Source organism: Salvelinus fontinalis, chromosome 36, assembly GCF_029448725.1.
Source record: "Salvelinus fontinalis isolate EN_2023a chromosome 36, ASM2944872v1, whole genome shotgun sequence".
In the NCBI taxonomy this organism is placed as follows: domain Eukaryota; kingdom Metazoa; phylum Chordata; class Actinopteri; order Salmoniformes; family Salmonidae; genus Salvelinus; species Salvelinus fontinalis.
In genome coordinates, this window is record NC_074700.1 from 22,778,172 (window position 1) to 22,839,119 (window position 60,948).

The following is a 60,948-nucleotide window of genomic DNA, read 5'->3' on the forward strand; positions in this document are numbered from 1 at the left end:
CATTTTGACTTTTAAAAGTCCAATAGAAATCCTATATGAGATAGTGTAGTACATGAGTTCACTTTAAACTCCAAAACAGGCACCTTTCTTAAAAACTTCTTAGGGATAGGGGGCAGTATTCGGAAGTTAGGATGACTGAGGTGCCCAAAGTAAACTGCCTGTTACTCAGGCCCAGAAGCTACGATATGTATATAATTGGTAGTATTGGAAAGACAACACTCTAAAGTTTCTATAACGGTTAAAATAATGTCTGTGAGTATAACAGAACTGATATGGCAGGCAAAAACCTGAGGAGAATCCATCTGAGATATATATTTTTTTGAGCTCACCACTCATTATAATGGCTGTCTATGGGAAAATCAATGGAATGCCTCCCGGATAGCAGTTCCTATGGCTTCCAGTAGATGTCAACAGTCTTTAGAAAGAGTTTCAAGCTTGTTTTTGAAAAATGAGCTAGAATTTGTAGTTTTTCTAGGTGGCTCCCATTTTGGCTGTAGTATTGTGGCGCGCGTCGGTGAGGGCGCGCACTTTGTTATTTATCTCCGGTAATGAACATACTATTCTCCGTCTTAAATTGTATCATTTATTTACATATTAGGGTACCTGAAGATTAATTAGAGATGTTGTTCGACTTGTTTGGACGAAGTTTATTGGTAACTTTTGCGATTAATTTGTATGCATTTTGAACGAGGAAAACCGGTGGATTACTGAATCAAGCATGCCAACTAAACTGACTTTTTTGGGATATAAAGGACTTTATCGAACAAAACGACCATTTGTGATGTAGCAGGGACCCTTTGGATTGCAAACAGAGGAAGAACATCAAAGGTAAGTGATTTATTTTATCGCTATTTCCGACTTTCGTGACGCCTCTGCTTGTTTGGAAAATGTTTGTTATGCTTTTGTATGCGGGGCGCTGTCCTCAGATAATCGCTGTAACGGCTTTCCTCCTCCTCTTCATCAGAAGAGGAGGAGCAGGGATCGAACCAAAATGCAGCTGAGTTTGTAGACATGATTTATTAACGAAAAACACGAACTCGACTAATAAACTAACAAAACAAATAAACGGTGTAGACAGATCTGAACGACGGACTCACATAACACACGAGAACGCACGAACAGGGAAAAAAGCCTACACATAAAAAACACTGAACAAACAAACCGAAACCAGTCCCGTGGCGTAACGACATACACAAACACAAGAGACAATCACCCACAGCGAACACTGTGAAAACACCTACCTAAATATGACTCTTAATTAGAGGAACGCCAAACACCTGCCTCTAATTAAGAGCCATACCAGGCAACCCATAAACCAACATAGAAACAGAAAACATAGAATGCCCACCCAACCTCACGTCCTGACCAACTAACACATATAACAAACTAACAGAAATAGGTCAGGAACGTGACAATCGCATGGTATGCTTTTCGCGTCCCACTGATCCACAATACGTTTTTCTATTTTCTTTCTTTCTAAGTTTCTCTATCTATATCTCTAGCTTGTTAATGAACTTAGTTCTGTGTGTTTTATGAAATACTAGAGAGAAGTTTTCCACACTGTCATGGATTATATTTATGGGTAAACTGCAGGGTAATGTAACATACACTCTTTTGCTTAATCTACTTTCTGTTTCCATGGCAGTGTGTGCGGTTTATTGTTGAGATCCTACAAATGCACTTAAAACAACAGTTGATTTTAAAGAGAAAGAGAGGAAGAGAGAGAGAGAGAGAGAGAGAGAGAGAGAGAGAGAGAGAGAGAGAGAGATTGTGTGGTTCCTTTTTCTTGTCAGAGACTCTGGGAGACCGAGTGAAACATGTAGCCTAGGTAACTCACTGTGGGAGCTGTGGCGGTGGTGTTGACAACAGGTGCCGTTGTTACATTGGATGCCATTGTGGAGTTCGGAGCCATTGTGGTGTTCTGTGCCTCGGCTCCCATCGCCATGTAAGCCATTGCCATGACAACTGCGAACATCAGTCTGCTGATATTGTCCATTCCTGTTAGAGTAACAGAGATCCACGTAGTAAGCAGTGGTGGAAAAAGTACCCAAATGTCATACTTGAGTCAAAGTAAAGATACCTTAACAGAGAATTACTCAAATAAAAGTGAAAGTCACCCAGTAAAATACTACTTGAGTAAAGTCTAAAAGTATTTGGCTTTAAATATAGTTAAGTATACTTAAGTATCAAACGTCAATGTAACTGCTAAAATATACTTAAGTATCAAAAGTAGAAGTACAAATATAAATAATTTCATATTCCTTATATCATGCAATCCAGATGGAACGATGTTATTGTTTTTTAAATTTACAGTTAGCCAGGGACACACTGCAACACAGACATAATTTACAAAGAAAGCATTCCTGTTTAGTGAGTCCGCCAGATCAGAGACAGTAGGGATGACTAGTGATGTTCTCTTGATAAGTGTGTGAATTGGACTATTTTCCTGTCCTGTGGAACATTTAAAAATGTAATAAGGACTTTTTTAGATATCGTAATTAAATTAAATCAAGTGACAAAAGCAATGAAAAACATCTGTATCCAAGGAGTAAAAGTTCATAATGTCTGATCTGATAGTGGAGGCTAACCAGCTGCAAAATACAACAAAAAACAACCCTATCCCAGAGTTGAAAATGCCCTTCACCAGAGAAATGTAAAACAAAAATAAATGAAGAAATAGTTTTTGTTTTACAATATCCACATCATTACATAAAATAGATGGAAATGTTACCTGTACTTTTGTGACTTGAAATATTTCTTGAAGTTTAAAAGCTCTTTGGTTCTCCTTGAACAAGTTGTTCTAGAAGCTAATGTAAGTAACAGGTGCGCTGCGCTGAGAAGTAGATGTTCTCAACAGGTGTCCTTGCGGCGATGTCGCCACCTGAGCTCACTCTCCCGCTATTTAAAACAGCACTCGCAATGGGAGGAGGGACAGAGGAGTGAGAAACCTGCCTCTCTCCTCCATCTTTTTGTGGGGGGTTTCACAATGGCATGCTGGTTGGCGTGACATAGGTTTCCCTGAGGAGGGGTGAACCAGCGACAACACTCAATGGAAACAATTATGCTGTTGAGCCTAACCTTCATCCTCCGACATTAGCTATGTCAAGTCACCCTTTCTTTAAAGACCCATCTTCCTGGACCCAATTTCTTCTATTCACTTCCTTGTCTATAAAATATGCTTGGAAACTATAGACAAGACTATTTGCAAAGAAAGGAAAATAAGAATAATATCATAAAATGAGTTACCAATAGATACAATTTAGGTCTAAATATAATCCACATCCAATGTCCAAATGACATTTAATCATTTTTAAACCTATTCTATGATTCATTCCAGGTGTGTCATTCACACCTGTCTAACTCAAATAACACATTATTCTTGCTTTGTTTTTTGGATTGAGCTGAGTTGAGCCTCACACACTGGATGGAGAGCAGGCAGTCTTTTGAATTCAATCTTGATTGTGTCAAGTTACCCAAAGGGTTAGATACTAGTTTTGGTGAATCAAGACATTACATACATACTTTAGTTTCAAGGGATGAAACTTGAAAACATTACATTTGTCTGGAGGTGACAGACGTTTAAGATATGGATGTCCTATTTTCATTAACAATCCAGATAAATAAAGTGAAATATTTTGAACTTAGTTATGTGTGTATTATGAAATACCGTATATTTTAAAAATGTTCACATACACTGTCATGTGTTTTACTGTCCCACCTAGTGTTGTCAGGCAATCATTAGGAACATGCCTGTCTGATATCACTTTCTGACAACACTATCAGAGACATCTTTCCACACACGCAGTATCATACTCTAACAGGTTCAGCTGGCAAGATTGGATCATGGTGACTTTTAATCTGCTATTGTGATGTGATGTACACACATCCACATACTGAACAGTAGCCTAGTTGTGTACACACACACACACACACACACACACACACACACACACACACACACACACACACACACACACACACACACACACACACACACACACACACACACACACACACACACACACACACAAACAAACACACGCACGCACAACATACACTCCTTGGTTTTGATCCACATGTATGAGAGTGCTGATGGTTGCAGATGCCACACTAGGCCTCTTGAACCGATAAGGAAACATTTAATTTGTGATTTTTTGTTGTGGGCTTGTAAAATGTGTTGCATGACACATGCAGTCTTGCGTTGCCGTGTCAAATCGCATCTTACTGTGGCACTTTGTGTATTTTGAAAGTTCTATTACTTGGAAACTTGATTGCTGACATGCTAATCATTTTGTGGACTAATGAATCAAATACCAAAATATAGTTTTTGAGTGGAATATTCCTTTATGGAGAGGAATTGGGGCTAAGGTCCTGTGATAGACTGGCATCCTGTAAAGGCGGGTGTATTGTACATCAAGCTGCCTCACGCCACAGAAACAGGAGATAGGCTCATGTCCTATGGAACCCAACACTGGCTTACAGTCATCACTAGCAAATACAAACAGATCACTAGACAAAACAAGACAAATAATGACGGAATACTTTATAAATTAACATTTTGGACAAGAAATATTTTCATTTGTTAGCTGGTTATTTAGCAACGTCAAAAATCTCCTGCTTAGCATGTTGGGAGAATGTAGCAATGCTAGTGGAAATTGATTGTATCAGTTAGCGGTGCATTCAAAATAAACCACTATTCAATGACATTAGAAATAGGGAGATACACATACAGGCGAAAAATAAAAAGAAGGTCATTATTTTGAGTTATTACGGCAAAAAGTATCACTGTCACTCAATAGTAGGATATCTCAGTCACTCTTGTTTGAGTGCAGTGTCTTCCTCTCTCCAAGGTCTGCCTGCGTGTGTCTCTTTAGTCTCTTCATCACTATACTTTATGGATGGAAGCTGTTAATCTATCACGTCAAGTTGTTGCCTTATCAACATGTAAATCATAGCTTCTCGACTTGTAGTTTGTTTAGTCATGTCAATATATGATTTTCCATAAAGCCATGGAACACAACAGATGAATTTCAATGTTCAAAGCACCATATTCTAATCTTTAAGTAATTATATTGAATTTTTATTTGGTAAGTCCTGCTACAAATTGTTTATAAACTAACTATCAAGAAATTGTTCAACTGACTATTCACTAACCTTAACCTTAACCCTGGCCCTAACCTTAACATAACCTATCCCTGTCCCCCCAACCATAACTAACATTCACCTTGACCTAAAACCTCCAAACCTGGCCCTAACCCTAACAAGTTGTTGCATATTAACAGCATTGCAGTTGTTAGTTTATTGATATTTAATATTACATCATACCTAGTTTGAGGTGAAATATTTGTATATACTGTAACGACCCTGGGTTCATAAGCGCGGAAATAGACTCTGCCGCACGAGCAGGCTTTTGCGGCATAGTCGATAGCGCGACGGACCTCGGGCTAGAAGGTCGAGGGTTCAAGACCTGCTCCCTGCTGTTTAATTACAATAATAAGGATTATTACATATTTATATAACAAAAAGTTATTAATTCAAATTGAAGTCATTTTCAGTAAATGTGCACATTTTCAGGCAAAATGTGTGTTTGAGTCCTTAAAACACAGTGATGTTTAATGTTTAAGCCTACTCTACACCCTCCAACAGAATCAGTCAATGGGGAGCAGGTAGAAGTTGCACCTAGCCACTGATCTTGGGTCAGTTCTGCGTCTACCCCACTAATGGTTGAGGTTAGGAATGTAAAACCAACCAGACTTGATTCAGAGTCAGACTGGAATTCTTCCTGCGTAATGCATGTCGAATGTAAACAAATAGCTACATAACCGAAGATATGTGGAAATAATGTAGCTTTCAATGCTTCATAGTTCATGACTTATGATCCATATATAATAATTTGCTGTAGACCACCTATATTACCCCCTATATTACCTAAAAGTCTTAAAACAACTAAATTAAAATTATATTAGACAAACAACCGTCTACTGCAACAGTTTCACATTCAAGTTTTTGAAATCAGTCTACTGTAACATTTTAACATGAACATTTATTGTCTTATCACAGCTATGGAACCTTGCCATGGGACACTCAAAAACATGTCAAGCAAGTGTGTGTGTGTTCGTGTTTGTGTGTGTGTGTTTGTGTGTGTGTGTGTGTGTGTGTGTGTGTGTGTGTGTGTGTGTGTGTGTGTGTGTGTGTGTGTGTGTGTGTGTGTGTGTGTGTGTGTGTGTGTGTGTGTGTGTGTGTGTGTGTGTGTGTAGACGATGATGTGGGGACTGCCGAACTTTGATTCAACTCAGTAGAATATCAAGTCCTTGAAACAGTTACATTTTGTACTCGTCGATCTCAAGTGAAATTAGCACAGTAAGCCTTGGTTTGTTTTTTTATAAATTACTTTCACTACTAAATATTTCACATGCCTATGTTTTTAAGACCAACAAATCACTGTCCTCAGTAAGGTCTGAATTAAAATCAAATCAAATTTTATTTGTCACATGCGCCGAATACAACACAGTGAAATGCTTACTTACAAGCTCTTAACCAACAATGCTTTAAGAAGTTAGGGTTTTAATAAAATAAAAAATATTTAAATTAAATTATAATAATTATTACAATTAAATTATAATTCTTAGGGCCTCCCGAGTGGCGGTGGTCTAAGGCTCTGCATCACAGTGCTAGCTGTGCCACTAGAGATTCTGGGTTTGAGTCCAGGCTCTGTCGCAGCCAGCCGCGACCGGGAGACCCATGGGGCAGCGCACAATTGGCCCAGCGTCGTCCGGGTTAGGGGAGGGTTTGGCCCAGCGTCGTCCGGGTTAGGGGAGGGTTTGGCCCAGCGTCGTCCGGGTTAGGGGAGGGTTTGGCCCAGCGTCGTCCGTGTTAGGGGAGGGTTTGGCCCAGCGTCGTCCGGGTTAGGGGAGGGTTTGGCCCAGCGTCGTCCGGGTTAGGGGAGGGTTTGGCCCAGCGTCGTCCGGGTTAGGGGAGGGTTTGGCCCAGCGTCGTCCGTGTTAGGGGAGGGTTTGGCCCAGCGTCGTCCGGGTTAGGGGAGGGTTTGGCCCAGCGTCGTCCGGGTTAGGGGAGGGTTTGGCCCAGCGTCGTCCGGGTTAGGGAAGGGTTTGGCCCAGCGTCGTCCGGGTTAGGGGAGGGTTTGGCCCAGCGTCGTCCGGGTTAGGGGAGGGTTTGGCCCAGCGTCGTCCGGGTTAGGGGAGGGTTTGGCCCAGCGTCGTCCGGGTTAGGGGAGGGTTTGGCCCAGCGTCTTCCGGGTTAGGGGAGGGTTTGGCCCAGCGTCGTCCGTGTTAGGGGAGGGTTTGGCCCAGCGTCGTCCGGGTTAGGGGAGGGTTTGGCCCAGCGTCGTCCGGGTTAGGGGAGGGTTTGGCCCAGCGTCGTCCGGGTTAGGGGAGGGTTTGGCCCAGTGTCGTCTGGGTTAGGGAAGGGTTTGGCCCAGCGTCGTCCGGGTTAGGGGAGGGTTTGGCCCAGCGTCAGCCGGGTTAGGGGAGGGTTTTGCCGGCAGGGATGTCCTTGTCTCATCGCGCACTAGCAACTCCTGTGGCGTGCTGGGCGCAGTGCATGTTGATACGGTCGTTTTTGCCATGTTTTGTTCAGATAATATGATAATCTCTCTGTCTCTCGCTCTCGTTCACTCTCCCTCACATACAGAATGTAGATCTGCTATACAGAGACATGGTGAGGTTTCTCTGCCTTCTCCTCTTTCTGACTGCTTTACAAGTGGAGGGTTTCAGTAGGGGAGGATCTTCCATTGCTTCTCAGTGTGGCTCAATGCTACCTGGTAATAGTTTTCATGGCAGCACAGGGCAGAGCTCTTCCTCACCATACACTGTCACTGTCAACCAGACCACCTACCAGCCAGGAGACACCATCCAAGGTGAGTCACCAAGATGGTGGAAACACACTATTGGGCTTACCCAATCCATGCTGTATTGGCTGAGATGCAAGGATGGACTGGGACCGGGAATTTCTAATACACAACCAATTTCATTCCTTGGGGTCCCCTGCAAATAATGTTCCTTTTGCAAGGAAAATGTACTTAAAATTTAGACAAGGCTAAAGATTTACCAGAATTGCGCTATGGCAGTCCGTCCCAAGTCAGATGTTAAATTTCACACAGCATATTCGAGCACAGCTGACCTGACAATATAAGATTGACTTAGTCCAAGGACATGTCGTTCAGCGTTTCAGCACTACATTTCTCTCTCTTTTTCTCTCTCACTCTATTTTTCGCTCTCTCTCGCTCGCTCTCGCCCACTCTCTCACTCTCTCTCACTCTCTCTCGCTCTTTCTCACTCTCTCTCACTCTCTCTCCCTCTCTCTCACTCTCTCTCACTCTCTCTCACTCTCACTCTCTCTCCCACTCTCTCTCTCTCTCTTTCCGTCTCTCTCTCACTCTCTCTCTCACTCTCTCGCACTCTCTCTCACTCTCTCTCTCTCTCCGTCTCTCTTTCCGTCTCTCTCTCACTCTCTCTCTTTCGCCCACTCACTCTCTCTCTCTTTCTCTCTGTCAGGAACCATCACCAATAAAGGGTTTCTTCTGGAGGCCCATGAGGAAGGATAGAATAAGGCTGTGGGAACGTTCTCTCTCGGCAGTGGGACTGGGATCGTTCTTGTGCCGTGCAATGGGATCACAGTGATTTACGGTTAGGGTTGTAAAATTCCTGAAACTTTCCCAGTTGGAGGATTCCCACACTGCTCATACCCTCCTGAATCATGAGATCCTCCAACTGGGATTTCTGGAAAATCTGGGAATTTTGGGCTAATTACCGTAATTTTCAACCCTAGACAAGGGTTTGTTACCTTTACCTAGTATAGCTAGAACCACCAATAAGAAATGATCAGTGCCTTACCTTACATCATTGTGTACCAAAGAACCAAAGTCATTGTTCTTTATTGATTGACTTTACCTGCTGTTTTACTGTTAAGTCTCTGGGGTGAGTCAGCAACAACCAGCCTAAATCATCAGTAACAGTCACCTGGACAGCACCATCCTCAGCCTCCTTGGGCAACATCAAGTGAGTCTGCTAGAGTTGAAAAATAAGTGTAACTTTCCCAAATTTGGAAGATTCCCGGATTTCCTGCTTATTTCCTCCTGAATTCATAAACCTATAAACCTTACAAACAGGTTTCCTGGAAAATGTGGGAATTTGGGGAAAATTACACAGAACACAAATCTTTTTTACACTATTTTTCTGTTGGAATATTTTACGAAATGTTTCCAAAAGTGTCATGGATATTGAAAAAATTACAGTACTGTATATCCATTTTTAGGATGTTTTTATATACAAGATTTATAACAATTAGGTGCATGATAACTCTGGTTAACAAATTTCCAGGAACTTTCTCAAATTGAGTTTTTCCAGAAATCCCAGTTGGAGAATCTCCAGAATCAGGAGGGAATGAGCACAATCCTACAAACATGGGAATGTTTCAGGAATTTTGCAACCATATGTGTAGGCTACTTGTGCAGTCCAATATTGGTACGATTATCTGTCTTCCTCTTCAAGGACAACACCTCCAGTGTATTTTGGATTGCAGTGCCTAGCATGACAGTAAACCGACTGTCCTCAGTTGTCAACACTACAAGTGCTCCAACCACAGCTCCAACTATGACAACCACAACTACAGATTCTACTCCAACAACCACAACTACAGCTCCTACTATGACAACAACAACCACAGCTCCTACTATGACAACAACAACCACAGCTACTACTCCAACAACCACCGCTTCTAATACAACAACCACAACTACAGCTTCTAATACAACAACCACAGCTTCTAATACAACAACCACAACTACAGCTTCTACTACGACAACCACAGCTTCTAATACGACAACCACAACTACAGCTTCTACTACGACAACCACAGCTTCTAATGCGACAACCACAACTACAGCTTCTAATACAACAACCCCAGCTTCTAATACAACAACCACAACTACAGCTTCTACTACGACAACCACAGCTTCTAATACGACAACCACAACTACAGCTTCTACTACGACAACCACAGCTTCTAATGCGACAACCACAACTACAGCTTCTACTACGACAACCACAGCTTCTAATACGACAACCACAACTACAGCTTCTACTACGACAACCACAGCTTCTAATGCGACAACCACAGCTTCTAATACGACAACCACAACTACAGCTTCTAATACAACAACCCCAGCTTCTAATACAACAACCACAACTACAGCTTCTAATACGACAACCACAGCTTCTACTACGACAACCACAACTACAGCTTCTACTACGACAACCACAGCTTCTAATGCGACAACCACAACTACAGCTTCTAATACAACAACCCCAGCTTCTAATACAACAACCACAACCACAGCTTCTAATGCGACAACCACAACCACAGCTTCTAATGCGACAACCACAACTACAGCTTCTACTACGACAACCACAGCTTCTAATGCGACAACCACAACTACAGCTTCTACTACGACAACCACAGCTTCTAATGCGACAACCACAACTACAGCTTCTACTACGACAACCACAGCTTCTAATACGACAACCACAGCTTCTAATACGACAACCACAGCTTCTAATGCGACAACCACAACTACAGCTTCTACTACGACAACCACAGCTACAGCTTCTACTATGACAACCACAACTACAGCTTCTACTACGACAACCACAGCTACAGCTTCTACTACGACAACCACAGCTACAGCTTCTACTATGACAACCACAACTACAGCTTCTACTACGACAACCACAGCTACAGCTTCTACTACGACAACCACAACTACAGCTTCTACTACGACAACCACAACTACAGCTTCTACTACGACAACCACAGCTTCTACTATGACAACCACAACTACAGCTTCTAATGCGACAACCACAACTACAGCTTCTACTACGACAAGCACAACTACAGCTTCTACTACGACAACCACAACTACAGCTTCTACTACGACAACCACAACTACAGCTTCTACTACGACAACCACAACTACAGCTTCTACTACGACAACCACATCTACAGCTTCTACTACGACAACCACAACTACAGCTTCTACTACGACAACCACAACTACAGCTTCTACTACGACAACCACAACTACAGCTTCTACTACGACAACCACAACTACAGCTTCTACTACGACAACCACAACTACAGCTTCTACTACGACAACCCCAGCTACAGCTTCTACTACGACAACCACAGCTACAGCTTCTACTACGACAACCACAGCTACAGCTTCTACTACGACAACCACAACTACAGCTTCTACTACGACAACCACAGCTACAGCTTCTACTACGACAACCACAACTACAGCTTCTAATACGACAACCACAGCTTCTACTACGACAACCACAACTACAGCTTCTACTACGACAACCACAGCTACAGCTTCTACTACGACAACCACAACTACAGCTTCTACTACGACAACCACAGCTTCTACTACGACAACCACAACTACAGCTTCTACTACGACAACCACAACCACAGCTTCTAATACGACAACCACAACTACAGCTTCTAATACGACAACCACAACCACAGCTTCTAATACGACAACTACAACCACAGCTTCTAATGCGACTACCACAACTACAGCTTCTAATGCGACAACCACAACTACAGCTTCTACTACGACAACCACAGCTACAGCTTCTACTACGACAACCACAGCTACAGCTTCTAATACGACAACCACAACTACAGCTTCTACTACGACAACCACAACTACAGCTTCTAATACGACAACCACAGCTTCTAATACGACAACCACAACTACAGCTTCTAATACGACAACCACAACTACAGCTTCTAATACGACAACCACAACTACAGCTTCTAATACGACAACCACAACTACAGCTTCTAATGCGACAACCACAACTACAGCTTCTACTACGACAACCACAGCTACAGCTTCTACTACGACAACCACAACTACAGCTTCTAATACGACAACCACAACTACAGCTTCTACTACGACAACCACAACTACAGCTTCTAATACGACAACCACAGCTTCTAATACGACAACCACAACTACAGCTTCTAATACGACAACCACAACTACAGCTTCTAATACGACAACCACAGCTTCTAATACGACAACCACAACTTCTAATACGACAACCACAACTACAGCTTCTAATACGACAACCACAACTACAGCTTCTAATACGACAACCACAGCTTCTAATACGACAACCACAACTACAGCTTCTAATACGACAACCACAGCTTCTAATACGACAACCACAGCTTCTACTACGACAACCACAACTACAGCTCCTACTACGACAACCACAACTACAGCTTCTACTACGACAACCACAACTACAGCTTCTAATACGACAACCACAACTACAGCTTCTAATACGACAACCACAACTACAGCTTCTACTACGACAACCACAACTACAGCTTCTAATACGACAACCACAGCTTCTAATACGACAACCACAACTACAGCTTCTACTACGACAACCACAGCTTCTAATGCGACAACCACAACTACAGCTTCTAATACGACAACCACAACTACAGCTTCTAATACGACAACCCAACTACAGCTTCTACTACGACAACCACAGCTACAGCTTCTACTACGACAACCACAACTACAGCTTCTAATACAACAACCACAACCACAGCTTCTACTACGACAACCACAACTACAGCTTCTACTACGACAACCACAACTACAGCTTCTAATACGACAACCACAACTACAGCTTCTAATACGACAACCACAACTACAGCTTCTAATACGACAACCACAGCTTCTACTATGACAACCACAACTACAGCTTCTACTACGACAACCACAACTACAGCTTCTACTACGACAACCACAACTACAGCTTCTACTACAACAACCACAACCACAGCTTCTACTACGACAACCACAACTACAGCTTCTACTACGACAACCACAACTACAGCTTCTACTACGACAACCCAACTACAGCTTCTACTACGACAACCACAACTACAGCTTCTAATGCGACAACCACAACTACAGCTTCTACTACGACAACCCAACTACAGCTTCTACTACGACAACCACAACTACAGCTTCTACTACGACAACCACAACTACAGCTTCTAATACGACAACCACAACTACAGCTTCTAATACGACAACCACAACTACAGCTTCTAATACGACAACCACAGCTTCTACTATGACAACCACAACTACAGCTTCTACTACGACAACCACAACTACAGCTTCTACTACGACAACCAAAACTACAGCTTCTACTACGACAACCACAACTACAGCTTCTACTACGACAACCACAACTACAGCTTCTACTACGACAACCACAACTACAGCTTCTACTACGACAACCCCAGCTTCTAATGCGACAACCACAACTACAGCTTCTACTACGACAACCACAACTACAGCTTCTAATGCGACAACCACAACTACAGCTTCTAATGCGACAACCACAACTACAGCTTCTAATGCGACAACCACAACTACAGCTTCTACTATGACAACCACAGCTTCTAATACAACAACCACAACTACAGCTTCTACTACGACAACCCCAGCTTCTAATACGACAACCACAACTACAGCTTCTACTACGACAACCAAAGCCTCTAATCTGACATCAACTACACAACTAATAACTCAACAGATGAGCACTACACCTCAAACCGCTGTACAGTCAACAACTAATAGTGGACCTGGTAAGTGTGATTTACTGTGCTTAATATCTAAACTGGTAATAGAGGTCAACCCCGTCACGTCCCTTCCTTGTTACATAGAGTACAATATGTGTTTGTCTGTCTGTCTGTCAGTTTCATGCTTGTTCGTATTATTGACTCATTGGGTCTCTACAGGATATACGTTTGTACTCAGGATGAAATTGACCTCGACGACAAAGCTAACCGAATGGGAGATCTTCAAGCAGGTGAGAGTCACTGTCAAACATATAATTTTATAATAAATTATGAATAGTGAATCTCCCAAAATGATTACAGGATGAGTAAAAACCTCAACGGGATTTAAGTGTAAGATTGTTAAACAAATAAGGATATTGAATAAAGATGGAAAGTAAAGGGAATGAGGGGGAAGGAGCGTGAAGAGAATAGGAAAGTAGCAATAATGTCAGGACCCGGTGTGAGAAACAGTCACTATAGTCGGCAGAACCCAGAAGATGAGGCAGACACAGCAGTACTAGAGACGGTGGTTTAATAAAGGAAAAAGATCTTCAGGCAAAAATAAAAATCCACAACATCAAAAGAAAAGCCAAGAGGAAAAAATGAATATCCTCCAAGTAACAAAGAAAATCCACAAAGTGGTAAGAACAGCAGGGAAAAAACAAACCTCAAAAGAATAATCAAAAATTAACAAGAACAAAACCAGAGTACCTCAGGAAAATCCAACTAGAGACACAAATGTTCACAGCATGGCTGGGGCTGGGTGCTAACATACAAACACAGCGCAAAGAACTGAGGAACACTAAGTGTTTAAATACCTACACGGAAATGAGGCACAGGTGAAAACAATAATTAGAACAAGGGAAAAACAAAAGGTTCAAAAAGGCGCAATGGGGGCATCTAGTGACCAAAACCTGAATAGTCCTGGCCAAAACCTGACAAATAACAAATGTACTAAATGATGTAACCCCTGTGTTTATTCCAGCTTCGTGAGGAACTGATCAGACAAGGGCTGCCATGGGGACTTTACAGTGCGTTTGAAAATCTTTCATAGCTAGTTGACAGGGGGAAAAGGAGGAGGACACCTGAGAGAAAATACAGACAGAGCAGGATGCAAACCTGATCACAAAAATTGCTACACACACACATCTTACCCTATGCCCTACTGTAACTATAAGGAATTGAATATCTACTTTTAGTTGTTTGAATTTGCATTAACCATAATAAATGTTCTGTAATACTCTGCCACCTGAGAGGTCATCATCCTGTCAGCCAAGGTAAGTGACATCACATAGGGATGTAGGAGAATTTCTGCTATTCAGTTCATTTCTATCAGCTTTAATCTAAAACATTGGGTTGTCTGTCACTGGACGCTGGTTTCCCATAATTCAGAGTGTGATTCAAGATGATTCTCTGGACCGCTGGGTGATTCATTCATCTGTGATTCATTCACAGGCAGCTGATAAGGCACTAGGGCTGTATTCACAAGGAAGCAAATGGGAAGGGACTAGCGTGAACTTGACCAATAAGAAATGTTAGTTTTCTTGCAAAACGTCTTCCGTGTGCACTAATGAATAGTTTTTTAAGGTCATGGTTTGTCATAAAACTAGCCGCATGCATGTGAGCTATGATTGAGTTTGAGTTAATTATTTTATATACTTTGTTTTATTTAGCATTAGAACACATTTTAGATATTTATCCATAGTGTTTTATATAGGATTAGAAGACATTTTATTTATTTATTCATAGTGTTTTATATAGAATTGGAAAACGTTTCAGATATTTGTCGTGTTCAAATTACGGAGTTTTTGGAAATGCATGTCAGACTCTGCTTTGTTTTAGGCTGTCACTCTGAAACTGTGTTCCATTCTTTACATTTTTCTACCTGAAGACATGACTTCTCCCAGTGGTCTATTATCTGAAGAGCAGTTCCAGTGCTCTCTGTCTGGATGTCTTCACTGAGCCAGTTTCCATCCCATCTGGCCACAGTTTTTGCCTGGCCTGTATTAAGAGACACTAGGGAAAGCAGTGACGCTGTCCCAAATTTAAGAGGGTGTGTAAAGATGCCCTGATATCCTAGAGAACTAATTCGCTAAAGAAATGAAAAGACTGAACATATTTGATCTGGTGTCAAATGTAGAAGTGTTCCCTACGACGTCTGCATGAAGAAGACGCTCAAGGCCCTGAAGTCCTGCCTGGTGTGTCTGACCTCTTCCTGTGAGACTCTCTTGGAGCCACATCAGAGAATGGTGAATCTGTAGAGACACACTTCCTGTCCTCCACAGGATCAATCAGCTTGTAAGAAGCACAAGAGACTCCTGGAGCTGTTCTGTTGGAGCGACCAGACGTGTGTGGGTGCAGTGGATGGACGGACCACAGAACTCATGACATTGAGAGAGAGTAAAGCCATGTCGGTAATGTTCTCAAGATCAAACAGATCGTAAAACTTAGCAGAGTGAGTTCTTATGATAAGCATCTTGCTTCTTGATTATCCACTGTTACCGGTTCAGTTCCATTGGCACAACAGAATGTGACTGTTTTTCTACAGTATTTCCTTGATGGCATCAGACGAGTTACAAGAAAGAGATAAAGGATAGCGTGCAAGTCTTCAATGTGATTTTCTAGGTGGGGTACCACAAGGTGAAATTCTCAAATCAACTTTTGTGATTTATTTTTGCCTAAAAACCACTCTGTCAATCCATATTTTTGGAGCAGAAGAGAAAGGGTAATGCAGGGTTTCCCAAACTCAGTCCTCAGGACCCCAAGGGGTGCACGTTTTGGTTTTTGCACTAGCACTACACAGCTGATTTAACTGATCGACTAGTTTGGGCAAAAACCAAAACATGCACCCCTTGGGGTCCGGAGGACAGCGTTTGGGAAACAGTGGGGTAATGCGACTATACAAACCAATCATATCATTATCTCATGTCCTGTATTCCTCAGTGACGTGTGGTGAGGTCTGAGGCTGGCTAGGGTTAGTACGGGAACAGGTGGGACACTGAGACCAGGCCCAAATGGCACCCTATTCCCTATATACTGTAGGGCCCTGGTCAAAAGGAGTAGGGAAGTAGGGAATAGGGTGCCACTTGGGACAAAAACTGAGATAGGCTGGAGGCTGTACACCAAGGAGGAGAAGGAGAGAGGGAGAAAGATAAAGAGTGAGAGAAAGTGAAAGAGCAAGAGAGAGAGGTGGGATCCAATAGGATTAGTCCTATAGGGCTCTACCACAGTAGCTGAGACAGAGAGACTTATAGTGCCTGGAAGACTGTGACGGGACAAAATATAACCCTCTATCACTTCATTATCATCATTGGTATTGCCATCATAACTTTCAACAGCATCAACTTCATCAAGAACACACTTTCTGTCATTGCAAATGTTTTGTTTCCACTGTGAAGAAACAGGTACACTGCTAGCAACCATACTGACACTGTGAAGAAACAGGTGCACTGCTAGCTACCATGCTGACACTGTGAAGAAACAGGTACACTGCTAGCTACCATACTGACACTGTGAAGAAACAAGTACACTGCTACATACCATGCTGACACTGTGAAGAAACAGGTACACTGCTAGCTACCATATTGACACTGTGCTGTGATTGATGATCTGTGTCAATTGAATTCAATGCAATGTCCAGGCCTGAAATGTCAGTGTAGCATAGGTAATATGCTCTTCTGGCTGTATCAGGTGGAGATTTTAAGACTACATGGCCATTAAGGCCAGATCGTTCTTCAAGATGTTCAAACGTTCATAGATGACCAGCAGGGTCAAATAATGTTGAGTAGAGAAGCAAGTGTCTAACATTCATTCATCCAGCGTTCTTCTCTCCCTCCCACCCCTCCTCTACAACCACAAAATAGACATGTGCTCTTCAGGTCTGTGAGTGTAAAAGCAGACTACTACGTCCCAATATCTACAGCAGCATACCACTTAGAATTCATGCTCAATAAATTGCTTAATTCTAATGCTTATTCATGTTAAATTCAAGGTGGTATTATTACAGCCTGGTCCCAGATCTGTTTGTGGTATACATTGTTTCATTCTAATGCTGATTCATGCTAAATTCTAAGTGATATTGTTATAGCCTGGTCCCAGATCTGTTTGTGGTATACATTGTTTCATTCTAATGCTGATTCATGCTAGATTCTAAGTGATATTGTTATAGCCTGGTCACAGATCTGTTTGTGGTATACATTGTTTCATTCTAATGCTGATTCATGCTAGATTCTAAGTGATATTGTTATAGCCTGGTCCCAGATCTGTTTGTGGTATACATTGTTTCATTCTAATGCTGATTCATGCTCAATTCTAAGTGATATTGTTATAGCCTGGTCCCAGATCTGTTTGTGGTATACATTGTTTCATTCTAATGCTGATTCATGCTAGATTCTAAGTGATATTGTTATAGCCTGGTCACAGATCTGTTTGTGCTTTTTCCTACTCCATTGTCAAGCTAAGCATTTGTAACATGTTTGGTTGGCTTGACAATTCCATAAGGAGTTGGCAAGAGAGCAGAAATAATGGCAACCAGGCTAGTCGTTTTATGAAACCATCTCAATCTCCTAACAGTATGCTAACAAAGCCATAGGTACCTACTTGGCACAGATGTCAATTCAACGTCTATTCCACGTTGGTTCAACGTAATTATGTTGAAATTATGTGGAAACAACGTTGATTCAACTAGTGTGTGCCCAATGGGTAAGGATGTTTTGCTGTGTGGCCTGCATGATCTTACCTTACCAGAATCCTACTGCTTCCTCCATTATTTCTCTCTCTTCTTTCCTCTTGGATCCAACAGGTCCAGTGTGATAGACATCGAGCAGGTGAGAGTGACAGAGTTGGAGCTGCCCAGTCCCTGAGGAGGAAGGAGAAGGGGAAGGAGAGGAGGAGAGGGGAAAGGAGAGAGAGAAGGAGATGGGGAAGGAGAGGGTGAAGGAGAGGAGGAAGGAGAGGAGGAAGAAGAGGAGGAAGAAGAGGAGGAGAGGGGAAAGGAGAGACAGAATGAGAGGGGGAAGAAGAGTGGGAAGGACAGGAGGAGAGGGGAAAGGAGAGACAGAAGGAGAGGGGGAAGAAGAGGGGGAAGGAGAGGAGGAAGAAGAGGGGGAAGGAGAGGAGGAGAGGGGAAAGGAGAGGCAGAAGGAGAGGTTGAAGGAGTGGAAGAAGGAGAGAAGGAAGTTGAGGGGGAAGGAAAGGGTGAAGGATAGGAGGAGGAGAAGAGGAGAAGGGGGAAGGAGAGGAGGAAATCGAGGGGGAAGGTGAGGGTGAGGAGAGGAGTAAGAGAGGAAGAAGGCGAAGAGTGAGGAGAGGGGGAAGGAGAGGGGGGAGGAGAGGAAGAAGGAGAGGGCGATGGAAAGGGGGAAGGAGAAGAGAAGGGAGAGGAGGAGGAGAGGGGGAAGGAAAGGGGAAGAAGATGGGAGAGGAGGAAGGAGAGGGGGAATGAGAGGGGGAACGAGAGGAGGAGGAGAGGAGGAAGGACAGGGGGAGGAGAGGAGGCAGGAGAGGAGGAGAGGGGGAATGAGAGGGGGGGTCGGTTACCGACTTGCCAAAACTATAGTTTGTTAACAGGAAATTTGTGGAGTGGTCCATAGTTAATCATTCCATAGTTAATCATTAAAAAAGTTTCACATACATACAACCCATTGTCTCAAAGCAATGTCTTCCACTAATACTCACCTCTCTGGCAGTGTATCATAACTGACCTTCAGTAAACTTCTCTCTCCTTCCAGATCTGACACTCTCCTGGAACTGAGTAGAGTAGAATCTACTTTGTGCATGACACAAGTCATTTTTCCAACAATTGTTTACAGACAGATTATTGCACTTATAATTCACTGTATCACAATTCCAGTGGGTCAGAAGTTTACACACACTAAGTTGACTGTGCCCTTAAACAGCTTGAAAAATTATTGAAAAGGATGTCATGGCTTTAGAAGCTTCTGATAGGCTAATTGACATAATTTGAGTCAATTGGAGGTGTACCTGTGGATGTTTCAAGGCCTACCTTCAAACTCAGTGCCTCTTTGCTTGACATCATGGGAAAATGAAAAGAAATCAGCCAAGACCTCAGGAAAAATAATTGTAGACCTCCACAAGTCTGGTTCATCCTTTCCAAACACCTGAAGGTACCACGTTCATCTGTACAAACAATAGTATGCAAGTATAAACACCATGGGACCAAGCAGCAGTCATACCGCTCAGGAAGTAGACGCGTCCTGTCTCCTAGAGATTAATGTACTTTGGTGCGAAAAGTGCAAATCAATCCCAGAACAACAACAAAGGACCTTGTGAAGATGCTGGAGGAAACAGGTACAAAAGTATCTATATCCATAGTAAATACAAGTCCTATATCGACATAACCTGAAAGGCCGCTCAGCAAGGAAGAAGCCACTACTCCAAAACCGCCATAAAAAAGCCAGACTACGGTTTGCAACTGCACATGGAGACAAAGATCATACTTTTTGGAGAAATGTCCACTGGTCTGATGAAACAAAAATAGAACTGCTTGGCCATAATGACCATCGTTATGTTTGGAGGAAAAGGGCGGAGGCTTGCAAGCCAAAGTACACCATCCCAAAAGTGACTCACGGGGGTGGCAGCATCATGTTGTGGGGGTGCTTTGCTGCAGGAGGGACTGGTGCACTTCACAAAATAGATGGCATCATGAGGGACGAAAATTACGTGGATATATTGAAGCAACATCTCAAGACATCGGTCAGGAAGTTAAAGCTTGGTCACAAATGGGTCTTCCAAATGGACAATGACCCCAAGCATATTTCCAAAGTTGTGGCAAAATGGCTTAAGGACAACAAAGTCAAGGTTTTGGAGTGGCCATCACAAAGCCCTGACCTCAATCCTATAGAACATTTGTGGGCAGAACTGAAAAAGCGTGTGCGAGCAAGGAGACCTACAAACCTGACTCAGTTACACCAGCTCTGTCAGCTCTGTCAGGAGCAACTTATTGTGGAAAGCTTGTGGAAGGCTACCCGAAACATTTGACCCAAGTTAAACAATTTAAAGGCAATGCTACCAAATACTAATTGAGTGTATGTAAACTTCTGACCCACTGGGAATGTGAAAGAAATAAAAGCTGAAATAAATTATTCTCTCTACTATTATTCTGACATTTCACATTCTTAAAATAAAGTGGTGATCCTAACTGAACTAAGACAGGGATTTTTTACTAGTATGAAATGTCAGGAATTGTGAAAAACTGAGTTGAAATATATTTGGCTAAGGTGTATGTAAACTTCCGACTTCAACTGTATATACTGTACATAAATACATTTATTTTGTAATTCTTTTATTTTTACTTCAGTTTATTTAGTAAAAAAAAAATCTTAAAACTGCATTGTTGGTTAAGGGCTTGTAAGTAAACTTTTCACAACCTGTTTAATTCGGCGCATGTGACAAATAACATTTGATTTGATTTGAGAAGGTGGACTGAGCGAGGGAGCTGGAAAAACAGAGGGAGAGAAAGAGGAGAACTGTAGGATGGATATTCAACAGCTTGAGGAGATGCTGCGAGTGCAGAGTGAGGAGAGAGGGAGGCTGGAGGAGGAGAAAGGGAGGCTGGAGGAGAAGAGAGGGAGGCTGGAGGATGAGAGAGGAAGGCTGGAGGAGGAGAGAGGAAGGCTGGAGGAGAGGGAGGCTGGAGGAGAAGAGAGGGAGGCTGGAGGAGAAGAGAGGGAGGCTGGAGGAGGAGAGAGGAAGGCTGGAGGAGAAGAGAGGGAGGCTGGAGGAGGAGAGAGGGAGTCTGCAGGAGGTGAAAGAAAGGTTATGACAGGACAAATAGCGGATAGAGCAGGGATGGGCAACTGGTGGTTCGCAAGAATGTCATGGCAAAATGTGTAGAATTGCAGGAAATTAACTCTAAAACTCTAAGCAAATGTTTCTCTCTTCTGTCTAAAGAGGGGCCCCAAATGTTTTGCTCGCAAGGTGGGGGGAGGCCCCAAAACAACATTTTGCTTACGACCACCAAAAGGTTAAGGCCGGCTCTCACTGCATTTGTGGGTGTGGATGTGGGTGGGCAGACCACTGCAGCCTCTCATGATGAGTTCAGATATTTTGTGGCTCCCACCCTCATTAAAGTTGCCCATCCCTGGGATTGAAGAACAACAGGAGAGAGAGGGGTAAGAATCTAACCTCTTGAGTATCTAAATATGTCGTATCATATTCATGATCAAATTTCCCCATTACAAATGCAATAAAAACATTTTATTGTCAGTCTGTTGTATTCTATTCACGTTGACAGAATCTGTTGAGTCGATAAGAGATAAGCATGATTGCATGGAGCAGGAAGAGTTACAGTACAGACAGGAAGTGACATCACTGCAAGAGGGACTCAGTCACAAAGGTCAGAGGTCATGACTGTCACAAACATTAATATGAACAATAAATACAAATAATAATACATTATAATAATAATTACATTAATTAGAATCACATTGTTCTCAGTTTCTAATGTCTTTCTGCCCTTCTTTTGCTCATTTTCTCAGGAGTTTGACATGAGTGTTGAGGACCTCTGTGAAGCCATCACACAGACAAAGGTTGGTCCCTTCTCAGATCATTTAAATAACGACATTATAACAACAGAAGAGTTCCTGTTAACATGATTCACTTTCTCTTTTGTTATGCATCTCGTAATCCCTCTCGTAGGCCTTCAGGCTACAGCAGGAGGGCCGTGAGGGCCTGCGCTTCCTCGGGGTTGATAGGAAGCTGGAGAAGTCTTCCAGAGAGCTGAGGGACCTCAAGGCATCCCAGGCAGAGACTGTGTTATTACTACAGAATACTAGAGACATACTGTTACTGCAGCACCGCATAAATAATTACCTGCAGGTAGGCCTAAACACACACACACACACACACACACACACACACACACACACAGAGACACAGGCGTGCACGCACGCATCACAGGAGGTTACGCACGCATCACAGGAGGTTACGCACGCATCACAGGAGGTTGCGGAGGACAGGCTCGTGGTAATGACTGGAGCGGAAAGAGAGGAATGGTATCAAATACATCACACATATGGGTTCCATGTGTTTGATGCCATTCCATTAGCTCCTTTCCAGACATTATTAGGAGCTGTCCTCCCCTCAGCAGTCCCCAAAAGTTTGGACACACCTACTCTTCTTTATTTTTACTATTTTCTAAACTGTAGAATAATAGTGAAGACATCAAAATGATTAAATAACACATATGGAATCATGTAGTAACCAGTGTTAAACAAATAAAAATATATGTTATATTTGAGATTCTTTAAAGCTACTTTGAAGAATCTCAAATATAACATATATTTTTATTTGCCTTGATGACAGCTTTGCACACTCTTGGCATTCTCGCAACCAGCTTCACCTAGAATGCTTTTCCAACTGTCTTGAAGGAGTTCACACATATACTGAGCACTTGTTGGCTGCTTTTCCTTCACTCTGCAGTCCAACTCATCCCAAATAGACCCGCTCTCGGCCAAATTCACAATCACATAGCAAATCCCAATCTCATGCAGTGAATGGTTTGGAAAGGAAATCATCGGACTCAAACATTAGCCACATGCTGGTGCCTTTTCAACCTAAAAATTCTCAGTATTTCATCAAACTTTAGAGAACCCATTTTTCTAATGTTAGACTCTAATGCAAGTTGAAAATACTTCTATGTTGATAGGTTTCTCTCAATGCAGGTGGAATCGAATTCCCTCTCTTGCTCGCTAGCTAGCTAGCTAGCTAGCCTAGCTAAACTAACGTTACCGGCTAGCAATACAGGTGCACATTGATTTTGCAATTAATTAGCTAATTAGCATGCGAATGACTAGTCATATTTTCTATAAAATCAAAGACGAGGATTGTTGTGGCAGAGTAAGATTAATCACATCCAAAATTGCATAGCCATCTATCCAAACCGCTCTGGAAAATCAATTTGTCAGCATTTTAAAACATTTTTGCTACAGAAACTGAAATAATAGGTTTTCTAGCTAGCTAACGATCGCTAGAAGCCAGCTAATAATTGGATAATTTGGACAATAGATTATTCAGACCATGGCCAAGGGGGGAGCGTCCTGGTCAAGACAGGTCTGATTTCACCCACCTGTCTAGCTGCATTTCTTAATATTGACCTGGCTGATAGCTCTGGTCCAGTGCGTTAGTGCACGTTCTTTCACTATTGGAGCTAACTGAGATGTCTATCAAACAGTTATCACAATATTTGGTAGCTAACTACATAGTCTGAAAAAGGTGCAATGAGCTGCAAGATAGCCTTTTGACCTAGTAATGTTGTGTTAACTTAGTGGGGGTTTGCAACAATTGGAGCTGATTGGAGACCATTAGCCTACTTCCAGAAATGAACATGACCCTAATCATTATGATAACTCGATTTAGTCAAACTGTGACTTCAATCAATGTTTACACAGGTGAAATTGGGAAGTTTGGGAAACACTGCTCTAGGTCGACACTCCCAACTATTGGGGGGCTAATCAATAACCAATAATCAATTGGCTGTACTTGTCTGTGATGACCAGTGGGAGACCATGCAGGCTGTGAGCCAGCAGCAGTCAAGTTTGTTGTTGTCCTAGGGTCTCCTGGGTTCTCCAAATCAACACAATGTATGTCAGTGGTTCAATCGTTCATATCTCTAGACCAGGCATGGCCAACTCCAAGAAGCACTACGCCCCATACAGACACCAGAGACTCCACAAGTACCACAGATACTGACTGGATAGCCCTTCTACTGTAGTTCTGGATAGCCCTTCTACTGTAGTTCTGGATGGCCCTTCTACTGTAGTTCTGGATGGCCCTTCTACTGTAGTTCTGGATGGCCCTTCTACTGTAGTTCTGGATGGCCCTTCTACTGTAGTTCTGGATGGCCCTTCTACTGTAGTTCTGGATGGCCCTTCTACTGTAGTTCTGGATGGCCCTTCTACTGTAGTTCTGGATGACCCTTCTACTGTAGTTCTGGATGACCCTTCTACTGTAGTTCTGGATGGCTCTTCTACTGTAGTTCTGGATGGCTCTTCTACTGTAGTTCTGGAAAGCTCTTATACTGTATTTCCGGATGGCCCTTCTACTGTAGTTCTGGATGGCCCTTCTACTGTAGTTCTGGAAAGCTCTTATACTGTATTTCCGGATAGCCCTTCTACTGTAGTTCTGGATGGCTCTTCTACTGTAGTTCTGGATGGCTCTTCTACTGTAGTTCTGGAAAGCTCTTATACTGTATTTCCGGATGGCTCTTCTACTGTAGTTCCGGATAGCCCTCCTACTATAGTTCTGGCCCTTTGTGTTTATGATCAGTGGTGCTATGCAAATAAAATGCTTAACGTTTAAATTCAGTCACAGTACAAATAAAAAGCTTTAACTTCTATATTCATACATGAATAGGCTATATTGTGAATATAATTTAATCTGACAAGATGGATGACTTTGAAAGATCTTTATTGTTCCGTTTTGGACACATTAGTCGTTAGGTACAGTATAGTTGTTTGTATCCATGGACAGATTCCAGTCCACTGTGTGGTCTGAACTACTCCAACATTTGCATTTGGTAAATGTTCTGCAATCTGCACTGAACACCCGGTCTGACAGAAACTTGTAGTTAAAGTATCACGGCTTTAGAGACCGTCTGCATATAACCTTAACCACTAGCCAAAAACCTTAAAATTATATCTTTACTTCCAACCAGATATACTTGCATGCATTCTTCCTCAGTTACCATGAACAGTGACTAATGTGAAAGGTCTTGACAGAGGTACATATGATAGATAGACCTTCAGAGTGTAATGGCTAACTGAAAATGAGAGAGACAACACAGTGAAACAACTCAAATACGGAGTAACAAGTTCACTTACTGCTATCTCTCTTACATCTATAAAGGTCCTAGTAGTGGACTGACACTAAAAATAAAAATAAACATTAAATTAGCTTCCTATCTTAATGAAATGACATGCAAATAGATATCAACTCCAAATGAACATAAGTTTTACAGTGACAAAAGTTAACTGGCTATGGGACTTCATTCCACCCTCTTCCTATTGACTATATAGGGAATAGGGTGTAATTTCAGACACACCCTAGGTTTGAAATAGCCTGGCATGACTGAATAACAATAGTCAATTGAACAAAATCCCCAAACAGGGTAAGCACACATTAAAGTGCTGCTGACTGCTGGTATACGCAGGTAGGCGAATAATAAATCACCACAGTAGAACAAAAGGAGATAAAAAAAAAAATGTAGGACTTGAAGAAGTGCAATAGAAAATAAGTTGTACAGTATTATTAGGTACTCGATGAGAACACGTGTGTGTCTCTTTGGCATAGAAAAAATGATAGAAATAGACATCCTAGAAGGGGCATAAAGCCTCTGATGGCAATTAAAATGCTATTTCTAGGTGGTGTAGTGTGACGAAGCGTATCCTGAGAGATTCTGTGGAACAACAGGAAATGGACTGGAACTTTAAGTGAGAGACTGAAGAAAAAAAAAATATATTGTGTCTGCTGGGCTCCGATTGGTGAAGCCTGTCGTCACTTGTGGACGCAGGCCAATGGGGTGCCGTCTTAGGCTATGAGGAGGCGGTGCACTTGCTGCAGGTGTTGCTGTGATAGGACAAGACGGTGCACCTGCTCCTGGCCCTTGGCACACGGGATGGCCACGCGGCCTACAAACACCGTGCCTCCCTCCTTCGCCTGAGAAGACAGGAGGACGAGAAAAGAGGATGTCAAAGGACAACAAATACAGGTTGATGCATCCAACAGATATCTGTTGCATTGCGATGTATTCCTTGTATTTGTTTGAGTGCCAACTAAGACAGTCTGTGTTGTCCATGTGCGTGTGCGTGTCACCTTGACGAAAGAGGAAATGGGAAAGGTGGCAAAGTCAGAGGAGACCTTTGCCCCAGGCTGCTGAGAAACCACATGCTCCGCCACTTCACCCTGAGAGAGAGAGACTTGATGTTATGTCCATTTCCATGAAAAACAGGTTAGTGGACAAAATCTGAGGTGAAGATAAATACACTGCTCAAAAAAATAAAGGGAACACTTAAACAACACAATGTAACTCATCCAGTGCAGTTCATCCAGGATGGCACATCAATGCGAGCTGTGGCAAAAAGGTTTGCTGTGTCTGTCAGCGTAGTGTAATGCACATTTGTGGCCTGCTGGAGGTCATTTTGCAGGGCTCTGGCAGTGCACCTCCTTGCACTAAGGCGGAGGTACCGGTCCTGCTGCTGGGTTGTTGCTCTCCTACGGCCTCCTCCACGTCTCCTGATGTACTGGCCTGTCTCCTGGTAGCGTCTCCATGCTCTGGACACTACGCTGACAGACACAGCAAACCTTTTTGCCACAGCTCGCATTGATGTGCCATCCTGGATGAACTGCACTACCTGAGCCACTTGTGTGGGTTGTAGACTCCGTCTCATGCTACCACTAGAGTGAGAGCACCGCCAGCATTCAAAAGTGACCAAAACATCAGCCAGGAAGCATAGGAACTGAGAAGTGGTCTGTGGTCACCACCTGCAGAATCACTCCTTTTTTGGGGGTGTCTTACTAATTGCCTATAATTTCCACCTTTTGTCTATTCCATTTGCACAACAGCATGTGAAATTTATTGTCAATCAGTGTTGCTTCCTAAGTGGACAGTTTGATTTCACAGAAGTGTGATTGACTTGGAGTTACATTGTGTTGTTTAAGTGTTCCCTTTATTTTTTTGAGCAGTGTACTATGACTATTACTAGGGGTTGATAATATAAATTCAAGTCACCTTCAGTTTGTCCAGGGCGTCACTCAGGCTCTGCAGCCGAGCCGTCTGGTCCAGGAGCTGAGCACTAGCACTCACTGTAGAAGAGAAAGACTCTTTATCTATGTACCAACTCAAATAGACACATACAGTGCCTTTAAGAAAGTTTTCACACCCATAGACTCCCTTCAACAATTAGTTTTTACAATCTGAATTTAAAATGGATTACATTTGAGTTGTGTCACTGGCCTATGAACAATACCCCATTAATGTCAAAGTGGAATTAATTAATTACACTTTGGATGGTGTATCAAAACACCCAGTCACTACAAAGATACAGGCATCCTTCCTAACTCAGTTGCCAGAGAGGAAGGAAACAGTTAAGGGATTTCACCATGGGGCCAATGGTGACTTTAAAACAGTTACAGAGTTTAATAGCTGTAATAGGAGAAAACTGAGGATGGATCAACAACATTGTAGTTACTCCACAATACTAACCAAATTGGGGTTAAACTTATCTGATTAAGAGAGAGTGTTCAAATTTTCATAAATGTTTTACAAATGTAAGAATTCTTCTTCCAGTTTGACCAAGTATTTTGTGTAGATCGTAGACAAAAAAATGACAATTAAATGCGTTTTAACCCCACTTTGTAACAACCAAATGTGGAAAAAGTTGAGGGATGTGAATACTTTACCTATACTGAAAACACACATAATATAAACTATGCTACACACACACAAAACCTTTCACACACACACACCAGGGCAAGGTTTCCCGATAGCGATGGAATTTAGGCTTACGAGGGTTTTAACGATGCATCTCTCCGACAACGGCCGAAGATGTAACATGTTTCCCAGAACACCACGGCAGAGAGAACGTTCGCTAAGTGCATCATTGAGGCATAGTGTCAATACTGATAGGATCGAAAGAAACGTGGCACTGCTGTCAGATCAGCCATCTCCATTCAAATCTTACCTTAACATTAGAATTATTTCACAATACTGATGACGGATCAGCTCCTAGAAAGAAATGATCAACTACGGCTGCAAATATCGAGGCAGCTGATTCTAATGCTTACCCTATAATAATGACCTATACTGTAGTCATGGAATATATTGAGGCAAAAATTACAGACAACCTACAATTAGCAAAATAGAACTGAATTGAATGGGCGTGAAATAGATTTTAATATATAGGCCTGTGTAGTCTATATTACATTGATATTTTAATGCGTAATTTTGATTTTCATTTGAAGCATCTTTTTATTTCACTTGTTTGTAACAATTGCAAAGACATTGTCAACTTTGTACTTGTAGTCAACTTTGTTCTGAAGTGATCATCGGTCACAGAGAGATGGATAATCCTCATGATTCTGTGTTCAGCGGAGATCTTTTGCCTCAGAAGGACAAAAAAAGCAGCATCTAACGACGTACTGAGCTGTTCTGCGAGTGGTCTGAGGCAGTCGTTCAATAACAAGCCTTTTCAAGTGCAGCTTTAGTAACCATGGTTTTGAGAAACAGCTCTGAGATTTAACGATGCTCCTACGGCGGTTCTAACCATGAACATAGCCTTAAGACGCTTTTGGGAAACTGGGCTCTGGTGTCTTCCTGTCACACAAACACACATCCCTCCCAGTCACCTGGTGTCTTCCTGTCACACAAACACACATCCCTCCCAGTCACCAGGTGTCTTCCTGTCACACAAACACAGATCCCTCCCAGTCACCAGGTGTCTTCCTGTCACACAAACACAGATCCCTCCCAGTCACCTGGTGTCTTCCTGTCACACAAACACACATCCCTCCCAGTCACCTGGTGTCTTCCTGTCACACAAACACACATCCCTCCCAGTCACCAGGTGTCTTCCTGTCCCACATAAACACATCCCTCCCAGTCACCTGGTGTCTTCCTGTCACACACAAACACACATCCCTCCCAGTCACCTGGTGTCTTCCTGTCACACACAAACACACATCCCTCCCAGTCACCTGGAGTCTTCCTGTCACACAAACACACATCCCTCCCAGTCACCAGGTGTCTTCCTGTCCCACATAAACACATCCCTCCCAGTCACCTGGTGTCTTCCTGTCACACACAAACACACATCCCTCCCAGTCACCTGGTGTCTTCCTGTCACACATAAACACACATCCCTCCCAGTCACCACCTGGTGTCTTCCTGTCACAAACACACGTCCCTCCCAGTCACCACATGGTGTCTTCATGTCCCACACAAACACACATCCCTCCCAGTCACCACCTGGTGTCTTCATGTCACACATAAACACACATCCCTCCCAGTCACCTGGTGTCTTCCTGTCACACATAAACACACATCCCTCCCAGTCACCTGGTGTCTTCCTGTCACACATAAACACACATCCCTCCCAGTCACCTGGTATCTTCCTGTCACACAAACCCCTCCCAGTCACCAGGTATCTTCCTGTCACACAAACACACATCCCTCCCAGTCACCTGGTGTCTTCCCGGTGATGTCGACCACTTTAACTGTGGCAGTCATCTTGAGCAGGGTCCCCAGGAGCTGCTCCGTCTTCCTGTAGAGAGCCCCGTGGAGAGGCCCCTCAGCAGGGGGAGAGGAGGAAGAGGTGGCCTCTCTCAGGTGTAACTTGGGGACGTGGAGGGGAGGGAGAGAGGCTAACTGGGCTCTCATCTTCTCTGCCTGGAGGAGAGACAAGATACACAGAGAGTTATCAATAGAGACAGGTACACAGTCGGTTAACTATGAGCCTGAAACATACAAATATCAACAACTACTGACAATGTATCCATGACAACTATACTATTCAATGAACCACATTCAACACAGACGGACAGTGTTCTGGAAACCAGAAAGAAAGCATTGATCCATATTTGGATTAGGACTGAATAGAGAGACAATGAGACTTAAAGTGACACACACACAAAGAGACGAGTCAGTTCCCTGCGGTGTTCTGACCTTGAGTCTGTTGTTCTCGTTCTTCAGGTGTTTGATACCCAGTCTCTGAGCCTCCACCTGCTGGCGGAGGAGAGGGGAGTCCACCACCTGCATGGGCCCAGACAGACCCCCTGCTCCTGGGGCAAGAGCGGCTGGAGAGAGGGGTGGGGAGGAAGAAGGAATTGAGAAATAAAACGAAACCTTGTGAGATAAAGGTAAAAGAACAAGAAAACACTATAAAAATATTATGGAGTATGTATAGTATGAATGACGTGCGAGGTATAAGAGGTGGCGTGTACTAAGGTGTGTGAGGTGAGGGATCAGACGACTCAGGAGCCTCACCTCCGGCGGATCCCGTGACGATGGAGGCGATGCCCGAGGCAGGCGGGGCCCTGAGGCCCTCGATGGTGCTCTTTGATTGGCTGGAGAGACGCTGCTTCAGCTCCGCCTTCTCTGCCTCCAGCTGGTCGATGTCTGCCTGCAGGGCGTCCATGGTCTCCTCAAACTCCCTGAGTGTGTGTGTGTGTGTGTGTGTGTGTGTGTGTGTGGGGGGGCAGGGTTAAAAAAAAAAAAAAAAAACCTTCGTCTCACTGGAGATCTGACAGGTTTAACAATATCGCACCACCTAGCCCTCTGATAGGCTAGAGGAAATCTTACACCTGTCCAGTCCTCTTTACTGCACATTCTATAACAATAACGTCCTACTTCCAAACAGTTCAACAACCCCCCCCCCCCCCCCCCCGTCTTACTTCTCTTTCTTCTTGAGCAGGGCCAGGGTCTCATCCAGTTTGGTCTGGATCTTCTCCACACGTTCGTCTGCGTCTTTAGTCGACGTGTCCAGCTTCTTCTCCAGGAGACTGAGACGGACATGGGCTTCACTCAACTCCTCTCCCTGCGTAGAGAGAGGAGGGAGGGGAGACAGGAGGGAGGTGAGACAGGAGGGAGGTGAGACAGGAGGGAGGGGAGACAGGAGGGAGGGGAGACAGGAGGGAGGGGAGACAGGAGGGAGGTGAGACAGGAGGGAGGGGAGACAGGAGGGAGGGGAGACAGGAGGGAGGGGAGACAGGAGGGAGGTGAGACAGGAGGGAGGTGAGACAGGAGGGAGGTGAGACAGGAGGGAGGTGAGACAGGAGGGAGGTGAGACAGGAGGGAGGTGAGACAGGAGGGAGGTGAGACAGGAGGGAGGTGAGACAGGAGGGAGGTGAGACAGGAGGGAGGGGAGACAGGAGGGAGGGGAGACAGGAGGGAGGTGAGACAGGAGGGAGGTGAGACAGGAGGGAGGTGAGACAGGAGGGAGGTGAGACAGGAGGGAGGGGAGACAGGAGGGAGGGGAGAGATGGGTGCATGTGGAGGGAAATGTGTGAATGTGTGTAAGAACAGAGAAAGATAGACATGTCCCTACCTTGATCTTAAGTGACTTCTTGAGCTCCTTGATGACAGTGTCTCTGTCTTCCAGTTTGACTCCCAGGCCCTCTGCATCAGTGATCTCTGCCCTGAGGGCTGCTGCACGAGCCTCTACTGGGGGAGCCTGGAGGAGCGAGGGAGGGTGGAGAGAGGTAGAGAAGTAGACGGAGAGAGGAGAGAGGTGGAGGGAGTGTGATGGGAGAAACAGGTAAGAAGAGGGGAAAGAGAGAGAATGTCAATGTCATGAAATATACTTGTTTATTTCATGACATGTTCCAGATGTAATATATAGTATTGTTAGTTATGAACGGCTCGTAAAGGAGGAAGTCAGTCTCCAGCCATAGCCCCCCCAGTCTCATACCCCCCAGGGAGAAGGTCCTTTTGTATCATCTAACTCCAAACTGATAAGATGCATCTTCTAATAGAGCTGCTATATGGAGATCTATCTGTACCTTTCCCTGTGGTCTCTCAGCATCATACTCTCCCTCCTGCATGGAGATCTATCTGTACCTTTCCCTGTGGTCTCTCAGCATCATACCCTCCCTCCTGCATGGAGATCTATCTGTACCTTTCCCTGTGGTCTCTCAGCATCATACTCTCCCTCCTGCATGGAGATCTATCTGTACCTTTCCCTGTGGTCTCTCAGCATCATACCCTCCCTCCTGCATGGAGATCTATCTGTACCTTCCCCTGTGGTCTCTCAGCATCATACCCTCCCTCCTGCATGGAGATCTATCTGTACCTTTCCCTGTGGTCTCTCAGCATCATACTCTCCCTCCTGCATGGCAGTAGCCATCTTGTTCATGGTGGAGATGACAGCGCTGCAGGACTGACGCAGACACTCATGGGGGTTTAGACCTTGGGACCCATACACCTGGAGAGGGAGGGGAGAGAGAGTTACCAGAGAGATGGAGTAAAGAGAGAGAGAGATGAAAGAGAGAGAGAGAGAGAGATGAAGGGGAGAGAGAGAGAGATGAAGGGGAGAGAGAGAGAGATGAAGGGGAGAGAGAGAGAGATGAAGGGGAGAGAGAGAGAGATGAAGGGGAGAGAGAGAGAGATGAAGGGGAGAGAGAGAGATGAAGGGGAGAGAGAGAGATGAAGGGGAGAGAGAGAGAGATGAAGGGGAGAGAGAGTATTAACCGAGAGGACCAACTCTTCATCAATATACCTATCATATGTAAGGACATTTGTCATTAATACACTATAGATACAAAAGTATGTGGACACCCATTCAAATTAGTGGATTTTGCTATTTCAGCCACACCCCTTGCTGACAGGTGTATAAAATCGAGCACACAGCCATGCAATCTCCATAGACAAACATTGGCAGTAGAATGGCCTTACTGAAGAGCTCAGTGACTTTCAGCGTGGTACTATCATAGGATGCCACATCTCAAACAAGTCAGTTCATCAAATTTCTTCCCTGCTAGAGCTGACCTTGTCAACTCTAGGTGCTGTTATTGTGAAGTGGGAACATCTAGGAGCAACAACAACTCAGCTGTGAAGTGGTAGGCCACACAAGCTCACAGAACAGGACCACAGAGTGCTTAAGCAATTAGCGCATAAAAATCATCTGTCTTTGGTTGCAACACTCAATACCGAGTTCCAATCTGCCTCTGGAAGCAACTTCAGCACAATAACTATTTGTCGGGAGCTTCATGAAATGGGTTTCCATGGCCGAGCAGCCACACACAAGCCTAAGATCGCTTGGCATTGCACATGGTGTTGGCTGGAGTGGTGTAAAGCTCGCTGCCATTGGACTCTGGAGCAGTGGAAACGCGTTCTCTGGAGTGATGAATCACGCTTCACCATCTGGCAGTCCAACGGACAAATCTAAGTTTGGCGGATGCCAGGAGGACGCTACCTGCCCCAATGCATAGTGCCAATTAGGGTTGAATGTTGGGAACCGGGTTACCGAGATTTACCGCCCAAAACTACTTCCTTTTCCTGGGATAAATAACCGAGAAACCGGTAAATTATTTATATGAACAGCATGGTGTGAAATGGAACTGTTAAACCTCTACAGGTTCGGTGTCCCCCCCCCCATGGGACGATTGAGCTAACGTGCACGAATGTGATTAGCCTGACATTGTAAGGAACAAGAACATTTCCCAGTACATAGAAATGTCTTATATGGGCAGAAAGCTTAAATTCTTGTTAATCTAACTGCACTGTCCAATTTACAGTTTTAATCACAGTGAAAGAATACCATGCTATTGTTTGAGGAGAGTGCACAGTTACAAACTCGAAGATGTATCAATAAACCAATTAGGCACATTTGGGCAGACTTGATACAACATTTTGAACAGTAATGCAATGGTTTATTGGATCAGTCTAAAACTTTGCACACACTGCTGCCATCTAGTGGCCAAAATTGCACCTAAACTGCAATAATATATTCTGGCATTTCTCTTGAATTTCAAAGATGAAAAAAAAATGCATGTTTTCTTCTTTGTATTATCTTTTACCAGATCTAATGTGTTATATTCTCTGACATTACTTTCAAATTTCCACAAACTTCAAAGTGTTTCCTTTTAAATGGTACCGAGAATATGCATATCCTTGCTTCAGGGCCTGAGCTACAGACAGTTAGATTTGGGTATGTCATTTTAGGCGAAAAGAAAGAGCGATCCTTACCAATGACCTCTGCATGATGAATCAACGCTCAGGGTGGGGACAGACCATCTCAGTACGGAGCGCAATACACAATGCATGTAGACCTACAGTATCATCTCATCATGGTAACCTTCTTTCTTGTGACAGGTAGGCCTACATTTGCTGCAGCATAGCCTATACTACAGTAACATAAAGACCGAATGGCGTATATCTCCATCTGGCTTTCGGGGGTCACCTTATTTTTTATTTTAAAGAGTACACTTTTTTTCTTCTTTAAAATCAGCGCAAACGCGAGCGCTCTCTCGCAGTCTCTCTCTAGCGCCATCAACTCCATTTAAATTACATCCAAAATAGAGAATCTTGTTCTAGATGGACATATAGCCCTACATATAGGATATCCTAGTCTAACTCTTTCAGGTAATATATTCAATGCAGTATTAGCCTTATATTTAGCTAATTAATGGTGGGTTATGCATAAGCTTCTAACTTATCGCCTCAGTTTCTTGCGCAATACGCACGCACCTGTGCTCCGCTGGCCCCTCTCCTTAAAAAAAAACAACACTCCTTAGCTCTTGGAGTCCCATGCGGGAAAAGCTAGACTAGAATAGCTTGTTGGATAGAACTTCTTTTGCATTACTTATACCAATAGACTATTTCGCTAGTAGACCTATTGAATATGGTGGAATTACACTGCTTTTATTGATGTAAAACATTTGTTACATTGGAAATGATTTATTTTTTTGTAGCTCTTTTTGCTAAATGTTAATTACAACAACCAATAGAAAAATCACTGTATGTGTTTAGTTTGAAAGAAGAACGAATGCGTGATGGCAGTAGGCTAGAGCAGATATTTACTCAGACCCATAACCATTCAAATCTTCATGAAGAGAAGTGAAAGCCTTCTGCATCTAATTTTAGTCCTATATTATTCAAGGACGTCATTAGAATGATTAAGGACAACAAAACGTATTTCATTTAACTGTTGAAAGCGAGGAAGGAATGAAGCAACAAGAGAGAGAAAGAGGAGGTAGGCTTATAACATTAAGGGGAAATATGATATATACATATACACGTCAGCCTACGAATTATACGAATAGGCCCTATTATATTTCAAAATTAAAATCAAATTCACTAGCCTGTACTTGTAACTTTGTAGGCTGCATGCGTGGGACCAGAATCGCCTGTTCTCTTCTGAAAAATCATAGTTTGAATGAAGTCCATAAATCCAGTCCATATAATACAGTAATACAGTCCACAGTCAAAAAGATCAGCCTACTGGAGCTAGTTTCATTAATTTACCCAAGAGAGCATATAGCTAGCTACAGCTATGGGCTTTTGTTTTTCTGTCCCGTGTAATGTGCAGTGGCCTATACCCCCCCCCCAAACCCTATTTTGACTCTGCTGCTACTCTGTTTATCATACATGAATAGTCACTTTAACTATACATTCATGTACATACTAGGCTATCTGCATTGTGTCCCACCACCCACCAACCCCTCTTTTACGCTACTGCTACTCTCTGTTCATCATATATGCATAGTCACTTTAACCATATCTACATGTACATACTACCTCAATCAGCCCGACTAACCGGTGTCTATATGTAACCTCGCTACTTTTATAGCCTCGCTACTGTATATAGCCTGTCTTTTTACTGTTGTTTTATTTCTTTACTTACCTATTGTTCACCTAACACCTTTTTTGCACTATTGGTTAGAGCCTGTAAGTAAGCATTTCACTGTAAGTGTTGTATTCGGCGCACGTGACAAACTTTGATTTGATTTACAGTATGAAATGGATAACGGCACAAACATTTGGGATTTTTTGGGCTCATTAAATGTCGTTAATGTAGGGATCATAACATTTATTATTATATAAGGGTCATCAGGCCAAGGTAGCGTCAGGTTTGACACTCCCGGTTTAACCGGGAAATACCGGATTACCCGGGAGAAAAGTGATTTATTCTCAGGATGGAACATTAGTAAAATACTGATAAAATATTCAACCCTAGTGCCAACTGTAAAGTTTGGTGGAGGAGGAATAATGGTCTGGGGCTGTATTTTATGGTTTGGGCTAGGCCCCTTTGTTCCAGTGAAGAGAAATCTTAAGGCTACAGCATACAATGACATTCTAGACAATTCTGTGCTTCCAACTTTGTGGCAACAGTTTGAGGATGGCCCTTTCCTGTTTCAGCATGACAATGTCCTCGTGTACAAAGCAAGGTCCATACAGATAGTTTGTCGAGATCCCATCAAACACCTTTGGGATGAATTGGAACGGCGACTGCGAGCCAGGTCTAATCGCCCAACAGTGCCCAACCTCACTAATGCAAGTCCCCACAACAATGTTCAAATTTCAAGTGGAAAGCCTTCCCAGAAGAGTGGAAGCTTTTGTAGCAGCAAAGGGGGCGGCCAACTCCATATTATGATTTGGAATGAGATGTTCGATGAGCAGGTGTCCACATACTTTTGGTCATGTAGTGTACATGTAGCCTATGGTTACCGTATTGTGTGACAGACAGGTCGTCCACATTAATCAAGAAGAATTAGCTCCGGGAGCTGTGTGCCGTATATAGTACCTGTTCAACAGCCTTGAAGGCCACGTCATCCAGTTTTAGAGCGTTGAGCCCCTCCTGCTCCCCGAGAGGGGCGACCATCTGTGCCCCCGCCGCAGCCACCTCCTGTAGCACGGCAACCACCCGCGTCAGCTGACGCCTGCAGTCCGTCAGCGTCTCCGACACCTGTCATTGGTCCACAGAGCTGTCAGTCACACATTCTCAGAGTATTTCCACCTCCACAAAGTTGACAGTTGCATTACTGTAGTTTATGAGATAAGTGTAAACACTAGGTTCTGTGCTCCAAACGCCAGCCAAGAGTCAAGGCCAGCTGGTGTTGTTAGCATAAGGCTAAGTGTGCCAGGTTACTTGGTCACAGCTAACATGTAGCGTTCTATCACATGCAACTACTTCAATGACTTGAAATTGGCTAATGTTCGCATGTATGGAGCCACTGGGTTTGGGTTACGCACAAGACCTACAAAATGTTGTTCATACTGGGGCTCCAAAGATACTGTGAAACACTTAACAAGGCCAAGACTCTCCAACCTAAACGTAAGGCCTAAGCATAGCGCTGGTCACATACCGGAGCTCCAAAAGACAGAGCAGCTGGCACCCCTGGTACATCGGTCCCTGGCATCCTGCGTCTGATCTTCTTACAGAACTGTTTGATGTCACTGCAGAAGGTAAATAACAGAGATAGATAATATACACACACACACACACACAGCACCAGTCAACAGTTTGGACACATCTACTCATTCAAGAATTTCTTTATTTGTACTATTTTCTACATTGTATAATGATAGTGAAGACATCAAAATGATGAAACAACACATATGGAATCATTTAGCAACCAAAAAAAAGTGTTACAAAATGTTTTATTCAAGATTCTTCAAAGTAGTCACCCTTTACCCTGATGACAGCTTTGCACTCTTGCCATTCTCTCAAAAGGCTTCATGAGGTAGTCATCTGGAATGCATTGCAATTAACAGGTGTTAAGAAGGAACTTATTTCCTTAATCTGTTTGAGCCAATCAGTTGTGATAAGGTAGGGATGGTATACAGAAGATAGCCCTATTTGGTAAAAGACTAAGCCAGTCAGTCAATCCGGACAATTTCAAGAACTTTGAACATTTCTTCAAGTGCAGTCACAAAAACCATCAAACACTATGATGAAACTGGCTCTCATGAGGACCGCCACAGGAATGGAAGACCCAGAGTTACCTCTGCTGCAAAGCAAAAGTTCATTAGAGTTAACTGCACCTCAGATTGCAGCCCAAATAAATGATTCAGAGTTCAAGTAACAGACACATCTCAACATCATCTGTTCAGGGGAGACTGTGTAAATCAGGCCTTCATGGTCGATTTTGCTGCAAAGAAACCACTACTGAAGGACACCAATAATAAGAAGAGACTTGCTTGGGCCAAGAAACACGAGCAATGGACATTAGACTGGTGGAAATCTGTCCTTAGTTCGATGAGTCCAAATGTGAGATTTTTGGTTCCAACCGCCGTTTCTTCGTGAGAAGCAGAGTAGGTGAACGGATGATCTCCGCATGTGTGATTCCCACCGTGAAGCATGGAGGAGGAGGTGTGATGGTGCTTTCCTGGTGACACTGTCTGTGATTTATTTAGAATTCAAGGCACACTTAACCAGCATGGCTACCACAGCATTCTGCAGTTACAGTTAAAGTCGGAAGTTTACATACACTTAGGTTGGAGTCATTAAAACTCATTTTTCAACCACTCCAAATTTCTAATTAACAAACTATAGTTTTGGCAAGTCAGTTAGAAACATCTACTTTGTGAATGACAAGTAATTTTTCCAACAATTGTTTACAGACAGATTATTTCACTTACTGTATCACAATACCAGTGGTTCAGAAATGTACATACACTAAGTTGACTGTGCCTTTAAACAGCTTGGAAAATTCCAGAAAACTAAGTCATGGCTTTGGAAGCTTCCGATTGGAGGTGTACCTGTGGATGTATTTCAAGGCATACCTTCAAACTCAGTGCCTCTTTGCTCAACATCATTGGAAAATCAAAAGAAATCAGCCAAGATCTCAAAAAAACAATTGTAGACCTCCACAAGTCTGCTTCATCCTTGGGAGCAATTTCCAAATGCCTGAAGGTACCACGTTCATCTGTACAAACAATAGTACGCAAGTATAAACACCATGGGACCACGCAGCCATCATACCGCTCAGGAAGGAGATGCGTTCTGTCTCCTAAAGATGAATGTACTTTGGTACAAAAAGTGCAGATCAATCCCAGAAAAACAGCAAAGGACCTTGTGAAGATGCTGGAGGAAACATGTACAAAAGTGTCTATATCCACAGTAAAACGAGTCCTATATCAACATAACCTGAAAGGCCGCTCAGCAAGGAAGAAGCCACTGCTCAAAAACCGCCATAAAAAAGCCAGACTACGGTTTGCAACTGCACATGGGGACAAAGAGCGTACTTTTTGGAGAAATGTCCTCTGGTCTGATGAAACAAAAATAGAACTGTTTGGCCATAATGACCATTGTTATGTTTGTAGGAAAAAGGGGGAGGCTTGCAAGCAGAAGAACACCATCCCAACAATGAAGCACGGGGGTGGCAGCATCATGTTGTGGGGATGCTTTGCTGCAGGAGGGACTGGTGCACTTCACAAAATAGATGGCATCATGAGGGAGGAAAATTATGTGGATATATTGAAGCAACATCTCAAGACATCATTTAGGAAGTTAAAGCTTGGTCGCAAATGGGTTTTCCAAATGGACAATGACCCCAAGCATACTTCCAAAGTTGTGGCAAAATGGCTTAAGGACAACAAAGTCAAGGTATTGGGATTGGCCATCACAAAGCCCTGACCTCAATCCGATTGAAAATGTGGGCATAACTGAAAAAGAGTGTGCAAGCAAGGAGGCCTACAGACCTGACTCAGTTACACCAGCTCTGTCAGGAGGAATGGGCCAACATTCACCCAACTTATTGTGGGAAGATGGAGAAGGCTACCCGAAATGTTTGAACCAAGTTAAACCATTTAAAGGCAATGCTACCAAATACTAATTGAGTGTATGTAGACTTCTGACCCACTGGGAATGTGATGAAAGTAATACAAGCTGAAATAAATCATTCTCTCTACTATTATTCTGACATTTCACATTCTTAAAATAAAGTGGTTATCCTAACTGACAGGGATTTTTTACTAAAATTAAATGTCAGGAACTTTGAGAAACTGAGTTTAAATGTATTTGGCTAAGGTGTATGTAAACTTCCGACTTCAACTGTATATGCCACCCCATCTGGTTTGTGCTTAGTGGGGCTATCATTTGTTTTTCAACAGGACAATGACCCAACACACCTCCAGGCTGTCTAAGGGCAATTTGACCAAGAAGGAGAGTGATGAGTGCTGCATCAGATGACCTGGCCTCTACAATCACCCGACCTCAACCCAATTGAGATGGTTTGGGATGAGTTGGACCGCAGAGTGAAGGAAAAGCAGCCAACAAGTGCTCAGCATATGTGGGAAGCTGGTTGAGAGGATGGCAAGTGTGCAAAGCTGTCATCAAGGCTACTTTGAAGAATCTCAAATCAAAATCTATTTTAACATTTTTTTTGGTTACTACATGATTCCATATGTGTTCTTTCTTAGTTTGTCTTCACTATTATTCTACAATGTAGAAAATAGTAAAAAATAAAGAACAACCCTTGAATGAGTAGATGTGTCTAAACTGGTGACTGGTACTGCATATCTTTTTATCATGCAGTTCCTTTGAAAATATTTACATAGCCTTGGTTGTGAAATAAACACAGTGAACATATTTACATAGCCTTGATTGTTAAATAAACACACACTAATTTATTCGACATACAGTAATGATTTTCAAATGTCAAAACAATTAACATTGTATGTTACTTTTTACAAAAACATACGTCGCAAAGGTCTTAAAAGTCTGATTTATAGACCAGAAGAATAGACATATAGCCATGTCACCTGTGGAGCGGTTGCCTCCTAAACATAAGCAGTAACACAAGCATGGTAAACTTCCTAGGTTGGATAGGTTGGAAGAAACCGCCATATCAGGGGTATTCAACCAGGGGTCTGCGAATACATATATATACAGTACCAGTCAAATGTTTAGACACAACTACTCATTCAAGGGTTGTTCTTTATTTTTACTATTTTCTAAACTTTTGACTGGTACCGTACATGGAAATAATATTATTAAATATAGTTATATCAGACCTGCACGTGGTGTCCAGGTCCTTCAGAAGGATGTTCAGAGCCAGCCCCTCCTGTCCCGGCTGAAGGAAAGCCCTGAGACGCACCACCTCAGCACCGATACAGTCCAACGCACTCTGGATGAACTACACACGGACACACACAGAGGGCGAGAGCGACACACACAGAGGGCGAGAGCGACACACACAGAGGGCGAGAGCGACACACACAGAGGGCGAGAGCGACACACACAGAGGGCGAGAGCGACACACACAGAGGATGAGAGCGATACACACAGACATTGACAGAGAGACAGTCAGTAGTGTAGGAAGGCCCTCAGCCCCCATACAATCCAACACACTCTGAATGACCTAGACGTCAGAGATCAAAACGTCAAATTGAGTTTAGTTAGACCATGTTTGTTACTGAACTTAGAAAAGACTAGGGGCCTGTTAGAAATCTTGATTACCTCAAGGAAGGGAGGAAAGGAAAGACCTTAAAAGGGCCTAGATAGGTTTACTTTCTTCAGTACAAGACAGTTTTACCTTGATGTGATCAGCCAGCTGCACGGTGCAGTCTTCAGTCTGCTCAGCTAGGTGGATGCTGTATAGTTGCTGCAACATAAAGCAGATTGGTACGTCAATCAAGGCCTCACATAATCTGGAGTTTGATTTATTCTTAACAAAATTGATGAGGCTTGATAATGTGTTTCATCAGTGTTGAGTTGACAGAGTCGGCACTGTCGAGAGTATAGCGTGTGGTCAAGTGTTTTCGTCTCTCCGTCAGGTGTGCCATCGAGTGCATATGAAGAGTGTGTGTGTGAATCCGTGCGTGGTACTAACCTGGTAGTACTTGATGGCCTTGGTGAGAGGCTCCACGTGTACGGTCTCATCCAGCTGGTCTTTGTGCAGCAGGTCTATGAAGAAGTCTAGGGAACGCTCATGGACACTCATCTCTGAGTAGAGAGTCCCCATCTGCGTATACACCTGCACACTGCAGCAGTTCAGAGCTCTAGGGGGAGAGAATATTTGATGGATGAAGTAAATGACACTACTCTGACAACAGCCACAGACGAGAGAAAGCAGACTGTGGAATGAGCTGGTACTATCTTTTGAAAGTAACATAGGGTATGTCAGATTTACAGTACACTTACGCTTCCTAATTAAGACAGAAAGTGATTCAGAATCTAAAAGATAACTCCTTCATGGTTTTCCTTCCTATCAGGTAGTGGCAGAGAAAGACAGACACACTTGGCCTTACTGTTGGTATTTGTGCAGCGTGGCCTGCAGCAGGGTGAGAGAGTACACCAGTCCAGAGGCGAAGCTGAGCTGTTCTCCAGGTGGTCCTCTCATCTTCACCCCAGTCCTCTCCACGGGGTTACCGTTCAGATCAAACTTCTCCTGGGCCTGCTTACTGATCAACTCAGCCTAGAGGGAGGGGGGAACATACATTTGGCATCTTGAAAAACAAGCAGACACACTCCTCGTCAAATGTTAAACCTGTTACTGTTCCCCTCTCTCCCTGTACCTTGCAGATGAGTCTTGGTATGAGCAGCAGCACCAGGATACAGTCGTGGTCTCCTCCGTGACGCAGGAAGGAGTCGGGCATGAAGGATGTGAGGAGAGACACCTGTCTGTTGGCCTGGCCCACCTCCATCTTCCTCAGCTCCATCTCTATGGCCTGGAGACACACACACACACACACAGGACACACACATTATTTATCTGCAATAACAGTACACACCTGTACATTTAACACTAAAATGCAATGCATGTTTCTCTGGGAACAAAAAGCACATCCGCAGACTGGTATGATGCTCCCAAAGTGTTGAATGGGACAGTTGGACCCCAAGCTGGGTCTTTACCAGAACCTGCTGTTCCGTGTTCCTTACCTTGGCGTAGGCCTTGGTCTCAGCGAACTTGATCTTGAAGTCAAACAGCTCAGCTGGTGGCTGCTGGACCTGCTCTGCGTTGGCATTCTGAGCACTGGTCAGTTCCTTGTTGGCATCCTAGACACACACACACACACACTTTAGATACAAACAACCAAACGAAATCAGTCACCCAACACCTTCCCCATTTTGCTTAAAAGGAATGTGTTCAGGAAGTTCTTAAAACCCCAAAGTGTGACAAACAAGTTCACCTTTTCATTGTTTTAACTACTAAACATGCTTGTTAGTGTTTTCCAGTTTCATTTTTTTGATTGCATGTTCTTTGACACTCCTCTGAAGTTGTCATTTCCAACCATACCTGCAGGCTGGCGGTACATACCTGCAGGCTGGCGGTACATACCTGCAGGCTGGCGGTACATACCTGCAGGCTGGCGGTACATACCTGCAGGCTGGCGGTACATACCTGCAGGCTGGCGGTACATACCTGCAGGCTGGCGGTACATACCTGCAGGCTGGCGGTACATACCTGCAGGCTGGCGGTACATACCTGCAGGCTGGCGGTACATACCTGCAGGCTGGCGGTACATACCTGCAGGCTGGCGGTACATACCTGCAGGCTGGCGGTACATACCTGCAGGCTGGCGGTACATACCTGCAGGCTGGCAGTGAGCTGGCGGTCCTTACCTGCAGGCTGGCAGTGAGCTGGCGGTACATACCTGCAGGCTGGCAGTGAGCTGGCGGTACATACCTGCAGGCTGGCAGTGAGCTGGCGGTACATACCTGCAGGCTGGCAGTGAGCTGGCGGTACATACCTGCAGGCTGGCAGTGAGCTGGCGGTACATACCTGCAGGCTGGCAGTGAGCTGGCGGTACATACCTGCAGGCTGGCAGTGAGCTGGCGGTACATACCTGCAGGCTGGCAGTGAGCTGGCGGTACATACCTGCAGGCTGGCAGTGAGCTGGCGGTACATACCTGCAGGCTGGCAGTGAGCTGGCGGTCCTTACCTGCAGGCTGGCAGTGAGCTGGCGGTACATACCTGCAGGCTGGCAGTGAGCTGGCGGTACATACCTGCAGGCTGGCAGTGAGCTGGCGGTACATACCTGCAGGCTGGCAGTGAGCTGGCGGTACATACCTGCAGGCTGGCAGTGAGCTGGCGGTACATACCTGCAGGCTGGCAGTGAGCTGGCGGTCCTTACCTGCAGGCTGGCAGTGAGCTGGCGGTACATACCTGCAGGCTGGCAGTGAGCTGGCGGTACATACCTGCAGGCTGGCAGTGAGCTGGCGGTACATACCTGCAGGCTGGCAGTGAGCTGGCGGTACATACCTGCAGGCTGGCAGTGAGCTGGCGGTACATACCTGCAGGCTGGCAGTGAGCTGGCGGTACATACCTGCAGGCTGGCAGTGAGCTGGCGGTACATACCTGCAGGCTGGCAGTGAGCTGGCGGTACATACCTGCAGGCTGGCAGTGAGCTGGCGGTACATACCTGCAGGCTGGCAGTGAGCTGGCGGTACATACCTGCAGGCTGGCAGTGAGCTGGCGGTACATACCTGCAGGCTGGCAGTGAGCTGGCGGTACATACCTGCAGGCTGGCAGTGAGCTGGCGGTACATACCTGCAGGCTGGCAGTGAGCTGGCGGTACATACCTGCAGGCTGGCAGTGAGCTGGCGGTACATACCTGCAGGCTGGCAGTGAGCTGGCGGTACATACCTGCAGGCTGGCAGTGAGCTGGCGGTACTTGTTGATGGTCTGCTGGTAGTCTGCTACAGTCTCCTGAGCAGCCTCCACTCTCTTCTGGGCCTCTCTAACCCTGGCCCCGTTCAGGTCCAACTGCTCCCTCAGCTCCATCTCTGTCTCTCGGCTGTTCTCCTGAAGCTCGTCATTCATCTCGTTGATCGCTTCCTGGGGGGGAGAGGTCAGGGTTGACGGGTTAAGGGTCAGAGCAGCTATAGTTGTGTAGTGGTGAGTGGACAGGGGTTTAGATATAAAGTCATGCACAGACAAGGTTCAAACACAAACGGTGTTTCTCCGTCTCTAAAACAGTCTCCTTGCCAATGTCGTGGACCCACATGAAGGGCAAACAGTTGACACAGAGTTGGTTATTCAAAACATACGAACAGAGTTGACTCAACAAATCACTGACTACTCAAAGCATACAAAGTAACGGAATTGACATGGATATCAAAGTTGACATTAAGGTAACAGCGTTGACAGGGGTATTGTTGATTGAACTCACCAGGTCAGTGACTGTCTCTCTCAGCTCTCTGACTTTCTCCTCCAGGTCCAGATTCCTCTCAGTTAGAGTCTCTACCATCTCCTCTGCCCCGAGAGCAGCATCCACCTAGGACACATATAACACAGTTTAACCCTAACACCATCCACCTAGGACACATATAACACAGTTTAACCCTAACACCATCCACCTAGGACACATAACACAGTTTAACCCTAACACCATCCACCTAGGACACATATAACACAGTTTAACCCTAACACCATCCACCTAGGACACATAACACAGTTTAACCCTAACCATCCACCTAGGACACATATAACACCATCCACCTAGGACACATATAACACAGTTTAACCCTAACACCATCCACCTAGGACACATATAACACAGTTTAACCCTAAAACCATGCACCTAGGACACACAGTACCAGTCAAAATGTTGAACACACCTACTCATTCAAGGGTTTTTCTTTATTTTCCACTTTATTTTCCACAATAGTGACGACATCAAAAACTAGGAAATAACACATATGGAATAATGTAAAAAACAAAAAAAAGTGTTAAATCAAAACAGATTTTAGATTCTTCAAAGTAGCCACACTTTGCCTTGATGACAGCTTTGAACACTCTTGGCATTTGCTCAACCAGCTTCATGAGGAATGCTTTTGCAACAGTCTTGAAGGAGTTCCCACATATGCTAAGCACTTGTTGGCTGCCTTTCCTGGCCTCTGCGGTCCAACTCATCCCAAACCATCTCAATTGGGTTGAGGTCAGGTGATTGTGGAGGCCAGGTCATCTGATGCAGCACTCCATCACTCTCCTTCTTGGTCAGTGAAACAGTTGCTCTTAGCAAAAATGTGTTTGGAGCTACCTTTCTAGCTAATAGGCTATGTTAAGAGTTTACACTTCCTTGTCCAATTAGATCCCGTGTGGCTCAGTTGGTAGTGCATGGCGCTTGCAACGCCAGGCACGTGGGTACGATTCCCACGGGGAAATAATATAAAAATGTATGCACTCCCTACTGTAAGTCCCTCTGGATATTAGCGTCCGCTAAATGACTAAAATGTAAATAATAACGTGGGCAGGTGAAAATAATGAAAAACAATCTACCAAAACTATTAATTTAAAAATGTTGATTACTTCTCCTTGCCATTATCATTCACCTGATGAGACATGAAATGTAATTTTTTTGCTAAAGTATGATGGTCTCTGGGTCACTAGTTTGCCAGGGGGGGGGGCGTTCCTGGGTCGCCGGTATGCCAGGGAGGGGGTTCCTGTTCAAAAAGTTTAAGACCCCTGCTTTATATGAGCAACTGGCTAACCTGTTCACTGAGCTCATCCATGGCGGGCCGACTGGCTAACCTGTTCACTGAGCTCATCCATGGTGGGCTGGCTGACTGGCTGAACGATCAACTGGCTAACCTGTTCACTGAGCTCATCCATGGTGGGCTGACTGGCTAACCTGATCACTGAGCTCATCCATGGTGGGCTGACTGGCTAACCTGTTCACTGAGCTCATTCATGGTGGGCTGACTGGCTAACCTGATCACTGAGCTCATCCATGGTGGGCTGACTGGCTAACCTGTTCACTGAGCTCATCCATGGTGGGCTGACTGGCTAACCTGATCACTGAGCTCATCCATGGTGGGCTGACTGGCTAACCTGTTCACTGAGCTCATCCATGGTGGGATGACTGACTGACTAACCTGTTCACTGAGCTCATCCATGGTGGGCTGACTGACTGGCTAACCTGTTCACTGAGCTCATCCATGGTGGGCTGACTGACTGGCTGAACGACCAACTGACATGTTCTTTGAGGTCCCTGACTGACTGACTAACCGACTGTCTGGTTGGCTGACCTGTTCTTTGAGCTCATTGATGGTGGCCTAGCTGACTGGTTGACTGACTGACAGACGGAATGGCTGACTGACACTATGGTTGACTGACCTGTTCACTGACTGGCTGAATGACTGACTGGCTGACTGACTTGTTCTTTGAGCTCAATGATGGTGGCCTGTCGGAGAGGCTGGCTGGCATGTTCTTTGAGCTTGTTGATGGTAACCTAGTTGACTGGCTGACTCACTGACCCGACCGACCTGTTCTTTTAGCTTGTTGATAATGTCCTGGCTGGCTGGCTGGTTAACTGACTGGCTGACGGACAGACTGACCTGTTATTTGAGCTCATTGATGGTGGCCTGACTGGCTGACTAACCAACTTGTTGACTTACCTATTCTTTGAGCTTGTTGATGGTAATCTAAACCCCCCCAAGCTGACTGACTAACTGACTGGCTGACAGACTGGTTGACTGACCTCCTTCAGCTCATCGATGGTGGCCTGGCTGACTGACCTGCTCCTTCAGCTCATCGATGGTGGCCTGGCTGACTGACCTGATCCTTCAGCTCATCGATGGTGGCCTGGCTGACTGACCTGCTCCTTCAGCTCATCGATGGTGGCCTGGCTGACTGACCTGCTCCTTCAGCTCATCGATGATGGCCTGGCTGACTGACCTGCTCCTTCAGCTCATCGATGGTGGCCTCAGCCTGCTTCATCTCCTCCTGTAGTTTCTCCTTCTGGGTCCTCAGAGTCTCCAGCTCTCCATTCTTCTTCTCCATCTGTTTCTGCAGCTTCACATGCTCCTGCTTCTCAGACGACGACAGGTCACGCATCCTGAGGGAGGGGAACAAATAGTTCTGTTAGAGATCAAACTAAAGGGAAACGTTTAAGGATGGTTTCCCAGACCCAGATTAAGTGCAGTCCTGCACTAGAAACCACTTCTAATGGAGATTCTCCACTGAGCAGGCTTTTTAGTCCAGGACTAGGCTTAATTTGTGTCCAGGAAACTGCCCCAAAAAGTGACAGACAAATCATTTTGAACAAATCCTGAAGGGAAGAGACACCCCAGTGTACCCATATGGGGCACTAGATCTCAAAGAAACATCAGGTAACGGATGAGACAGTTTGGTCAAAACTGAAACATCTTTAAAAAATAAATTTAAAAAAAAAAGGTGTTATGGTTTTAAGTACACGCACCTGACCAGAGCATCTTTCAGCCTGCTGTTCTGCTCCTCCAGCTGCTTTACGTGGTAACTAGAGGCAGCTCCGTCAGAACCTGGAAAAGCAACAGAGTTAGGTAAGGTTTCGTTTCAACTTTGCCAAGCAATAATGAAGTCCTTGTCAAATATATGATTGCTATTTTATTTTTATATAAAGACAGTGGGATCCGAAATGATTGACACCCTTGATAAAAATGAACAATTATGACTGTATAAAATAAATCATTTAAATACTGACCTATAGTGTATGCAAAAATATTTTGTTTTACAATATATATTTCTCTCAATAAATAGGTAGGGGCCAAAATGATTGACACCCCTAAAGATGATAAATAATGTAGTCAAAAGTTTAGTATTTGGTCCCATATTCCTAGCACAGAATGACTACATCAAGCTTGTGACTATACAAACTTGTTGGATGCATTTACATGTCGTTATGGTTGCATTTCAATTTATTTTGAGTCCAATAGAAATGAATGGTAAATAATGTATTGTGTCATTGGAGTCAGTTTTATCATAAGAATGTTTCTGAACACTGCTACATTAATGTGGATGCTACCAGCACAGATAAACCTGAATGAATCGTGAATAATGATGAGTGAGAAAGTTAGAGTGTCAAAGATCATACACCCAAGACATGCTAACCTCTCACTATTACAATAACAGGGGAGGTTAGCATGTTTGGGGGTATGATCTTTGACCCTCTGTATGGGATGAGATACCATAAATAGAGCAGCCTTTTATAGCAACTCACTACTAGTGACCTCTAACCTTTCTCCTCAACCTCGTGTTTAATGATCTCTAGGTCCATGGTGAGTTCCTCCACCTTCTCCTTCAGCGACTCCACCTCCACCTGCAGGCTTTCGGACCGCTCCTCGGCCATCTCCTTGTCCAGGGTGGCCATTTCGATGGCGTCCGCCGTGTCTGCCATCTCCTCCATATAGCGGTCCTTGGCCTCCAGGGCCTCCCGGGCGTCCTGAGAGAGGAACATTAGTGTACATCCCACATTTGTGTGTGAACAGAGTCTGACGAAATACGCGAAAAATCCAGAATGACAAGAGTGGATGTCATTAGCAATGTCAATCTAACCAAAGCTAAAACTAAGTACCTGACAACAGACTCCCATACCTGGTACAATATTACATAAGGGATTACCTTATAATTATCTTAGGTTAATGACTACCGGTTTGTTACTTGAAGTCTTGCCAAGTACTCTGATTTAAAAAGAGAAGTGGACAGAAACCCCTTAAGAAGTGTGAAGGTGCTGTACTCATTTCAAAAAGGTGACTACCATAGAGGTTAATCATTCATGTTTCTGGTGTGTACTGTACCTTCTTGGCCTCTTTGAGTTGTTTCTGCAGGTCAGTCTGCTGCTCCTGCATCTTGGTCTTCCACTCCTGGAGCTGCTCCAGCTGAATCTTGTGTTTCTCCAGCTCCTTCAGCTTGACCTGAATAATCATTGTAAATATGAATACATAATAATTCAAGTGATTACATTACATATTTATAAAAAATAATCAACTTTAGATGTCTTTATATTGTATAGCACAATTCATTCAGAGACAGCCAGTCAACATGCTGTACATAATATGATAAAGACAAAGACCTTGTCCTCCGCCCGCTTCATCTTCAGGGTCTCCAGCTTCTCCTCTAGGTCCTTCACCTGGCCACGCAGAGACTCTTCCTCCTGGGAACACAGAGAGGTTAAGGTGTGAAGGTGAACACATCAGGGAAGACAGAAAGGGGGGGGGGGGGGGGGGGGGGGGGCATTGAGAGAGGGGATAGTGGACATCTCAAATCAACCAGAGACGTTAGAACCCACATTCCAAAAAAACACCTCAAAAGCTCCAAGACATGCTCCCACCACCAAGAACCGTGTCTGGAGTAAACTCCTCTACTCAGTAATATTAAACCAAAGAAACTCTGCCCTCTGTTGGCATGCAGGTGAAGTGCAGTGGTAGTGAGGCTGAGGAGTAGCACCCTATGATCTCTGGATACGTCCCAAATGGCACCGTATTCCCTATTAAGCAGTGCACTATATAGGGAATAGGGTGCCATTTGGGGCAACCTAGGTTTGTTAGTCAAACAACATGCCCAGACCAGATAAGCATGCGTTCAGATACTGTTACCCTACCTGCTTTGATGCAGGAGGCTCAGCCTGTTTACAACATGGATGGAACACAACAGTCAAAAGACAACGAATGAAGGAAACACAATGGATGGAGGTGATATCATGGTGGAGCTGGGCGATGCAGACAAAAAGCCATAATCACAATAAACTGACTGAATCAATACAACAAATAGAATGATACGTTTAGAATAATGTGCACCAGCTTTTGTTGTTACCCTTCAAACTACTACTGCTAGTTTGAATGTTGTAGCCATCAACGGCCGACGGCCCATAAAGATGGAGGAATTCAGATAGGACATCATTGTTTTTAGCACTACCCACAGAGTTCTTAAACTACGGCGCGCGACATGGTTCAATGTGCCAGTAAATATATATATTTTTTTATTGCCGGCGTCTTAAAGCTTTAAGGATCATGTACACGGTGCCAATGACCATACAAATAGTAACGGAAAGCGATGAACAACACTGCAAACTTGGCAAAACAAGGAATGTGTGGTAAGTACACGGGGGCCGCCATCTTCATGCACAGTCGCCATTATCCCAATAATCACCCCATATTAGCAAACTTAATTTCAAACTTCACTTTTCTGTAGAATAGGCTAATTATCGTAATGAACTATGTCATCAAAACATCCTCAGTAAGTGGTATGTGTCAATAATTTTTTGGGTTTATCGTCTCAGCTCTATAAATGACATATCAGGCTGCAGGCTTTGTTCCAGCCCAGTAGTAAACACATCCAACAACGTATCAATGTTCTGATAATGGGGTGTTTTCTTTCTGTGCTCGACCAAAAAGCTCCCCAGATCCTAAGGTGATGGCCACAGGGGGTTGTGGACTGACCTTGCTAGGGGTGGCGGGGGTTTGAGCTCCGGACGTGGCGGGGATGCCGCTGGGCAGGGGGACGACAGGAGCCCCCAGCGCACCCTTGGAAGACAGGCTGCTCTCGCTGACATCCTCCCTGGATCGAGAGCTGGACAGGCCGATGGCCCGGGGAGCCTGGAGAGGTGGGAGGTAGAGAGAGGTGGAGTAGGTAGAGGGAGGGGGAAAGGGTGAAGGTAGAGGGAGGGGGAGAGGGTGAAGGGAGGGGGAGAGGGTGAAGGGAGGGGGAGAGGGTGGAGGTAGAGGGAGGGGGAGAGGGTGGAGGTAGGTAGAGGTGGAGGTAGGTAGAGGGAGGGGGTAGAGGGTGGAGGTAGAGAGAGGGGGAGAGGGTGGAGGTAGAGAGAGGGGGTGGAGGTAGGTAGAGGGGGTGGAGGTAGAGAGAGGGGGTGGAGGTAGAGAGAGGGGGTGGAGGTAGAGAGAGGGGGTGGAGGTAGAGAGAGGGGGTGGAGGTAGAGAGAGGGGGTGGAGGTAGAGAGAGGGGGTGGAGGTAGAGAGAGGGGGTGGAGGTAGAGAGAGGGGGTGGAGGTAGAGAGAGGGGGTGGAGGTAGAGAGAGGGGGTGGAGGTAGAGGGAGGGGGTAGAGGGTAGAGGGAGAGGGTAGAGGGAGAGGGTAGAGGGAGAGGGTAGAGGGAGGGGGTAGAGGGAGGGGGTAGAGGGAGGGGGTAGAGGGTGGAGGTAGAGGGTGGAGGTAGGTAGAGGGAGGGGTAGAGGGTGGAGGTAGGTAGAGGGAGGGGTAGAGGTAGGTAGAGGGAGGGGAAGAGGGTGGAGGTAGGTAGAGGGAGGGGGAGAGGTAGGTAGAGGGAGGGGGTAGAGGGTGGAGGTAGGTAGAGGGAGGGGGTAGAGGGTGGAGGTAGGTAGAGGGAGGGGGTAGAGGGTGGCGGTAGGTAGAGGGAGGGGGTAGAGGGTGGAGGTAGGTAGAGGGAGGGGAGAGGGTGGCGGTAGAGGGAGGGGAGAGGGTGGAGGTAGAGGGAGGGGAGAGGGTGGAGGTAGGTAGAGGGAGGGGTAGAGGTAGGTAGAGGTAGGTAGAGGTAGGTAGAGGGAGGGGGAGAGGTAGGTAGAGGGAGGGGGTAGAGGGTGGAGGTAGGTAGAGGGAGGGGGTAGAGGGTGGAGGTAGGTAGAGGGAGGGGGTAGAGGGTGGAGGTAGGTAGAGGGTGGTGGTAGGTAGAGGGTGGTGGTAGGTAGAGGGAGGGGGTAGGTAGAGGGAGGGGGTAGAGGGTGGAGGTAGGTAGAGGGAGGGGGTAGAGGGTGGAGGTAGGTAGAGGGAGGGGGTAGAGAGTGGAGGTAGGTAGAGGGAGGGGAGAGGGTGGAGGTAGGTAGAGGGAGGGGGAGAGGGTGGAGGTAGGTAGAGGGAGGGGGAGAGGGTGGAGGTAGGTAGAGGGAGGGGGAGAGGGTGGAGGTAGATAGAGGGAGGGGGAGAGGGTGGAGGTAGGTAGAGGGAGGGGGAGAGGGTGGAGGTAGGTAGAGGGAGGGGGAGAGGGTGGAGGTAGAGGGAGGGGGAGAGGGTGGAGGTAGAGGGAGGGGGAGAGGGTGGAGGTAGAGGGAGGGGGAGAGGGTGGAGGTAGAGGGAGGGGGAGAGGGTGGAGGTAGAGGGAGAGGGTGGAGGTAGAGGGAGGGGGAGAGGGTGGAGGTAGAGGGAGGGGGTGGAGGTAGAGGGAGGGGGGAGAGGGTGGAGGTAGAGGGTGGAGGTAGAGGGTGGAGGTAGAGGGTGGAGGTAGAGGGTGGAGGTAGAGGGTGGAGGTAGAGGGTGGAGGTAGAGGGTGGAGGTAGAGGGAGGCGAAGGAAATATAGAAAGAGAAAGGGGAGCGAGAGAGGAGAACAGGAAGAGGGAGAAATACAAGTAAAATACATGTAAAAGAGAACCACATCTGTGAGACCGTACCATTACCTGTTAATCCCAGTGACCATAAAAACAGACTGCTCCCGGAACTGAACATAGAAACATTCCGCCCAGGTGAACTCCGGTAAACCTGTATCTAAGTGAAACCTGCCGTGGTGAGTAAATCATCATGATGACCCAGTGCCATATAAGTCACCCTTTACTGTGCTGATCTGGCCTACATTAAAAAGTAGCAACAGTGCACAAGGAACTGGCCAGGTGAACTGAACTGTCTGTAAAAGGGTGAACTCTGGTTTTAGAGGCACTACTACAGTAGTAAGTTACTGCTTCACATTTTGTGGGGACTTGCTTAAAATATTAAAACTAATTACGCTGTCGTTTTTCCAGTTATTGCAGTGAATTTGACCTTTGACCAATAACCCGAATGACCAGAGTTCACCCCTCCAGGACCAGAGTTGATCTCTCCCAGGGGAGTCAGGTGCTTTGAGGCCTGGAACGTACCATGAGGAGGGAGGGGAGGGAGCTGGCGGAGGAGAGACGACCTGGAGTGTTCCACTGTTGTATGAGAGTAGACTGTTAGGGGTTGAAGAGCTGTCTACTGCTGTTCTCTCTTCCTGAGGGAATCTTCTAGAACAACTTTATACACTCTACTACTCTCACATTCTATAGTTAGGCCTAAACCGATACACACACCATGTACTGACGTGTGACATACTCTCAAGTCAAATATTGACTGTTGATTATCTCAGTCTATGACGTTAAACTGTAGCAGGAGATCTCCCACTCTAAAACATAATTCCTTCCCAGACTGTGGTGAGCTACTTTCCTACTCTGTCGCATACCTACATCTTCCATATTCATGAGCTTATCAACATTCCATTGCTCTAATCTACCTCGGAACGTACTGCTGTGACATCACAATGACGTCACGATCTACAGTAGGAATGGACAGGTGGGCTCTTCTTTAACGGAACCCTGTTACCACACCATCTGCTGTTCATAACAAGCTCACCTTGGTGCTACGACGGGTGACGGACTGGAGGAGGAGGAGGAGGAAGAGGAGGAGGAGGGTATAGTAGCGGCGGAGGAGAGGATAGAGAACACACACAAACAGGCCCAGCAGAGACGACGAAGGGCAGTAGTTAGCAGGGCAGAGAGGCAGAAACACACAGTGTTAATACTAGTCAAAACACACTGATATATCACTCTCCAGCAGGCTGGACTGCTTGCTGTGTGTTACTGCATTCCCCTTAGTCACTTAAAGGAAAACTCCACCCAAAAACTATTTTAGTATTTGCTTCGTTGTTGACATACAGAAATACAGCCGGTTTGACGCATTTTGCATCATATGATGCAACATACCGGCTGTATTTCTGTATTTTGAAAGCTGCATATCTTGAAAACTCCATTGCTGACCTGCAAAACATTTTGGAACTATATCAACTATTGACTAATCAAACAAATACCAAAAGACAGTTTTTGGGTGGAATTTTTCTTTAAGTCTTTATGCAAATATGAAGTTTGCGCTGATAACCCCTACTTTTAAAAACTGAGGTGACGTACTGTAGTTAATATATAAGTGGGTGAAGTTGATGTTAAAAAATATATAATATGACTTAAAATAAGTTTAAAAAAAAAAAAAATCCCAAGTGAGGTCGAGGCAAAAACAAAGCGCATCACAATGCAAGCAAGAATACACTTGCGTCTGAAACTTTAACACATTTTTTTTAAATATATATACATATATAAAATTATAAATATATATATAAAATGAACCTAACAGCCAGAACATGGAACATCATGCTCCTAAATGTGTCATGGAACCAAAGTGAAAACGCAACAAAAATGTACGGTGACATGAAACACCCATGTGATCCATTATCAGTATAAAGTCCAAAAGAAGAACTACAGAAAAGCTGTGAGAGGCCAAAAATATTACCCTGAACAGCCTAATTCAAAAGAAAACGTGACAAGCAAGCAACCACCATGGCAAAGTAGGTGAGCATAGTTTTAAATATCTATACCTTCTTGGAAATGGGCGTCTGTAATGGGATTTGGGGGAAAACGAGAGAGGGATAGAGAGAAGTAGAAGAGGGAAGAGGTCAGGTAGGTCACTTGGAGGGAGAGAAAAGGAGAGGGATGGAAATCGCTCCGAAACAAAGGTCAGTATTTTTACTGTACCTGTTTGACTGATTTTGGAACCTCAGGGATGTCTGAAGATAAACACAGAAAGAACAGATCATATGTTATTATAAACACACACAAACATCTATAAACTACTTCTAAACCCTTCAGAAATACTTTAAGTGGAGCGTAATATAAAGTGTTACAGTAGCTAGGTTTCCATCCAAATGGCAACAGATTTTCTTGCAAATATTCTATATCTGCTTAACAACAATACGTGCATTTCCCCACCAAATATGAGTTTCCATCAAATGGACTTGTTGGGGATTAAACGGCTGTGCGTGACGACGTAGTGCACATAACATTGACTTCTGCCGTTTAATTCCCATGAAGTGAATAAAAAAGTTCAATGGTTTTCCATCGCATTTTCAACTCTACTGATGGTTCTCTCATTCAAAAGAAAATGGCATTATATAGTGAATGTGCCCACTCTGGTATTGAAACGTGCTCCTTAGCCAACAACTGGCAGATACAGTGTGGGTATGATGAGATTATTATGGATATGTATTGGAATGGTGCATCACAAGGTCACCACCTTGTACTTTCACCACCCTGTGAAATTCCTCCCTTATTTAATCTGCAGTCTAATGAACTGCATGGTTTCCCAGCGAGTCGTAGTGGGAAGACCACACAACATGTCATCGCGTGACTCCAACTTTACTTCCATATGATGGTTATTTTATCAATATTTGTGCATAAAAAGAGTTTCTGCAGACAATTCTCACATAATGAATTGTACCGACACTAAAAGATCCCACCATGTCTACAGTATTTCGTTTTGTCGACATTTGGAAATTTAACGGACACATTTTCTGTTTCCATCAGGCCTGTCATGACATTTTTTATCCAACATGTACTTTACGCGCATAAAAATGTTGGATGGAAACGTGGTTAGTGTTGTCTTTATGATTGTAGCCTAAATATCAGTGCCATACTATCCAGGGTTGGGGAAAATTCCATCTCAATTCAGGAAGTAAACAGACATTTCTACAAATAATTATCATAGAGAAGCATTCAGGACAATTAGAATTGGAATTTCAGTTTACAAACTGAATTGACTGAATTGAAATGAACCCCAACCCTGATGCTATCTGAGGCCATGTAAATGAAGGCTACAGCTTTGTTATTCTGCTCACCTTTCTGCTTGGACAGGAACTTGGCAGTGGAAGACTCCGGGATGTCTGGAGAGGTGGCACCATCTTCCACTAGCTGGATCTGATAGAGAGAGACATGTTCAATACACCAGTCTATTACTCTTCCACAATGTGTGTCACAGATAGAGAGTGTCTGTGTGTCTGGTTTGGCGTGTTAGCTTAGTTACCTGGGACTGGCGGACAAAGATGCCGCAGTTCTCATCACACTGGAAGTATCTCTTCCCCTGGACCGTGCCATCATTCTTGCCCTTGGGCTCGTCCAGGATCACACCCACCCACTTGCCCGTGGCAAAGAGCGTGGCGCCCACATACGCCACCGTGCCACGCTGGCCCTTACCGATCACCTCCACCACCGAGCCCACCTTGGCAGGCTTGCCTCCCCCGTCCGCACTCATCTTGCTCAGGAGGGGGCTGCCGGAGATCTGGGGGGTGGGGGTGGAGAGAGAGAGAGAACATAGTTTAGGACAGAGGACCTTGTGACTGCTGTTGACACTGCCGGTGTTAGTCTACAGCCTCACATCGGTTTGATTTTGTTGTGATCTTTGCACTTCTCTGTGTGCCTGGAAATCTGTAATTTATCCCCAAACAAGAAATAATGACAACTGAGTTCTTGGTGAGATCTAAGATAAAACATTTGAACATTGGATTTTCCACAACAACAAAGTGAAGCATGCAAACATATTTTTATTGATGACAACATTCCATGCCATCAACTCGGCCATCAGATTTGCCACCAAGGCTCCTTACAGGACACATCACTGCACTCTATAATCCTCTGTAAACTGGTAATCTCTGTAAACAAGTCCCAAGACCCTCTGGTTGATGCTTATTTTAAAACCCTCTTAGGCCTCACTCCCCCCTATCTGAGATACCTACTGCAGCCCTCATCCTCCAAATACAACACCCGTTCTGCCAGTCACATTCTGTTAAAGGTTCCCAAAGCACACATCCCTGGGTTGCTCCTCTTTTCAGTTCTCTGCAGCTAGTCACTGGAACGAGCTGCAACACTCAACCTGGACAATTTGACCTCCATCTCTTCATTCAAAGACTCAATTATGGACAATCTTATTGACAGTTGTGGCTGCTTTGCGTGATGCATTTTGTCTCTACCTTCATGCCCTTGATGCTGTTGTCTGTGCCCAATAATGCTTGTATCATGTTTTGAGCTGCTACCATGTTGTCATCATGCTGTCTTGTCGCCATGCTGTCTTGTTGCCATGCTGTCTTGTTGCCATGCTGTCTTGTTGCCATGCTGTCTTGTTGCCATGCTGTCTTGTTGCCATGCTGTCTTGTTGCCATGCTGTCTTGTTGCCATGCTGTCTTGTTGCCATGCTGTCTTGTTGTCTTAGGTCTCTCTTTATGTAGTGTTTTTTCTTTTTTACCTTTATTTAACCAGGTAAGCTAGTTGAGAACAAGTTCTCATTTACAACTGCGACCTGGCCAAGATAAAGTAAAGCGGTTGTGCGTTTTGTCCTATATTTGTATTTTTAATCCCAGCCCCCGTCCCCACGGGAGGCATTTTGGTAGACCGACATTGTAAATAAGAATTTGTTCTTAAATGACTTGCCTAGTTAAATAAAGGTTAAATAACTAGGCCTAATTGCCCATTAGTTCACAGACTGCCAGGAAGAGGCTGAGAGAGAAAATGGCTTATATAGACCTATTCCACAACAAGTACTAGAAACAAACAACATATTGATGATATATCCATTAGGTCTAGTTCCCTCCTCTGAATGTCAACTAGCTGACTCTTAGCTAGCTAGGCCATATAGACACACAGCCAGCTGACTCATGCTAGCTAGGCCACAGACAGCCTGAGGACAGAGCAGTCACACGCCCAGTCATATGGTTCAGCAGACTGTAACCATTACGGCCGGTAGACACACAGACAGTACCGCTCACCGTCTACCCACACTGAGGAAATCTTTGAGAAATGGTCAAAATGGGCCATGGAGGAACATGGCAAACATCATATGTGGGTCTTCAGGGAGGCAATGCCATGTGAGAGGAGACCAGATTAGCTGTAGCTAGCCTGATAGATATAGTCCAAAAGGCAGACAACTGGGAGGAGTAGCCAGGATCATGGCAGGAATGGTGTTAGTCAGAAACTAGAAACAAGAGAACTAGAAACTGAGCTCTTATGTCATAACACCGGAACACCCAGGAAATGCCATTAACATTGGGATAGTCTACCCTTCCTTCCTAACCGTGACTTCTTCAGCTGAAGCGGTGAACAGATCATGGAGCCACAACATGCTATTTCCTCATCATCATCATCATCACCAAAATCATCATCTTCAGCACCGTGCTGCATAGCCTGCATTGTGAGTAAAACTAGTATTTTATCTTCATTTCTTTGCCAGCAGAATCAACAAGAGAACTGCTCTTGATACAGTTCTGTTCTCGAATGTGGCACCACTAAAAATGGTTGACGCAAGTATCAAATCAAAAGTAGCCTATAGACAATCACTAGCCTTAGGTAAAATAACTGACTGTTGCTGTTTGTCCGTTCAATCAAATCAACTCATATGTAGGAATTAGTCTAGTCTTAGACAGAATATCAGATAGGACTCACCAAGCTACCCCGGCCCATTGCCAGGACGGCCACGGAATGCCGCCTGTGCATTCCAGCCATATTGACTTGCCTTATTTATCCGCAAAATAACAACAGTATGAAACAGTGTAAGCTTTTCCATCTCTCCTCCTAGCTTCTCTCACTGTTTTTCTGAGAGGAAGTGTTTGTGACAGAGACAGGAGAGGAGTGAAAAAGAGAAGGGTCTCTGGCAGGGGAAGCTATTAGTGATGCTTTGCCTTCAGCATCCAGAAATCACCACAACTCTAAGTGAGCTTGTGTACTTCTCCCGAAACCCAGCAAGTACGCAATAACATTGTTGTCTCCAGCTGTAGCAGCTAGCTCATTATGGGAAAACAGAAAATAATCTTGTCATAACAATACCTGACAAGACACTAGTAGGGCCTGATATGGACCTCTATACTGAAAGAAGAACATCACTCAGTCAGTGAGAACGGATGTGTTTCTGATTATGCTCATGTCAGCACTTGACTGTCACCAATAGAAATGATCATGCTCCTTTTCAGGAGTATCTACTTCACAGATTGTCAGTGTCATCTTGCCCTGTAAGATCAGGTGAAAGTGTCATCCAGCACAAACATTATGAGTTGGCAAGCTAAACTAGCTAGCTAGCCAGGTTCCGTGGTTAACGTTTGTCATCTAACTTAGTTAACTAACGCTAGTTGGTTACTAAGCTAGCTAACTGTGGTGTTTCGCGTCAGTCAAAAATCTGATTGTAATGTTAGCTAACGTTAGTTAGCTCGAGCAAACAAATTAGCTAGCTAACTACTCTGAAAAATGTATATTCATACGGTTTTCCCATAGAAAGAAGCAGTGACTGTGGCGAGCTAACGTTAACTAAAATAATTTGCTAGCTAACGTTAAATCAACAATACATTTCATTGTAGCTAGAAACGATAGCTAGCTAACGTTATACTAGATGCGAAGTGTTAACCTAACAGTCAATAATCTTGAGAAGATAGATAACGTTAGCAAACTTCTACCACCTACCTGCAAATTGACAAAGTTAAGTTTGGTATGATGTTCCAAAATAACTTGTTGGTTAAAAGGAAGAAAAAAATATACATGCAAGGGTCAGTTAGCAAAATGCCATGTCCACCCTATAATAAGCTATTATAAGAACGGTCCACCCACAACAACTTCCGGTGCTTTTTTCTTATTATAAATGGTCTACTTCCGGTTCTTCTGACAAAAGTGAAATTTGTATTAATTGGAATTACATTACAGTAGTTCCAATAACAATGGCTAATACATTTTTAACATCAGGACACGATATCACACAAACATAAAAAAACGAATATTTTCCAAGCGCCCACACCTGTTGTATTGATGGATAACTATGTGCACTGACAATCCACGGTGGTGAGTAGGCCTACAAAGGTCAGCTATATAATATAAAGTAACTCAACTTCTAAGTAAATGTTGTTAAACTTCATTTTCGCGTTTTATATACAAATGTGAGACATGTCTAGAAGTACAAATAAGTCTCTGAAATCACTGGCAACCTGAACAAACATCAAAAACATTTGCAATCAGTATTTGGCGTGACATATCAAATCAAATTTCAAATCAAATCAACGTTTATTTATATAGCCCTTCGTACATCAGCTGATATCTCAATGTGCTGTACAGAAACCCAGCCTAAAACCCCAAACAGCAAGCAATGCAGGTGTAGAAGCACAGTGGCTAGGAAAAACTCCCTAGAAAGGCCAAAACCTAGGAAGAAACCTAGAGAGGAACCAGGCTATGAGGGGTGGCCAGTCCTCTTCTGGCTGTGCCGGGTGGAGATTATAACAGAACATGGCCAAGATGTTGAAATGTTCATAAATGACCAGCATGGTCAAATAATAATAATCACAGTAGT

At 44.4% G+C, this 60,948-nt stretch overlaps 2 protein-coding genes across 10 annotated transcripts in view; both read right to left on the reverse strand.

Annotated features, from left to right (window-relative positions):
* LOC129835411 (putative ferric-chelate reductase 1) overlaps nt 1-2,879 on the reverse strand; it is a 5,895-nt gene extending 3,016 nt beyond the window's left edge. Inside the window, exons 1-2 of one of the 2 annotated variants that reach the window (XM_055901050.1) lie at nt 2,738-2,879; nt 1,838-1,998 (exon numbers count right to left, since the gene is read on the reverse strand). In XM_055901050.1, coding sequence (XP_055757025.1) covers nt 1,838-1,996 — 159 coding nt within the window. In that variant the 5' untranslated portion in view covers nt 1,997-1,998; nt 2,738-2,879. Of the gene's footprint in view, nt 1-1,837; nt 1,999-2,731 lie in introns of both variants that reach the window. The other variant, XM_055901049.1, reaches the window with a different exon arrangement.
* A 22,214-nt stretch (nt 2,880-25,093) lies between these two features.
* Nucleotides 25,094-60,224, reverse strand: LOC129835413 (dynactin subunit 1-like). Of its 8 annotated transcripts, XM_055901052.1 has the most exons (33): nt 60,075-60,224; nt 56,659-56,913; nt 56,474-56,552; nt 55,335-55,366; nt 55,178-55,195; nt 54,166-54,189; nt 53,655-53,708; nt 51,279-51,434; nt 50,441-50,464; nt 49,913-49,993; nt 49,638-49,754; nt 49,078-49,282; nt 48,284-48,362; nt 47,761-47,920; nt 45,254-45,358; nt 44,728-44,919; nt 43,020-43,136; nt 42,656-42,808; nt 42,389-42,555; nt 41,971-42,139; nt 41,674-41,742; nt 41,153-41,274; nt 37,501-37,591; nt 36,939-37,100; nt 32,487-32,618; nt 31,743-31,868; nt 31,090-31,232; nt 30,683-30,849; nt 30,362-30,492; nt 29,881-30,085; nt 27,431-27,504; nt 26,515-26,604; nt 25,094-26,358 (listed from the first exon to the last, which is right to left on the reverse strand). In XM_055901052.1, exons 2-33 carry the CDS (start codon nt 56,884-56,886, stop codon nt 26,230-26,232), a joined length of 3,801 nt encoding a protein of 1,266 aa, XP_055757027.1. In that variant the 5' UTR covers nt 56,887-56,913; nt 60,075-60,224; the 3' UTR covers nt 25,094-26,229. The 8 variants fall into 8 exon arrangements, with proteins under 8 accessions (XP_055757027.1, XP_055757028.1, XP_055757030.1 ...); XM_055901053.1 differs by lacking the exon at nt 55,178-55,195; XM_055901055.1 differs by lacking the exon at nt 53,655-53,708.
* Nucleotides 60,225-60,948: the final 724 nt, after the last annotated feature.

What these genes read in the sequence shown, in the direction of transcription:
- LOC129835413 (XM_055901052.1), bottom strand. Translation starts at nt 56,886, where the DNA reads ATGAGTGCGGACGGGGGAGGCAAGCCTGCCAAGGTGGGCTCGGTGGTG. An exon ending in CTCTGTCTTTTGGAGCTCCG is followed by an intron (nt 37,101 to 37,500) that starts GTATGTGACCAG and finishes GACCAATGACAG; the next exon opens with GTGTCGGAGACGCTGACGGA. An exon ending in CTGCTCAAGAAGAAAGAGAA is followed by an intron (nt 30,850 to 31,089) that starts GTAAGACGGGGG and finishes ACACACACTCAG; the next exon opens with GGAGTTTGAGGAGACCATGG.